Raw genomic sequence first — 72,089 nt, 5'->3', positions numbered from 1 at the left:
TGGTACATTACATTTCACAAGAATCCAATCTTTTCCTTTTTAATGACTCATTTTTTTGCCAATTGTACTTAAAGTCGAATGGTAGTTTGGGTGGAATATAACATCAATAAGAGAGTGAAAGAAAATGTGAAAAAAATACATAAAGCACTTACGTTTTTTTCTTTCATATTTTTAATTTTTTATCATTATTATTATTATCATGTTATTAATTTTGAAAACAGATGTCATCAAACTTCGTTATCTATTAGGACTAAAAGAATATTAAATCAAGCCAAAGAACGATAACGCTTACAAAATCTGTTAACTCACCTTTTTGGCAAGCCTTCCATTTCCAACTCCTCCCCCATCTTCAACCACATTTCTTCAAACTTCTTCGAACGAGTTTGCTGAGTTTGTGGCGTCACTGTCAGTATAAAAAATACAGAAATAGAGAAAATGAACAAAGGAATTACATCTAACCATGTTTTTTATTACTTTCGTACAAAATGTTAGGCATTTAAATAATAATGCATAAACTAGTCTTTATATTTTTAATAATGAAATTAACGAATCTATGCCTACTCAGTTTATAACTTGTGAAATACCCTTTACTTTGTTATGTTTCGGTCACTAATCACAACCCATTTAGGAGTTTTAAAATTGTGAAAAAAATCCTATTCTTAAACTCTTAAGCTTAACAATTAATGTACTTGTAAAAATGAAACAAGTTAAGAAAAAAATTAAGTAATTATTTTAAAAATAAGGAATATTTTTACTTACAGAAAGTCAAGGAATTTTTCTGCCATGATCAGATTTTTTGTCAATGATACTTTTTGTTTGCAAACACCCCATTTATATATACTTTCGGGTGGACGTTGTGGGTGATGATTGGGTGTTTGGAGTTTCGTAACACTAATTGATGGACTGAGTAATTACCGAGAAGTGTCCACATTGATCAGATTCATCATCTGCTCCCCTTTTAGTCACGTTTGAAAATACCGCCCGGTTGTCCAATACCTGCGCAATGGACCCGACCTGAACTATTTCCTGGTATATATAGGGCAGGGTGTATGCACTTGTGGTGTGACGCGTTCCCAATCATTAAACACCGCTTTTATACCCCTGACCCCAATAATTAACTCGGATAATGATGTCAGCCTTACTGAATAATATTACACACAAACACTAGATATATGTATTATAAATGTATTTATGAAACAAAATCAGTCATTGTATTTCTGCTGTATATTATATATTCCTTCCTACACGAATTACTAACAAGTAGTTTGTTAAGAAAATTAAATATGTAAGATGATTCAACTTGTTTTCAGTTAATGAGGCTAACAATACCATAAACCTAAAAGAAAATTTAATTACACTGCAGCTCATTTTAATACAAGATTTGAGTTGATATTTTAAAAAAAAGTTTCTTTTTTACTTATAGAACGTCAAGGAAATCATCTGCCATTGTTACTGATTTTTGGTAAATAACAATTCAGTTCGTAACTACCCTTTGATATGTACAGTATACGTATGCCATTGAACAATATATATATATATATATATATATATATATATATATATATATATATATATATATATATATATATATATATATATATACACACACTCGAAGGTTTGGGGGGGGTGCTTAGAAATAACCAAAAACAAAACAGAAAAATTTTATTGGGGATAAGATCAGACACATTTGGGTTTGAAATCTGAAACTTGATTAGGTCGCAATGGACGATGTTATAATATCGACTTGACGTATACATGGGGATTATCCTCAGCCAGCGCCAGGGAAGATAAACAATCAAAATGATATCATGAATTTTTAACATTTAGAAAATGAGACAGTATAAAGATAATTAATATAAGGTGAAAAGGTCGGTTTGCTGATGGAAACACCCGCTAAAAGAGGTCGTGGTTAAGAGTTGCAGGGAGAAAGCCAAGTGTAGACATGTTGAGAATGCGCGTGAAAAAGATACTACTTTAATGAATTTAAAACATTTAGCAGAAAAGATTGATGTGATACAAAACATGGTATGAATTAATAAAAAGTGAAAAAGTCGGGTTGCTAATGGAAACACCCACTAAAAAAGGTCACGTGCTAAGAGGTCCATGGAGAAATGTGGGTGACATGTGCATGTGGACAATGCGAGTAAAAATATGCTAGTTTTTATGGTTATTCTGAAGCTTGGACTGATCTCCGGCTTACCGTGTCAGTATTGCTGGCAGCGAGATCGACAGAGAGAACTTGCTAGTTGTGACAAGGGACCATCGACATGTGTACAGATGATGGGACTCACGTTCTCGTCCAACATTCGCAAAATCTGCGTGTATTCATGTAAAGTCCGAATTCTTGACTTAACTTAAAATAAATCATGGTGAGAAGCCGTCGAGGAATGGAATGTACATGCAAGTCATTTATTTTACTCAAGTCCGTAATCTTTGGTAAACAAATACGGGAAAGAATAATTTTTTCTTGTAAGTTTAACAACATTAAATTTAACTATCCTTTGTTATTTACACTTTCATCCTCATTAGTAATCGTTACTGTTGCTTATTAACAAGGGGGAGGGGGGGAAGAGCGATGATAATGAGATCGTTTGAAATGCGTAGAATGTGCACAACCAAATGTAAAAATATGTGTTTTGATATGGTCCCTAGCAAAATTATTTCTCGCGTGGAACATTTTACATGTAATTACTCACTCCACCTAAGTGTAAAATGAGTACATGGCTATAGACAGTGAAAAATATTGTCAGAATGTGAGTGTCTGAGCGCCTTAACGGCTGCCGCACTGAGAAGGCTCTGGAATGCTTTAAGATCTGCTGGGATAATAATTGTAAAAGCGCTTTGAGAAATGCATCAGCAATTTAAAAGCGCTATATAAAATCTTGCAATTATTAATTAATATCAAGGTCACAAACAAGGTCAAATCGTCTGGGGTCACCATCATGATAGAAAGGACAGTCTGTCACTCAAGTTCAAGGAAATGAAATTTTCTATATAAAGTGAAAAAATTGTTAGATAATCTTTAGATTTTGAGCTTATGTTAGTGGAAAAAGGTAAGTATTTTTAAGGAGTTAATTGCGTAAGATTTGTCATTCTACGGTATGTCTATATTTCTATCAGTTGGTTTAAAAAAAATAAAACTGCTAAAAGATTTATTGTATTGCCAAACTGAGAGAATTCAATATATTAAACAGGTGATTTTGTCAACCAAAGTTTTCCATAAATATAATACATACGCATTTCCAAGAGAATCACTTTATTAATTTTGCCCAACTTTGAGCTTTGTTGCTCTAAGTAATTTACCCAATACAAGTAACTAAATCCAAAATCTTCCAATAAGTCGAAGTTCATTTGCAATGAAATAGAACAACAGATTGCGTTAAAGGTCGTTTATTCAATGAACCCAATTTATATTGTTTAAATTGAAAACAATACATTAAAGAAGAAAACATAATTGAATAAATGACAAATTAATTTGCAAAGGTGGGGTTAAAAACCGCCAACTCACAGTAATTCAAATACTAAATGAAAGTTTTGATAAATGACAAATTACTTTGCAAAGGTGGGGTTAAAAACCGCCAAGTCACAATAATTCAAAACTCAATGAAAGTTAAAACATAATTTGACTATGATATAATGTGTGTGCATATGTAAAAAGGTGTAGGTGGGTGGGTAAAACAAAGTTCATGGAAAAATTTACATCCAGCAGCATAATCAGAGAAAAAAGGAATGAGAGAATTTACATGTGCCAGGTTCTGATAAGACAAAAATTTATTACAAAAGATGATTGGATGCTGGACATGTTAATTGATTTAAGATGTTTTACAATCTTGAAACCTACCCCCCAGTGACCCTGCTGTGCACAAATACAAACTACCATCATTGTCAACCTCCGCTTCGCGTCGGTTACTGCTTTTATATAGAAATGACGTGATTATAACGGCCGACCGTACGCGCATGTAACAATTCGTACTATCGGTCCGTTGCCAAGCGTGTTGCTAACGCTGAAGATAAGAGAAGGGATTGTCAACTCCGTCTAAACCAATCAGATTTCAGTATCTAACATGGAAGTATAATAATAAAACTTGTATAGTGCGAATATGGATATAGAAATATCCCAGGTATAGCGGTGGTATTTAGTTTAATTTATGTTGATTCCTTGGTAAAATTTCTAACAAATGTGGTGGTTATAATGAATGTGGATATTACAAATTTACATATATAGCAAACTATATTTTGAAACAATGTTTTATATTGAAAAATTGTTCAATCCCTGAATTCCGTGAGTTAGAAATCATTTTGTTCTCACAAGGAGTGGTATTTCTTGTCAGGAAGGTCAGTTGAAAGAAGCATATTTTTCCACGAAGTTTACAATAGGGCGGAGTTTTACAGACACATTGTATTAAACCCCACGTTTATAGGATTTTTTTCTATTACTGTAAAAAAGAATATTCGGACTTTAACGAGACTGTCTCGCTATAAGGTAATTGTTCCCAACCTGTTTAAGCCGTTAAGTACAGGAAAAAGTTGTTATCAAATCACTTATGACATTACAAGTATTGGCACTAGAACAAAAATGATACTCCATAGCCATTTACTAAGACGTTGCTTTAATGCCAATGTAAACATGTTTTTATATTACCTGAATATATTTTATATAGCAACAAGAGTAAAATGGTCCAAACAGGAAGAAAAAGAAGTCAAGGAATATTTTTCTGACTGTTACAAATCCGAAACACTTCCTGGTATGAAAAGGTGCCTACGACTTATTGAAAGCAACGAAAAGTTCGGAGAAGTATTATGGAAAAGAAAATGGGAGACCAATAAAAAAAAAATTTGGAATGACCTCAAAAGACTGAAGTAATAAAGATTTGAACTTTTGATAGAGTTTCATGTATGTCTTAATTTACATTTTGTTGATATTGTTAGTAATACACGAGTGTGCTCATAGAAAAGAACATCATGCATATGCATTGTTATAAATATATTGAAATTGTTGATCATGTTAAAATTTCAAAGGGGTTCTGTAATAAAATATAAAAATATTTACCATTTAATGCTTTGTTATTCAATATGGTTAATAAAAATATCATTAAGGTCTTCCGTTTCCAACGGAAGACCTTGTACTGATTCTGTTGGAAATTCTTCATTATTATTTTTCTTCTTCTTTTTCTTCTAGACGTTTCTTTAAACTGTAATATCTCGCTTGTTTGTCATTAGATTTTATTCAAATTTTCAGGGTTTATTGGAAATGACAATGGCTTACTATATCACAAAATATTTCGCAATCGCTACTTCCGGTTTTGAGTTATTCCCCTTTGAATATTTTTTTAGTGGGTCTCGTGTACCTGCAAAGGCTCCGAGTTGATCCGTAGCAAGTAGTTTTAATTTACAAATCTTCAAAGTAGACATCTTGAACGTTGTCCTCCTAGTTTTACATGTTTGATTAACCCACGTTTACTTCTTAAAAAATTACATCGAAATTTATGTTTCAAAAAATGTTAAATTTTGCTTATATCTTTGCTCAATAACTTTTTAGTTGTACATTTTTTCAAAACACATAAAGAACAAAAATTGTGCAGAATATTAAGAGCTTTCATTTGATACCATAAAAAAGGGGCTAGCCTCTAAAATGAGGGGTCTAGATTCCTTAAAAGTCTTTGCATCGTAACTCTAAAATGGTAAATTTTTCGATATCGGCGTCGCTGCAAAAAATGTTGTTTGTGACTTAATTGATCTGATAAAACTGTTTTTGTGTTCGGGTATTGCATAATATGAGGGTAAAAAGTAATACGTGTTGACCAGTACTCGCCGCAATTTGGCCAAGTTAACGAAACTCTCCCTCGCCCGCAGCCGAGAAAATCGGTCACCATGGTCGCGGCTGGGCTACCTAGCGGTCAGCGGTTATCTAATACACGAGAGTGCGTCTCTCATATATGAGTTTATTTAGCCGCAAACTCAAGAATTGTTTTAGTTTTGATTACACATAAAAGTTTATGGACTAAACGATTAGGTGTCAATTAAGAAATCGTTCAGTTAATTAATAAAAGCAATGTCATTCTCAATCAAAAGCAATATGTGACATATATCAATTGTGGGTTTCAAGTTTAAAATAAAGAAATTCTATTTGATGGAATATGGTCATTATACTGCAAACTTCTCAAATCTTCCGGGGTTCTGAGCTGTGCGTGTCTGTGCGTTGTACCTTTACGTAATCTATCCTTCGTCCACGGCCGAGGTGATCAGCCACGGCTGCACTAGCTAGCGATAAGCGGTTATCTAATACATAAGATTCGCACACCGCGACGCACACTTGATGAATATGAACGTGTTCAAGTTTATATAGCCGTAAATACAAGAACTGTTTTATTTATGTTATAAAAGTTTGTCCATCTTGTATTCATTTTATTAAAAATTTGAGTGTAAGTGAATATCAATGAACGATTTTATTCCAAATCGGAAACATCGTCAGACATAAATTAATGGTTGGTTTGTATATACAAAATTTTTTAACCCCCCCCCCCCCCCCCACACAAATATTAAATGATGATCATCCCTCGCACTTGGCCGAGGAGATCCAGAGCGAGTGGACAATGATCCGCGGTCGGCTCGTGTTATTCTACATGTACCTTATCACGCGTTCATGTTTCATATTTTGCACGGACAGAACTATATTTTATTATGTTTTCAACTATTATAGGTTTAAGGGGAAAAGATAAATTTATTTTACTTGTACAGTTGATTAAGCATTGATTTAATTATACGATAGCGTACAAGGTAGTTTAAAAATCAAATCAAATAAAATTATAATCCAAGTCCCATGTTACATGTTTGCGGTAGGTGCTAGCACGATAAAAGAATGTCCTGAATTGTCCTGAATTGAGGCATTTGATGATTATTTTAAAGAATATTCACATGAGTTTTAAACAAATTAAGATTAGATTCTATCGGCCACATATTAATCACTCTGTAGTTTTTTCTACATGGTTGTTCGTTTGCTGCGCCCCCCCCCTCCTCCCGCCCCGCTGACAAGTGCTCGCGCTGGATTTTTTTTAAGTTGGCAAAAAGATATCCAGATCTGTCGAAAATCATTTTTGGTGACTTCTCCTTATGTGTAACATTTTCTCCTCAACGTGTATCGTTTTCCCACTCGTTTGTTTATTCGGTCAGTCTGTGTTAATTCAATCGCCACGTTCGACCGAAAATCTTGTGTCGCTTCTCAGAACATATGTAATTGAGTAACAGTTGGAAGGGTGCTTTTATAAACAATAAGACTATTATTCGAAGTCAATCATGTTCACATTGAAGATGTGAAATCGTAACCTGAGAATGTGGCTAATAAATTAACCTGTTAAACACGCTAAACTTCTATAGTTATGAACAGAATAATTCATAATGTATTATAATTAAAAGTTTGAAGTCAAAGGAAATTTTGTTCTTGGGAAATACGACTACATTATGCAATGCAGTCGATCGCCATAGAATTCATCAAAGTACTGCAAGTGTCGACAGATTTCCTATTTCTTTGAAAGACCATGATAATTCACTTGACTTGCAGACTATAATATAGCGACATATCTGCCTCCCAAAAATATATGCGCTTCTCAAAGTTACACTTAAGTAAGGTAGATGTGCGTTATTGGGGATTTTATTTATTGCTAATTGTATGAAAATTGATAAAAAAAACTTTAAATTGAAGTTGTGTATCATGAGGTTGTAATGCAACTTAATTTACTTACAAGGTTAGCTACAGCCAGTGGAATACTAATTTTAGCTGAACAATGAATATCCGATGTACATACAATGTATGACTGCACATACGGATTACGGACCGTGGGCAGACGATACCCATGAAAGTCCTTTAATACATCAATGCGCAGTTTGTTCTAAAAACTAACCAGTTTCATAACTTTTTCGAATTTCTCTAACACGGACTGTCTAATTCCTTCCCAGAATTCCAATTTACGCAAGCGCAATTGAAGTTTCTTTTTCAATCTAATTAGTCAACCCACTGACATAAAAATAAGGATTTTTCATATGATTACATTGTCGAGAAAAGTAATATTCATTTCTGTAAATAAGGTTATTTAATTCACGTTACATAGCGGTGTCTCTTTGAAACAGCACCATCTGGTGTAAAATTTAGATGCTCGCTTTTGCATAAATTCTCCCGCTTATCTTTTTTTTTTAGCTGATTATATAATATTTTGAATGTCCAAGTCTACTCGTATCATTAAATAATATCAGACGACACACATTTCCCTGTAGAAAAGTTCAGAAAAGCCATCAATTTTGACTTAATACTAAATTTTGTCAGCACGTAATAATTCTAAACTTGCACATAGTCTTCAGAAATTTAGAAAGACTTAAATAAAGAAGTTATCCCATAGAAAAGGTGACGTGTTTTGTAGGCGGGTTCGGTTTTAAAAAAAAATACAATTCCTGACATGAATCATGAGTACATACTGTTTATAACAATGCTTGTTACCCTTTGAAAATTTAACTCGCCATTAGACATCTCATTTTTTGAAGAATTTTTTAAACGATTACACAAACTGTGTTCGACAAATAGTTTTTCTTAAACATTTTCTTCCTTTCTTTTTCAAAACACGTTTTATATAGAGGCTTTCAATCACAACACGTTTTTATAACAAAAGCAGAACTGAAAGTTTAGTCATTATAATCGTTTGACACCATATCACATATATTTTCAACCCGCAGCAACAACGGAAGACCTACTCGTGGCTTTGCCACGAGCTCTGCTCTAGTTATTTTAATAATTTTCTTTCAGATATGCATAGTAATATTCATAATAATGTACCCAAGAGGACGATGCACATTGGTTAATACCCAATACATGTAATCTGCAAAGCTTACCCAATCAATGTATTCTCGTGTGAAACGATGTCATGTACCCAATAATGATACCCAATAATGTTTTGGACACAAAGTATCCAATGTATGCCTAAATGTGTGTCCGTCTGTCTGTCTGTCCATAAACCTTTTACATTTTGAACATCTTCTCCAGAACCACTGGGCCAATTTCAACCAAATTTGGCACAAAGCATTCTTAGGCGAAGGGGATTCAAAGTTGTGAAAATTAAGGGCCACGCCATTGTTCAAGGGGAGATTATTAGAAATTATTGAAACATTTTGAGAAATGTTCAAAAATCTTCTTCTTAAGAACCATTTGGCCAGGAAAGCTGAAACTAGTGTTGAAGCTTGCTCAGGTAGTGTAAATTCAAAGTTGTGAAAATCATGATCCCCGGGGGAAGGTTGGGGCCACAATAGGGGGTCGAAATTTTACATGGGAATATATAGATTAAATCTTTAAAAATCTTCTTCTCATACACTTATCGGCCAGGAAAGCTGAAACTTCTGTGAAAGCATTCTTAGGTAATGTAGATACAAAGTTGTGAAAATAATGATCCCCAGTGGTAAGGTTGGGCCACAATAGAGGGTCAAAGTTTTACATAGGAATATGTAGAGTAAATCTTTTAAAATCTTTCTCAGAAACTAATCAGCCAAATAATTCTTTATAAGTGTTAAGACTTTGGCCCAGGACAATTCTTTGGCTTTACAAGAAGGTTCAGAGTTTGATGTAGGTTTATATCCCATATATAAACAATTGTTAAGGATCTTTTTGAGAACTGCAATACTTAACTTGTAATATGACTATAAATTCATCCTGTTAGAAAAAAAGACTAATGATTATAAACATAAGAATATTCAGGGGGAAAATGGATTTTATTTGTACAGTATCTACATGTATTAGTGTACATTGTTCAGATGATTTGTAAAATGACTCAATTAAGCTGATTTTATCATACCTATTGTTCCTCAGGCGAGCGATGTGGCCCATGGGCCTCTTGTTTATTTTCGGCTTTTTTTTTTTTTTTTAGAAAAAAAGCCTGAGAATCATAATTACCATATAATAATCATATTAAAAAGTTCTCTACTTGTTGCTTTATTTGGAATTTTATCACCAGGGGTATTTCATTGAGGCAGATTCCAAACAAATAGTGATTTTTCTTCTGGTCCTAGCTATGTAGTGGGATATATGTCTGTTGCATAGGAAATGATTTTATACGATTTTCTTTTTGACAGGCTGATGGTAGATCACTGAGGATTCTCTTCCAAGGTGCAGGGGAAACGAGAAAAAAAGCAGCAGTGACAAACAGCGACCAGAACAATTGGTGGAAAACAACAAGGAAAATCAATCGAGCTGTGGATCACAGTCAGTTCTCGTCTTGGGCAACGAACAAGAACTTCGGTCAGATTGTGAGAAGGCCAGAAATGTGAAACTTTCAAGACCCAAAATGGATGTGTGGTGTACACCCTTTGTGAAAGAAGTCCAATGCTGCCAAAAACTTAGTAACATTCAGAGGACCCAGGCGGAAACCAACCTAAAACTGAACAGAATCCTGGAACTAATTGAAACGCCACCACAGGAGATAAGCGGCCTCAGTGAATGTCTCAGGCAGCTCCAGACCTCAAGGCCAACATCAGTTCCGGCTAATGAGGTTGCTCAGGAAACACAACATAAGTGGCAGCCACTCAGTGTTATTCAGTTGTTCGAGAGAGAAAATGCCAGGGAGTTCCTACCCCTACAATTGTTCAAAGACTGTTTAAAGCAGAAAGAAGATACATGTAATTTATTTTTTTAAACTTTGAAATTTTTTTTTTTAACAATGATGAGCTAAGATTCATTGTATTACAAATGCATCACTACGTATTTTTTTAAGAAATATACTGAGTATACAATCACATGGTGATGTTAAAATTGCATATAAAAATAAATTGCATATTTTGGTATTTATGGACTTATTGTACGTTCGACCTAACTCAGACAACGCATGCACGGATCTCTATCTCGCGGGCTCCCTGGTCGAGGACGGATGTGTCCCAGTGCATAGCGAGGGCTATTGTGAACTCTTGTTCATGAACCCATGTTTTATGTGTATTTGTATGTTGTCCGCTTGGCAATAAATACTATAATATATACGAATTTAGTTACACAAAACATTTTTATTCTGATATTTTTTGATATACGACTTATGGTACAGAAATTTAAATTAATGATACCTGTATTAAAGAAAATGTCAGTTAGAGGCCTTTGTGGGAGTTCCAGCCTTTGAAATGTATAGCGAAGATTCTAAATTGTAGAAATCGTGACCCTCGGAATAAAACGAGTCCCAGGCGGGGTTTAACATAGAACTACATTAGAAAAATGTTCAAAAAAAATTTCTTAAGAATTACTGCAACAAAAATGCCAATATTTACACTAAAGGTTGTACATATAGAGAAGATTCTAAAGTGTAAATATCGTGACCCCCGGACAAAAAGTGGGGCCCCAGGAGGGGTTTAAAGTTTAACATATAAAGGAAAATGTTTTAAAATCTTCTTCCCAAGAACTATAATGCAACAGTTTGGGATATTATAATGCATACATGTACATCCTTAAATAATGTAGATTCTAATTTGTAAAAATCGTGACACTCGGACAAATACTGGGGCTGCAAGAGGGGTTCAAAATTTAAACATCTTACAACATATATGGGAATGGTTTTAAAATGTTCTTCTCAAGAACTACAATGTTATAGTTTGTGAAATTACTATGCATGCATCTCTGACTTAAGTAGATTCTTAATTGGTAAAATCGTGACCCCTTGGACTAGTACTTGGGCCCAAAGAGGGCGTCAAAGTTTATTATAGACATATAAATATTACGTGTTAAAAACTCTTCTTCTCAAGAACTAGAATGCTTCAATTTGTGAGATTACTATCATGCATACAACCTTGGATAATGTAGGTTCGATAGTTTTAAATTGTTATACTTTCATGTTAAATACTGAAATCTGATTGGTTAAGACGCAGTTAATAATATTTACTATTACCCTCAGCGTTAGCAACGCACTTGGCAACGGGTAACATTAAAAAATGTTACATGCGCGAAAATTATGCGCATACGGTTCGCTGTAGAATTCACGTTATTCCTATATAAAAGCAGTACAATTTTCTTAAAATTTTTAAAAAAAGACATTCAGTATAACAAAATAAATAGTGCCTGTTGACAATGGTTTTCTCGGGGTGTCAATTTCAACTGTTACCCCCCCCCCCCCCCCAAACAGGCACTATTTATATAATAGTGACCCCTGGACTAATACTGGGGACCCAAGATGGGTTAAACGTTAATTGTAGAAGAACTACAATGCTTCAATTTGTCAGATACAGATAACTACGTAAGCATCCTCAAATGGCGTAGATTCGAAATTATAAAAACCGTGACTGGGGCCCCAAGAGGTGTCAAAAGTTATAGAGGGAAAATGTTGAAAAAAACTTTTTCTAGAGAACTATAATGCTTCACCTTGTGAGATTACTGTGCAGGTATTCTAAAATACCCAAGAGAGGGTCAAAGTTTAACATAGAAAGATATATTGAAAATGTTTTTAAAAAGTTTATCTCGAGAACTATGATGCTACAGTTTGTGAGATTACTATGCAAGGATCCTCAAATTGTGTAACCTCTAATGTAGTGGAACAAAGAGTTATCTTTCTTGATGTTGTTGTGTACAGTCTGAGAGTTATTCCTCTGATGTGGAACTCTTCTACTTTCAGTTTTTCAGGCTGTGTACGTGCAGTCCCGCCGCAATGCTACACATTTTCATTCCTATGTTACTATTTATGTTGTTAAAGCCAACCATAAACCTCGGACCAATACTGGGGCCCCAGAGAGAGGTTCATTGTTTAAAAAAGAAAAAGCATATAGTTCAAAAAAGAATGTTTCAAGGAACTGCTGTCCAAGTGAGCGATGTGGCCCAAGGGCCTCTTGTTTATTGTACTTTTGTTGTAGTACATGTATCTTATCATTTGTTGTATCATCAGTTGTATTTTTGTTCATTCTGATTATGCATTTACGCGTATTTATACAATGCCTATAAACAATGTAGTTTTGAGCTATTAAACTATACTATCTAGAATATTACGTAGATATGATAAATAATATGTTGACCTCCCAGCCTTCTTATAAATGCATGTATGGTTATGTCAGCTTGCTTAACTGTAGACACGATTTTTGGTAAAAATCGATAAAACTCTCATACATTTGTAAATACATTAAAAATTAAGAATCGATTGAAGAATTGTGTATTTTATTGAACAAATTTGTATTTTATTGGACATGAGTTCATTGTTAGTTAGCTCTCAATTTCACAAGCAAAACAAGTCATCTTATTGATTTCTGGATTCACAGCGTCCAATCTAAATCCAGGATATGCATGCAATACAAGCGCTGTATTAAGATCATTTTGTGCATTGTTGACTGACGTAGGAAAATAGGGTAGAGGGCTTCCATCATCAGTTATCCATTCAGAGTTAACAGAACTCCTAGAACCCTGAATAGCAATATGAGAAAAACGTCCCTCAACTAAAAGAAGAAAAATATATTTAGGGCAGGAAAGCGGAAAAGAGTCCAGGCGAGTATGAGAGATCGGAGTTACCATGTCAATGTAAGTTCACGACTTTCTGAATCATTCCTCCTCAAATAAAATCAGTAGTAGTATTGTAGTAAGATATTGTCTGAAAGTATTTAATTAATCAATGTAGATCACACTGGGAGAAAATAACACAAAAATCTCTGAAACCTCTAATTACGAGGGTCAATCAAAAAATACGAAGACTTTTGTCATAGCTATATTACTTAACGTCATATCATTACTAAATTTGGTAGACATAATTCAGCAATAGTTTCAAACAATTTACAAGAAAAAAAGTTAACAAATTCCTTTATTTCTAAGAGTTATTTAGAATCTAATCCTGCAAAAATGAGGTCACGGCGCACGGTCAAAATTTGTGTTATGTCAACAATAAACCATATAATGTCGTAAGTAATATCTCTAAAAAGTCGGATTAAAACCAAATATTATTGAAACCTTAAATTAAGTTTTGTCTTGGTATTCTATGTTCCAAATAATGACGGGATATTTTGTTTTGTCGAACAGATATTAGTAACTAAAGACAGATAGTCCTTTTTAGAATTGACTAAAAACATCGACGTCGCCGGACGTCACAGCGCAACGAGAGGTACAAACAAAATGGATTTTACCCAGGAAAAAGCCGACACAAGCTGTAAAAATGCTCAGTGGTGCAAAAAATAAGTCAACAATTATTTGCTAGTTTGTGTTTAACTGTAATAAATTTTGTGGGGGTGGTTGTTATGTTGTATTTTGAATATAAAACAATCCGAAAGAGAGTAGAATATCTGTAAATATTTAGTCAAAAAATAAGTAACGTCAACCGCCGTTAATTGTAATCCTTACTGTAAACTAAGAGATACAGGGTTAGAAATTGAAAACTATGAAGAACTAACTTATGATTCTCGAACAAATGTGTGCAAATAAGATGTAAAGTGGTTAAGTGTAATTTTAAATTGTAAGGAGAAAGGTACAAGAGACTAAGCGTGATATAAAGATGGGGTTTATCTATAAACTGTGCGTCTTTAATCTTGACGTCATGTTTTGAACGTTACCATGCGCCGTGGCGACAAAACATGTTGTTTTTAAAAAGGGGTAACAAAAATACCGTTTCATCAAATGGACTAAAACTTCGCATATCAATAACATAAGTGTATGTGCATAGATTAATCTGTTAAGTTTGGCTATCATGAAAAATATATGATAAACAGCCACACTGTCTTCGTATTTTTTGATTGACCCTCGTACATATAACATGACAACATTATTACATTGCTTGGATACATAACTGTGAGATAAACATATTTGCTTCTATAGCATTTTACAAAATATCCGTCAATAATGGGTTATAGATAAAAGACCTTAAAGCTATTTGGTCCCCTAATTTGAGGGGAGAATCACTTTTTCTTGAAATCAAATGAAAGGCCATTTATATCAAAGAACATTTTGTTCAACAAGTGTTTAGAAATTCGTCACCGTTCTTGAGATATAAGGGAAAGAACGTTTAAGGGACGATCCCTTATCTCATTATAGGGGACGTTTAACGAAATTTTGAAGGTTGCATCTTGTTAAGGACATCATTTTGAACAGCTTTTCTTCTATACTACATTTCAAAATATTTTTCCTTTCTGAGATATGGTTGATAAAAATTTTGGACTTTTGGCCCCTAAAATCCGTAATAACATAACACATGATAACATAATTACATTGCTTGGATGCATAACTGTGAGATAAACATATTTGCTTCTATAACATTTCACAAAATATCCCTCAATAAAGGGTTATAGATAAAAGACTTTAGATCTTTGGTCCCCTTATTTTAGGACTGGAGTTGCTACAACCTAAATTCATTTTTGTAAATGAGGCCCCTTGAGTGGTTTTTTGACATATTTATGTCTGTTCATTTCAGAAATGAACCGAAATTGGTAAACCATTTATGAATTATCGAGTAAGTGAGGATATGTTCCATTAAGGGAGTCCCTTTAACCTCGTATAACCGTATGACCGTATTCGGACGAGTTCTTTAAGTTTTCAGCACGTGTCAATAACTGTCAAAGTCTACTTGGTGCAAATAAACAATACAAGAATATTCTGCTTTTTACGATCCATTAATTTCTGGAAGCTCGTGATTACGTTAATTAAGTAATATTTGAAAGGGATTTTGATGTTTTTCAACTATTACAATATCAACGTTATTTCTTATTTTCTATCGATACAATTGGTAAATCTGATGTCATTCACATACGTTTTCAGCTGTACTGTCTCTTTAAAAGTTGTGTTTGAATTGTATTAACAAAATAATCTTTATCAAATTTATGCCATTGCTCATGATAGTACGGATTTTTTGGAAAGGTTGACCGAAAGATAAGTTGGAAAAATTTTCAGTCTCGACGAATCTCGCTGAGATTAGGTTATGGTGTCCATGAAGCTTTCTACCAAAATTGTGAAGTTTATGGCCCCTGTGTCAGGGGTTCAGACTCTAAGGTAGGGCCAATATGGCCATATTGTAAAAATGTATTAAATCTTAGAAAATCTTCTTCTCTACTACCATATATATTTTTTAAAAACTAAATACATGATTATGATGTCCATGAAGCCCTCTACCTTAATTGTGAAATTTATGGCTCCTGGGTCAGGGGTTCTGGCTTTAGGGTGGGGCCAATATGGCCATATAGTAAAAATGTATTAAATCTTTGAACATCTCTTCTCTACTCCCATATATTAAATTTTTTATTTTAAAAAATTTGGAAAATAAAATAATGAGACTGAGAGTTAATTTCTTTAATTTTTTTTTAAATAACTGATAGAAAGAAAACACTTTCACAATTTCTTCAAATATTTCTTATACAAGAATGTGAAGTGCCTCATCCTAGAAGGACCAGAGACGAGGGCAATAACTTCAAGGTACTCCGCAACAGGAAAGACGACAAAGTTTCTTTTTTGGGGGGTCTGGTCGATCAAGATACCGAACAACACACCATAAGTACCTTTAAGGAGAACAGACTGGTGCCGGGATCCAGCTATAAACTGCTGTCCACAACACACAACCAGTATGGATACGAGCTGAAAACAGATTCAATTGTAAGTATATGTATTAGAGCATAGCTAAAATCTTATTTCTTTTAAATGTTTAACTTTAAAATACAGTGATAAATAACTTTAATTCTTTTCCAATTTCTTATTCAATATTTTGAAACAAGACTTCACATCGAAACAATATCAGCTTTACAAGAACAATAAATCTGTAAGCCAATGCTTAATAGTGATAACCCGATGTGATGTTTTAATATTTTAACAATAAAATGCTCTGTTTGTTGATTCATGCGGGATATGAAGGTAGCGGTCATTGCAGAAAAAATACATTACCATGTTAGCGATGCCACCACCTTCATATCCTGCATGAATCGCCAAAGAAACCATTTTATTGTTGATTGAAGCAATGATGCTGGTGTACACATTTGTTACGCAGCACAATCCTAAACATATAAGCAGCCATTTCAAATTTATGCTCCTGTATTCCCTGGAGAAGACAGAAAATGTCACATTTAATTGCTCATTCTGCTAAAACGGTGGAGATATCAAGGTGCAAAATTCATGAGCTTTCTCGGATATCTCAAATCTATTGATTGCTTAATTAAATGTAACTGAATATACCCTTAAAGTAATAACAAAATATATGTGAGCCAATGCTCACCAGTGATACCCCCGCTCTAATGTGAATATGCAAAATAAGCAAAGTTGTCATTTAACAGGAAGTTGACGTTCGATTGGTACAAAAATATATCCCACATATGGGCATGCCTAAACAAAAAGTGTGTTATAATTTCAAGCGTCTGCGATAAATAGTTACTGAGAAATCTTTGACGAAAATTTGTTTGAAATTTTTGGGTAAAAATAAACAGTCATCATTTAACAGGAAATTGACGTCCGATTGGTACAAACATATATACCAGGATATGGCATGCCTTGACAAACACTGTAAAAATTTCAAGCATCTGCGATAAATAATTGCTGAAAAATCTTTGGGGGAAATTTGTTTGAAACAAAGTCGTCATTTAACAGGAAGTTGACGCCCGATTGGTACAAAAATAAATTCCACAATGTGGTATGCCTTAACAAACACTGTGTAAAAATTTCAAGCATCTGCGATAAATAATTGCCGAGAAATCTTTGATGGAAATTTGTTTGAAACAAAGTCGTCATTTAACAGGAAGTTGACGCCCGATTTGTACAAAAATAAATTCCACAATGTGGTATGCCTTAACAAACACTCTGTAAAATTTTCAAGCATCTGCGATAAATAGTTGCTGAGAAATCTTTGAGGGAAATTTGTTTGAAAATTTTCGCAAAAAATAAACAGTCTTCATTTAACAGGAAGTTGACGTTCGATTGGTACAAAAATATATCCCACAATATGGGCATGCCTAAACAAAAAGTGTGTTAAAATTTCAAGCATCTGCGATAAATAGTTACTGAGAAATCTTTGACGAAAATTTGTTTGCAATTTTTGGGTAAAAATAAACAAAGTCATCATTTAACAGGAAATTGACGTCCGATTGGTACAAAAATATTTCCCAGGATATGGCATGCCTTGACAAACACTGTAAAAATTTCAAGCATCTGCGATAAATAGTTGCTGAGAAATCTTTGAGGGAAATTTGTTTGAAACAAAGCCGTCATTTAACAGGAAGTTGACGCCCGATTGGTACAAAAATAAATTCCACAATGTGGTATGCCTTAACAAACACTGTGTAAAAATTTCAAGCATCTGCGATAAATAGTTGCTGAGAAATCTTTGAGGGAAATTTGTTTGAAACAAAGTCGTCATTTAACAGGAAGTTGACGCCCGATTTGTACAAAAATATATTCCACAATGTGGTATGCCTTAACAAACACTGTGTAAAATTTTCGAGCATCTGCGATAAATAGTTGCTTGGAAATCTTTGAGGGAAATTTGTTTGAAATTTTCGCAAAAAATAAACAGTCTTCATTTAACAGGAAGTTGACGTTCGATTGGTACAAAAATATATCCCACAATATGGGCATGCCTAAGCTAAAAGTGTGTTAAAGTTGTCAGCATCTGCGATAAATAGTTGCCGAGAAGTCTTTGACGAAAATTTGTTTGAAAATTTTGGGTAAAAATAAACAAAGTCATCATTTAACAGGAAATTGACGCCCGATTGGTACAAAAATATTTCCCAGGATATGGCATGCCTTGACAAACACTGTAAAAATTTCAAGCATCTGCGATAAATAGTTGCTGAGAAATCTTTGAGGGAAATTTGTTTGAAACAAAGCCGTCATTTAACAGGAAGTTGACGCCCGATTGGTACAAAAATAAATTCCACAATGTGGTATGCCTTAACAAACACTGTGTAAAAATTTCAAGCATCTGCGATAAATAGTTGCTGAGAAATCTTTGAGGGAAATTTGTTTGAAAATTTTCGCAAAAAATAAACAGTCTTCATTTAACAGGAAGTTGACGTTCGATTGGTACAAAAATATATCCCACAATATGGGCATGCCTAAACAAAAAGTGTGTTAAAATTTCAAGCATCTGCGATAAATAGTTACTGAGAAATCTTTGACGAAAATTTGTTTGCAATTTTTGGGTAAAAATAAACAAAGTCATCATTTAACAGGAAATTGACGTCCGATTGGTACAAAAATATTTCCCAGGATATGGCATGCCTTGACAAACACTGTAAAAATTTCAAGCATCTGCGATAAATAGTTGCTGAGAAATCTTTGAGGGAAATTTGTTTGAAACAAAGCCGTCATTTAACAGGAAGTTGACGCCCGATTGGTACAAAAATAAATTCCACAATGTGGTATGCCTTAACAAACACTGTGTAAAAATTTCAAGCATCTGCGATAAATAGTTGCTGAGAAATCTTTGAGGGAAATTTGTTTGAAACAAAGTCGTCATTTAACAGGAAGTTGACGCCCGATTTGTACAAAAATATATTCCACAATGTGGTATGCCTTAACAAACACTGTGTAAAAATTTCAAGCATCTGCGATAAATAGTTGCTGAGAAATCTTTGAGGGAAATTTGTTTGAAAATTTCGCAAAAAATAAACAGTCTTCATTTAACAGGAAGTTGACGTTCGATTGGTACAAAAATATATCCCACAATATGGGCATGCCTAAGCTAAAAGTGTGTTAAAGTTGTCAGCATCTGCGATAAATAGTTGCCGAGAAGTCTTTGACGAAAATTTGTTTGAAAATTTTGGGTAAAAATAAACAAATTCATCATTTAACAGGAAGTTGACGTCCGATTGGTACAAAAATATATCCCACGATATGGCATGCCTAAACAAATAGTGTGTTAAAATTTGAGGCATTTGCGGTAAATAGTTTCTGAGATGAATGCGATAGAAATTTTAGTTATGTACGGATAGACAGACACACACAAAGGTTAAACAGAATACCACCTTCTCCTTCAGAGAAAAATTTGTTTATGCATGGCAGACGATGCACAACGATGAACAAAGACCGAATTGCAATATGTTACTATTCTAACTATAACAAAAGACAAAAAGCTCACGGATATCACTAAATATGTTAATAGATAAATTTCCTAATGGTGACATGTTTTACAGTTAATTTCATAAACTGACTGTACACAAATAATACCTTTTATCCATTATAATTTGTTATGCAGGTGATGCAGACAGGAGCCTTTTTGACAGAGAACCAAAAGCAGGTGCAAGAGGCATTCTACAGAACAACACTCCTGGACCTCAAAGAATCATCTGCCGTGGAGAATGGCAAGAGAATCTCCATAGGGCCAGTGAAGGTTACACTGAAGTATGTAACAAACATCAAAACTTTACCCACATTATCCTTGTGTTTCTTATTACAGCTTGAAAAAAAAATTTATTTCAGTAGTCAGTATTTTAATTTCAAAACAAAAACTTTATCAGAATGCTTTTTGACTTCTCCACACCAAATCACATATCAATATTGTTTCAGTTCAATGTTAATAAGTTCAAATTATAGCAAAATAATTTAATTAGTTAATGGATTTATTCAATGTGTTTTGCCTTGCACCACACCAGATAAGGTATCAGGTTACTATATTGGCTCACATATATTTGATTTCAAATACAACAGGAACCTTTTTCTTTGACGCAACTGGCATTATAAAATCTTGGTTTTTTCTACTACATTCTTTTGTAATTTCTAACCTTTCAATAAATTCCACTTCATAATTACTACTTATTCATACGGATACAAAATTGCGTCTGCAGACAGGGTGATACCAATATCACCCTTATCTTCGTTTGCAGGGGTATAATTAATTTAATTTTTACTGACACTTACCTTCGAATTATTCAGCATTCATTTTATAATCAGTAATGGCCGTCTAAATCAAGGAATAATTTCTTGAACAAATTCATCCAGGAAAATCAACATTAACATTATTCATATAAAATTGTGTAAATTTTTTTTATCTTCATTCAAAAGATAAATTATCTTCAGATTGTGCAGTCATTTTCAGACTTATTCAAAACAAGAGGCCTGATCGCCTTCATGGTCACATGAGTAGCATTACCCTAAGACTAACCATATAAAGGTTAATATGTTTGCATTTGGGGTACTCATATGTTTCAAGTAAAGATGTTCCCATGGGCTGAATCAATGTATCTAAATGTTTTTGAAATAAGAATGTCAACCAATTCTTTGATGATACACAGATATAAATCGGATTTCAAAGGACAACGTGCGGTTTTATGCATTTTTTGCCCCAAAAATTAAAGTTTTATAAAGAGCTTTAAAAATAAGGTGGAAGATAGTTAAAATCATCTTGAAAATAAGGGTGTATAAGGTTAACACCACAGTGACGTCATAATGTAGAAATGACGTCATAAAGATTGCCTTATTTTGATAAATTGATGTTTTGTAGCAAAATATGGGTGTTTTCTGATCGTTTTTCGACTGGGAAACATCGAGCGCAGGTTTGCTCAAGTACCATTTTTTAATATAATATGTATAATCATCTGAAGAAAAACATATGTTAAAATCGTACTTGAGCAGACCTGCACTCTATACTTCCGAAAATGCAAAATATAAAGCAAACATGACAATATTTTCAATTTTTTGGCAAATTTGCTGGAATTGGGTCATTTAGGTGACGTCATAGATAAACAGCGAATGAGAAATGGTGACTAAAATCAAGATTAAAGTGATAGGCGTTTACTAAACAATGATTTATGAAGATTTGTTTTTAATACGATACTATTTAAAAATTGATTAAAATTGGGGGCAGATATTTGACCAAACCGCACATAGTCCTTTGCATCAATGCTATGCTATATATGTCAACTAATCAGATATACAATAAACACAAGTATGAATATTCCATACAGTAACTTCATCTTGAAGGGCATATAAACTGTAACCAAATGTTTAATAAAAATGAAGAAAAAAAAAACAGTTGCAAAATGTCACCTCAGTGACTCAGCTAGGTCAATTTTAATAAAAATCTTCATATTAAATTTTTATATGATCTATCTATTAAATTTATTAAATATATTTTTGACATTTCTAACCTTCTTCACAACTCTTCATTCTTTTTGTAAGTTGGAGAACAATTAATTTTCAATTTCTCAAAGAGGCGTCAGTGCACCGTACAGTGTGAGGGTAGGACTGCTCTACTCACACTGTGGGGGCAAAAGTCTGAGGACGACATTATCCCAGGACTTTATGAAGTATACGCTGTACGACCAACCAACGATTTCAACGGCCAACGGTCGTACAATTCTACTCTAAGCACAGCATTCAAGGTAACAGCATGACTGATTTCATTTTGTACTTTCAATATTCACTCTTCAGTTAGTACTTCCATTTTCTAGACAAGCTGAAAAAGATGGATATGATATGAGACCTAAAGAATTTTTTTTTAAATTAATGGTTTGTTTCTGCTTTCATGCTGATTAAAAAATGTAGGGTTGCATATAATAGTATTATATAATAGTCTGTCCTCCACAATTTTACCTGTTCCTTTTGTCATTGTATATATTATATATTTATGCTTATTTACTATTTATTTACTACCTATCTATTCACTTTAAATTGAACCTCTGACTTTTGATATGTATATATACTGAATGACCTCATGTATCATTTCATGGTTTGAGTGAATAAACTGAATTGAATTGCTAGGACTTATTAGTTCCTACTCTGGTCAGGGGCAAAAATTTGGCCCTATTCCCAATGGAAATACCCTTAATAGATTGGTTCAATTTTCTTTTAATTTAGCAGTATTTTTCTCGAATGGTGAACAGTGCTTAGGCCTAAGAAAAAAAAATTGTTTCCGCTTTCCCGACCGACCCTAGCTTTTACCCCCCCCCCCCTCCCCCCGACTCAAAACTTTTTAAAAGGATTTTTGATGGAAAAACGTTTATTTATCCGATTTGGAAAAAAAATTACTCAAAATTTTGGTCACCAAAACGGTAGAAGCAGTTACTCTTCTCACAGTGTTTTCTTAAGACCAGCTTAATAGTCAGGAATGATAGAGACCGACCAACCCTACTTTTTTCAGCATGAAAGCGGAAACAAACCATTTTTTGGGGTTAGGTCTTTTTTGCTGATTTCTAATGTAAAAATACTTTGTAAAATAACCAAAGTGACCAAATTTTCTTCCATAAAAATAAAAATCTTCAATATTTCACCTTTACACTATCAATGGGAATTCTAATTATTTCATCCAAATCAAATAAAAGTTTTATCATCAAGAAAGAACTAATAATCATATTAAGATAATATCATTAATTAATTCCATACTTTACAGACTGTAGAGGAAGATTCTCCAATGCCATTTGAGGGAGAAATTACATCCGTATGCTTCGAAAGGTACATCAAACTGTTATCTTTGCCTCCGACACCAATGACAAAAGCATGATTTGCATACAACAGGGGTTTTTGTCCTATTTTATAGCTGCATGGGTCCACTGTACTGATAAATGAAAAACAAGAAAGTATTCAAAATGAGGCAAATTTTAAAAAAATCCTAGTTTTATTATTCATGCTATAAAGAAACAAAATGGGGTGTCAATGAAGACATCTAAATAAGAATTTTCCTTTTATTGAATTTAATAGTATTTCATTCACAGATCTTAAACCTTATTAAAGCCCTCCAAATATGATGGAAACAGTAACTTGGGACAGACCACGATAACAGTTTTACTTTATAAATACAAAATTACAATATATAATACTGGCATGAGACCAAGTCTCGTCGAACACCAATTCTCACCAGTGCATAACATCATTTTTTATGTATATTGCATACCCCTAACTCCTTTACTACCATAACTGTGTCACTTTCTTGAAACTTGTCGTCCTTTAAAAACAAGTGCTATTACGACGTCATTTTTAGCATCTTGGAAATCTTCAACCAAATATCAACAATTTTACAACTGATAAATTCAAAAATGGGTCAAAACATAACAATTTTACACCTTGTTCATATTATACACCATTTAACATGTTTATTACATAAAATCAGCTAGCACTAAAACATTGATATCCCTGAAATGCAGGCCCTTCAATCATTAGCAATGGTCAATCATTTTTGGAGATATCAAGGTGAACTATTTCACAAAATACATTTTTGATTTAGGATTTTAGGCCCCTAATACATTTCTTTTTTTCAGTCTGCATTAGCATTTATGCACTACACTTGATGATAACACTAAATCACTTATGCAGTAACTTTTGCCTTTTACTGGGTTTAGACATATACATTATATCATTATTTACATATGCTACATTTAAAAAATGTAATCAAAAAATAATATGTATTCATTAATGATATAAAATATTTGAAATATGTAAGGACAAAAATCAAATGGCATCCATACACTCTGTAAAAGGCACTGTGATTGTTGTTACAAGAACCCAATTTTTATTTTGGCGATCATTTCATTATGATATCAATGTAAATTGTATGCATATTATAAATTGGCCTAGATCTATCTACAAATTAAGTTTAAACTAAATTGTTAATGTGTCTTCATCACCTGACATATCAAAGAGCATGTGCAAGACACAGTTATAGGTTCCTGAGTTATTAAAACCATGTATGAAAAATGTCATATATTTGGTATGGTAAAATATCTGCCCCCAATTTTAACCAATTTATTGATAGAATCGAACTAAAATCAAATCTTCATAAATCAAAGTACAGAGGATGCATATTACTTTAACTTTGATTTTGACTTGTCATTCGCTGCCTATCTTTGAGTTCACATATTAAATAACCCAATTTCCACAATTTTGCAAACAAATGAAAATATTGTCACTTTTTCTTCATATTTTGCAATATATTATATTTCGGAAGTATAGAGCTCAGGTCTGCTCAAATATGATTAAAACATGATCTTTTTCCTCATATAATTATACACATCAAATTAGAAAATGGTACTTGAGCAAGCCTGCACAAAAAATTTCCCAGTCAAAAAACCATTGCAAAACACCCATATTTTGCTACAAAAATTCAGTTCATCAAAATAAGTATCTTCATGATGTCATTTATACATGATGGCGTCACTGTGCGGGGTGATAATCTTTACACAATATGACTACAACTAGCTTCCATCTTATGAAAGGCTTAAAGCTCTTTATGAGGGTGAAAATGCATAATATTGCACATAGTCCTTTATAATTTATAATGTTCAGGTTATATTTAGTTATTTCAAATGAAAAAAAAACCCCACAAATAACAGAAACGCAGGATATTTTCAATTCTGCTTATGGTGATTGAATTTGGGTACTCGAGAGATATAATTCTATATGTTGATAAAATGAAATAGGTTAATTCTGATTGTAACACATAATTTGATTGGTTAGACAAGTTCTTATATATTTCATATACTATAAATCAAATTCATTCCTTAAATAACATTGCACAGATGAAAAATGGTCCTTGGCTAGAATTTGTAATATGTTATGATATATTCTTACCAAAAAATGCAATATTTAAAGTTGTAACATTGCCCGGTTTCATGTTAAGCAACTTAAGCAAGTCCAATCCAGTGGTATAATTGTCCCCAATAAGTTGATCAGACATGCAAATAAAAAAAAAGACAATTGTTATAAATGTATTCACAACTTATCTAAATAATAATCCAATGGTATAAACTCCAGATTTGTGTTCATATATTGAAAGAACTAAGTGCGGTTTGTGCCATTTTATGCCCCCTCTCAGAATCCAACAATTTTTATACTGAAAGGTGGATATGGGTCAACCTTTTAATTTATGACTTAATTGTACTGTTTTGACGTCATGTTGCCTAGCAACGGTCCATGAAAACTCACCCCTTTTCAGCATATGTTTTTATCCTATTTTTTTATTAAATTTGTTTTTTTAAGTTACAAATCCAGGCAAATATTTCCAATGCAGTTTTAATAGTTATTGACATGTGTGTGTAATGAGAAAAATTAACCATAGCAACAAAACAAAAGTATCCAGGCAACCAATATTACCATAGCAACAAGTTCATAACATGTATCTTAACAAATTTATCAATCAAATTACTACAGCAAAGTATATTGTAGAATAGTTTTTTTTATATATTTGTTAATATCACCTGCATATGCATCAAAATTCTCCCTAGCAACAGCTAACTTGTTACCATGGGAACCATTACAAATTAATTACAATGCATCAAAAACAATACTTAAATAAAGCAAAGCTTCTTTTAAACATTATGTTATTACAGTGGTGTGCTTTAAAATCAAGAATTGAAAAATCAGATTTCCATTGTCCTTTTTTTTAAAAAATAAAGTAATGTAGCAATAAAAGCATATCTTTATGCCAACCAATTTCATATGATGTCTATATTAGACAAACAGTTAGTTAAAGAACAAACAACAATTGATATAAAAGAACATTATACATGTACATGTCTATGAATTAACATACCATCTACACATGCATTTAAGTATGTACTCCTATACTCCTAGGATCAATCTACAAAAAACAAGAAATACTCAACCCCCCTTACAGTTCTATAGCAACAATTCAGGACAACATTAAAACCCAAAATTACTTAATAATCCAAAATCTCCTATCAGCCAATTCATACATTTGCAACTAAATTCATATGAGTATTGAACTTTAAAAAATACTTTAATTCATCGACATTAAAGAATTGATAGAACAAAATATATAATTTATACATAAATACTTGTTCATTCATTCAAATTCTAAACACTAACACTTTAAAAGAACAGTTGGAATTCTGTTACAAGGAAATAATTCAATATATTCATTAAAATTATCATGATAGTAACAACTTATTTTTAACATTTTGTACAATCATAATGATTTCTTGAGTTAAATACATCAGATGGATACATATATATCCAACAAATGCAATTAAATTAGCATGGAAACATTTTCAAATCACTGAATAAAGATTTAAAGTAATTCTGCATATGACATCTCTTTTGCAAATATCATAAAAACTAACATCATTTCTTCAAATGAAATAAATATGAGAAAGCCATCACAGAATTAAGTCACAATATCTTACACTTACATTCAATTAAGCAGTACTACTCTTCAACTGTGTCACTGTCAGAGTCCTCCAGATGAGCTGCATTCAGAAAATGGCGTTTGGGCCCAGATCCAGATGCAAAGGGTTCATCACTCTGATGTCGTTTCCAACCAAGAAACCACAACACACTTGACACATGAGCACAGCAACCAACTATTCTTGCTCCACATTTGCAAGTACAGTACCAACCACAAATAGAATCAACACCTTCTTTTTCAGAGTCATACTTAATCCACAGAGTATGTAGAAAGTCCTTGAGTGTCGAGACTGAATTTTAACTCTTAAGAGAAAAGGAAAGTCATGACATACCATGATTTCGTAACTGCCTCCATCTTTTAAATGTTCCCTCGAGTAGTTTTCTGCAAGCTTTATTTAATAAATTCCAAGTGTGATGGTACGCATATCATCAAGGGAGAGAACAGGGAAATTATCCAGCTGGTCTGAGGAGGCTTCAATGGCTGAGTATACAGCACGACGAGTCAAAAGGTTGTTTTCTTCTACCAGAGTTTGGACTGTATTTGGCATATCTGCTTTTTCCAACATTTTAGTTGCAATTTCCGATGACTCTGGATCCATGCTCCCAAGACAGGGTCTGAATTTATTGCACAGAGCGAACACAATGCGAACAAAGTCTCCTATTTGTGGAAGAAGTTTGTTTGGAACTACTTTATCAAGGAGTCTCCACTGTTTAAGCCTACCATTGGCACTTTCCACAACCCATCTTACTTTTGTAACCATCCGAGATATGTTGGCTTCAGTTGTGGAGTGTTGTTTCTTTCCCCTTGGTAGATAAAATGGCATTTGTACCTGAAGACCATTTTCTTCCATGAATGTGACTGCATCTCGAAATCCTCTATCGACAATCACCACATCATCCTCTTTCAACCATTCTAGAAGAAAAAGAATTTCAATATCAGTACCTCATGCATCATGTGTTTTTTTTTTTTTATTTTAGGGTTAAGTAATTTTTATAGCATTTACATATACAAATGTGCATTCATGTCCTTATGATTAAGTGTCTCTGAATTTTTTTAAAATTGTGTAACTGTAATTACCTACCTTGGATGTCTACAGCATTCTGTGAGATCATATGTTTTGTTATGCTAGCATCATTGTTATGGTAATCTGACAGGTATGGTCCCAGAACACTTATGATATACCCATCAGGAGCTACAACCATCATTGGTTTCACTAAATAATGGACGGTTTTTATGGAGACTGTAGGAAAGCCGCTGAAATTCATAGTCATTGCTCTTTTGTATGTAGATGTAGGTACCATCAAGGATGAGTACAGCTTGGTCTTGGTTATCCTCACTGGTGAACAGCTTTCTGGCAATAGGAGTAATATGGTGCAAGCATAGTTCCTGGTGGCTAATGTGTTGGAAACCAAGATGTCTGGGGACAAAGTTTTTCATAAGAGCCTCTCTTACAGATGGAGTTATTCTTTGAATCTGATTAAGTGAAAGATTGAAGATGCTGGAGAGAATTGTATTTGGAAGGCCAGTCCGAAGCTTTGTGAGGAATACAGCGAGACATGTTTTTTTTGAGCGGCTGAAGTTGTTATTCAAGTTCTTTAATACATTAACCAGTTCAGAAAATTGTTCCTTCTTTAATCCAGTGAGGTTTGAATAGTCCTCTTCACTTAAAAGCGATGGTACATCAAAGTTCAGGTATGTTGAAGATTTGATAGTATCTCATAGGTCAGATAAAAGCTTGCATATATCAGATCGTGACAACTGCTCTTCATTTTTGGTTGTTGTAAGTAATGACAGAGCCGCTTTGCTGAGGTAGCCATCCTCTAGATGTGTCTTACAGCATTTGCTGTCATCGGTTTCTAAAAAAGCTTTGTAATACCTGCATTTGGAACGACTACAAGACGATTCCTTTCATTATGAGGCTTCCTACAGATAACACATTTTCTGTGACCTTTTGGTGTGGAAGCTATTGGTAGAATAATAGATTTGGACTAAGTTCTTTTGAATTGGAATCCCATCTTGCCTCAGGTGGTAAAAAGTCTGGGTCTTTGGACACCTCATTGCACAATGGAACACTTGGAACTTTGGTCTGTGATCGAGAAAAAGATCTAAAACATCTCTGACAAATAACATCTTCTTCGGAGACATCTCGTCCTGTTCGCTTCACGGTTGCACGTATCAATGCTGGGGTTTTAATAGGTCTCCTAGACTGATATCCACCACAACTTCTTGTATGACACCAACAGCAGTAGTATGCTTTAGGCATAATCAAGCAGATAGCTTCTGCAACAAATGATTTAAAAAATTTACAAATTATAAACTAGTGGCATGAATAATCATCCAACTAGATTTTAACAGTTTTCAATAATTGTCAATTAAAATAAAGTTTTCAATTGTATGATACAGGGTGGAATATTTTTTTGAGAGTAATATAGATGAACATGTACCTATTCACATATACCAGTTAAAATTTGATAATATCTAATATATTCATAAAAAATCTTTGCATGCTTTAACATCCAAAACATATTTTTTCAACAAAAGGATAAATATTTTTAACTATATTTAAGTTTGCAGCAGAGATTTTTTTCTGAATTTTAATTAAATATCTCTCTCTCTCTCTCTCTCTCTTTCTCTCTCTCTTGTTCTCTCTCTTAAACAAACACATGGGTTTGTTTCTGTAATAAAATTTATTCTATAGTATACTAATAACATGTGTTATATTATACTATGGATCAAACTTTATCACAGAAACAATTAAGTTGAGAAAGAGAGAGAGAGAGATTATGCTTAATAATATATCCAAAAAAATAAAAGTAACAGCTGTGATCTAAATGTTGCAATAACAAGCGAACAACTTTTATTTTGTTTTTGTTTTGATATATCTATATAGGAAGAGAGTTATCCCGCATGGTGCCCCAAACAATGATTATTTCCCTTTAATGTCGCTAAGATACAATAAACAATATCCAGCTGTCAAAAGTAAAGTTAATAACATAGCTAGGGTGTTATATTTGCATTATGCATTACTTATTAAATTCCTTCAAGAACACAAACGCGTTAGTTTCAGATTGTTGCAGCGGTACTGTATACATGTAGGAATAATGTATGAATCTTTCGTCAGACAGACGAGATTGTGTGTATAAGCAGACGGTCGAGATTTTTGACTAAACGCTTTAGGAATTCTATATGAATGAAATAAATCGTGTATATGCACATTGTTTCAATCTAATTCTTGAATTATAATGCTATTTTTTAAATGTATTTACAAGTGTAAAGCAAATGAACAGAGGCAGAGATAGACGTTAATCATGCACATGTGTATATGTTTATAGGTGTGTGGTTTCTTTCATTATGTTTTATTTTACTTACCTAAGTAATTCTGCCATGTTGACGATCAAATAAAGCGCAGATAACTTTAAAAGAGGCCCCTCTTTCAAGCCATCCAACCCATGATAAGTGACTGTATCTACATCGTAGAAATTGTTTACTTTCCTTTCGTTCGGTTTTTGTTAACTCAGCCAAGTTTTATTCACGCACATCAACAACAAAGTTTTGCATTATCTTTATATTTAATTATTGAAAATATGCATTCAAGATAATTTAAACATACTTCTTTTTTTTTGCCAAACAATAAAAGAAATACAAGCGCGACCGAATTTTCTCGACGTCACAATTTGGTACGGCACAACGAATCAATGCGACCGTTTTATTCGAAATTAACAGTGAGCGCAGTCTTGCTCAAGTAAGATCTTTTCACTGTTTATTTCTTTATAAATTATCTTTCTTCTATAAAAGTTTGGTACTTGAGCAAGCCTGCGCTCATATTAAATTAAGTGAAAATGTAACGCAAAAAGCCATTAAATTTGTAAATTTTCCAAAACATCGATACTTTAGGGACTCTGAATTTCAATATATAGTTGTTCAAAATGTAAAAAATCATTAGAAATATTAGGAATGTGTTCTCTTTTTTTCCTTGATATAAAAAAATAGCTTGAATCTTCCATTTTATTTTTCGCGGTAACCAGGGGGCAAAAAAAAGCCAAAACCGCACTTAGTCCTTTGCACTAAATGTGTACCCCATAGTCTCTAAATTGAGCTAATTCCAATCTTATAGTTTTTTTTTTTATTTTACAGCAACCTGGTCGAAATGCAGGACAACTTGTATTCTGTTTCCCGCCACCACCTGGAAACATTGTTTCCACGCAACCAGTTCAGGGAGGGGGTTAAAGTGATTGGAAGAAGGAGATTGTCCTTAGTGGAAGAAATGTAAGCAGCTGCTTAAGTTTATGTGTTTTTCAACATGGACTTAAAGACAATAACATCTACAGATGGTAAATACATATACTGTAATATACTACTCTGTGTAATACTGTAATATACTACTCTGTGTAATTGACATCTCAGCAGATAGCATTTTATGTGGTGAATTATTATCCATGTTATGGTCTATGAGAATTATCCAAAGCATTCGTCCTACTCTTTATCGTACACAAATGGAGTTTTATCTTATAAAATTCACAAATTTCCCCAGAAGACTTTCAAACAACTACTTCATATGCACACTCACGCATTTGCTTCATAATTCATCGGCAATGCACATGTTCAAATTTAGAATCAACACCCAAAAAAGGAGTTCATACACATATATTATTTACCTTTTAACCTAAAGTGAGGTAATTCTAATTCATTTAACCAAACATCATGCAACAAGCTAATGAATAAAACCAAACAACAACTATGCAAATGTTTTAAATTTATTATTTTTTATGATTGTACATTTTGTACAAATTAAATAATGACATTCAGGACAGGCCCTAGCCGTGGTTTTTAGTTCCTTTACTAGCACAAGAAGGGAAAAGTAAAATCACAAAAAATCATCTTCTAATAAAGTATTGATTTTCGTATAGTGCTGATTTTAGATATGTATAAAATGACTTTCACTTACCATATTAATTATATTCTCTTTCCCATGTTTTTCTTCACTAATTTGGACATCCTTATACTAGAGAAGGTTGGTATTCCCCTTCTTGCAAGACTTGTCCTTTGCCTTTTCAGAGGACACGTAATCCTCACACTCCCTACAGAAAGTATATTCTTCACTCTTCTTTATTTTGTGAGTAAAATCATACTGACATGCCCTAAATAGGCGGGCTGGAGACGGATTACTTCTCTCACATGTTCTAAGATGACGGGGAGAATATTTCCGTCATTACGATGTCCTTTGCATCATATGGACGAAACCGTAATTCCGCATACACTGGATAAGACGCCATTTTGCGGTTTCCGTGCCACCTGCTGAAGCCAGGTGTAAATAAAAAAATGACGTCCCAATGCACTTCTTGTTTACATCTTCGGTCAAAATAATGTAACAAGTGAAATAATGATTTGCCAAACTTCCTATTTCTTAATATTTAGCTATTGGTATGAATGAATGATTTTCAGCACAATTTCAATTATTATTAATTTTTGGTTCTTTGTATTAAACTTCACTATTCACTACAACAATGTTATTTTAAATTTGTAAAATATAGGAAATAAATTCGTTATCCAGGTCCAACCAACGTTGTTTGGGGATTTACCCTGGGTTGCATACACCCTTCGACCTGCGGCTTCAAATATTCTGCACGCAACGAAGATCAAGCACACCATCCAGAATACAACCCATTCCCCCGCCAATAACATACCCCATCATCATTACAAATTTCTCCAAGACTAAACTCCCGCCCTACACACACGAGCCTCATAAAACAGAAAATAATAAACTCAGTTTTGTTTCCAACGAAATCTATCAAACCGAAAAGGAAAAAAAATGGTTTTCTTCATCCCGACCCCCCCCCCCCCAGAAGCCGTAACGACCATAAGAAAAGTGATGAACAGTGTTTTTCGAGAACAGATACTAGATGATGAAGGACTCAATACACTTATGTGTGAAATAGAGGCCATTCTCAATGACAGACTAATAACCAAGAATTCCGATCATCACAACGACCTAGAGGCTTTGACACCAAGTCATCTCTTGTTAATGAGACAACAGCCAAATTTACCACCAGGTGTGTTTACGAAATCTGACAACTACTGCAGACGTCGTTGGAGGCAGGTTCCATATATGGCCAACCTCTTCTGGAACCGATGGGTGAAAGAATACCTACCATTACTGCAAGAGCGTCAAAAGTGGCACGAAGTGAAGAGGAACCTGAAAATAGGTGATGTGGTTTTAGTGGTGGATTCGAACTCTCCTCGTAATTCCTGGCCAATGGGTGTGGTTTTAGAGACTGTTCCCGATCGTTTTGGACTAGTGCGAAAAGTGAAAGTAAAGACAGCAACGAACACTTTTTTGTGTGATGTCCAATAGATAAACTGTGTCTTATTTTGGAAATGGACGAACCTTCTGTGTGATGTGTTATCAAACTTTCATTGTGCTTTTTCATATTTATTGCTTATCTAAGGCAACCTATGACATTTTATTGACACGGGTACTTTTTCAATGTATATAATTTGATTATATATCAAGTATTATGATTCGTATAATTGAGTCACATAATGTTCCACAATTAGGGGGCTGGATTGTTTTTGCCAATTTAACATTATATACATTTTTCCGGATTAAGTTTGAATTTTAGAATATTCCGGATTTCCGGATTTGGTTTTGTTATTAGGATTTTTCGCGGGGAACGAGCAGTTTAGATTTTTTCCAAGTCCCTGTGCTAAACACCAATTACATTAACCATGTTTACTATGTTTGTTTCTACGAGAGAAAACTTCTAAGTTGGTAAGTTAACATGAAATCTTCTTGTGTATTGTTTTGTGCAGAAAGTTATGTGTAAACGATAGGTATAAATGTGTAAACAAAAGCGTTCAACTGTGTAGATGTATTTTTAGTAACATGTTAGAATGTTGGCACTAGGGATATTTCTAGAATGTTATATAAATTTAAAGCTATAAGTATCATCGTAGCATGTTTCTATTGTATGATATATCGGAATTTAAGGTTTCATTGTTTGGATGCGATGTTTTGTGCACTCTACCATAGGCGTACATATATATTCATTTTGAATTGTGTAATTTGCTAGTAGTACGAGTTTCGTTATATTTGCTAATTTACTAGAGCATATATATATATAAGTGAAAGTATTGTTCACAAGAACAGGGGCATATATATTTACGAGAGTGATATTTGTCATATGCTGAGTGTGTTTTGTTTGTTTATTCATAGCATCAAAACTTATGTATGTTTTCTTTGTTTTTCCAGTTAATCACATCTAGTCACATCACGTGTCATAACATCAAGTCACGTCATCATGTCGTAAATCATCATTCTAGTTATACAATGACTAAATAAAGATGTGCATTAGCAACAAGTTGACTCTTTATTGATGGTAGTCAGTACACTGTGGGATATATAATTTTTATATAATTAATATATTGCTTATTTTTTAATGAATTAAAAGTCAATTTGCTTGTAGAAATATGTTATATTCCTTTAAAAAATATTACACATTTTTTGTTTTACTTGTAAATGTATAGTAGGTCATAGACTGTCGTGTTGGGTGCGTTTTTATCGAGACTATAATATATTTCATTCATTTCAAAACAATAATATGAAAGACCTGAAAATTTTAGCTGACCTAAAATACTTTTTAGAACCTCGTGCAATTAATTAAGCATGATTATCTTCATAAACTGAAGTGTAGATAAGATTTATAATTACATTTAGGGGAAAATTTATCCAGCTTAATTTTTACCCTTAAAATTGTGCAGTTTCTACCGGATGAGCATATGATATTAAACGTACCTTTAAAATAATCCATATTAATTTTATTATGAAATCATATAAACTATAGTTTTAATAAAGTTTTAATTCAATACAATGCAACCAAAAATAGAAATGGTTTGAAATACTGACATAACCTCCAAGAGAATAATGATAAGTTGAACTTTGTATTAGAATACATACAAATCAATGTGTTTTCCTATACTTCATACTATGGCATTGGTCATATAGTAACCGTTTAAAATGTTAACGAACTCGATTCTTAAGAATAATAGTAAAATGTTAAACTTCAAAACGTATTGCTGAAAATATATTAAAATTTACCATAAAAATGAGTAAACCAACTCGTTATTTTCTTTTCTTTGGTGTGTTTTATGTAAACAATCAATGATGATTCATACAATAATTATTTTTTGCGGCCGATTTGACGCTTGCGTCAATATATGCTTTCTTGTTGTTGTTGATAAAGATTCATTTGAAAATTCGTATGTATTTAAACAAGAGGCCCATGAGCCTTATCGGTCACTTGAGTAACTACAGTGTGGCTTTTGCAATCAAATTCATGTGCATTTTAATGACAAGGCTAATGAAATCATTTTAGTTGTTTTAGGGTGCAGTGGATTTATCTCTCCGTTTTTTGTTTTTTGTTTTCTTTTGTTTCATCACTTTCAGCATTTTTAGAAATTCAAAGGATTGATATATCTTCGTGTTCAAGACAACGTTGGTGCTAGCTTACATATTTATCATTGACAGATTATAACAAAAAACTTCTTTAAATATTTGATATCGACTTGATATCAATTTTCTAATTATTTCCTTTCTGTTAAGATATTAAAGATAAAGTTTTGATAATATTTGCTTTTTAGAGTTTTTAGGCAATATCAAATTTATTTTATTTTGTTTACAGCTACACCAAACTACAATATATAGTTTATATGTTCTACTATGTTGATAGCATCCTACTACAGTTTTACACTATATGGATTACGAGGTCGTACGTTTTTAAATGATTGGCTTAGCCTTGTAAAGCGACAATACTAGTATGACCTGACCGAATAATTTTATGAAAATAAGCAAATCTACAGAAAATGTCAGGAAATAAGGTTATTAAGTCAAAAACTGGCGTAATGCTAAGTGCGCCATTAATTGCAAGGCATAAGTGTTATTTTTTTTTAGCTTTAATTGGACCAGATTGTTTCTTATTTCTTTGATGTAACTTTAATCGTTCTAAATTTGCGTTGATTGACATTACAGTAATGAAAGTTCAGTAATTGAAATATTATAATTATCGAAAAGTATTGTTATCGGAACCATTTCGAGATTTTCAATCGAACATTTCAATTTCTTGTCAAAACTATCCATTATCAATTGTCAGTAAAAATTTTCTATTTTGAGTGTTTATGCATAATAGAAATGTGAGACGTTTACTATGTTCCAAAAGTAACGTATCTTATTTGTATTCATTCCTTCCTAGCTTTATTCAGTATATCACGAACAACTGTAAGCTTTTGGGAAAAAAAAGTAAAAGAAAAACCCCCTTAAACAAAACTGCCCCCTAATGTTACAATACAAGTGACTCTGTATTCCTTACTGCTATCAAATCAGATATGAGAAGACGCATCGTATTTTAACTTGATAAGGTTGGATTGAGATATTTGTCGGAAATTGATTAGTTTGCTTAACTACCGAACTGGTAAAAAAAATTATAGGTTTTTAATCTTTATTCTAATTTAAAACGAAACATCGATAAAGCACATTTAATTTTTAATATTTCGTGGAAATTTACGATAAGATAAATTGATCACGATAATTTTGACTAAAGTCGTTGTGAAGCAACGAGTATGTTTTCAGCTGCAGAGGAGATCGAAAAAACAAGTTGTAATGAATAATTAACATATGTGTTTTGTACTTGTACAATAAATAAACCAAGCTTATATTAAATAGCAATATGCCTTACGTCAACTACAACAGCGCACGATATTAAATTGACCTTTAATCTCTAACAATTGCAGAAGATGTAAATAAAATGGGGACATAATTATCTAAATAATTTCTAAAAAGATAATAAAAGGTAAATATAATGGTTAATGGGTTGCACACCAGTCCTCCTTAATTTGTCGTTTTGATAGCTTATAAAAAGGCTTTGTACGATCTGTCTATGCTTTGCTTCCAAGTGCACTGTTACGATACGTTTATACAATACAAAACCATAAATAACTGAGGACCTCAAAGAGTATTTGTTTAAAAATTTCAACTACTTTTTCGCATTCACATGTAATGCTTTCATGAAATTCAAATATCAGGTTTACTCAACTTTGACGAGGTCAAGTGTGATACATGTACGTAATGAAATATATATATTTTTTTCCCTAGTGTCCAGTTTCGTTAGCTGTGATATAGCAAGTGCCGCACACAAGTCACTAGAAATCAGGGAGCTGATGTTTAATACCTTAACATGTAGCTTACTTGTTGAACTTCTAATAACAAATATGATGTTGCATCACTAAGTTCTACATATAATGAAGTTATTTTCATTATATAGAGACACAAATAAATATGTAATGAGAAAATAACTTCAGAGTATTCGATTATAGGTTATTAATTGTCCTTCAAGAGGCTTTCTTTTACACAAGCAAATGTGTATTGATTAAAATTATTGAAAATGTATCTCTCCTATTTATTTGATAACATTATTTACTTATCAAATATTCGTTTTAATAATCCAATGGATATTAATTACGCATTAGGAAATAAATTCAAAATGTGAATTACAAGATCCAGTAAAAAAGACAAGCAAATACGGTTCACATTATTATTTTTGAGTGCACAATTCAAGTTGCTCAAGGAAAAAGAAAAAGGTTTTCGTGATTTTTTTTTCTATAGAACAATATAATGCCTGTAAATAAATATTAAAATATTTAAAAAATAATAAAAATACGATTTATGTAATATTCAAGGTTTAAAATATTTGACTTATATAACAATATTCTAGCTTTCGGTCTTTACATTTAAAGAAACACCAGGTACACATGCTTGACTGATAGAAAGCTAAATTGCACAAAAAACAAATACATTTTTTAAAAAAAATTACTTTCAAATAAAGAAAATATATTGTAACTCGATTTCACAATGTATTTTTGCCTGAAGTAAATGAAGGGCATGTTATATACTTTTGATTAAAGAAACTACTGAAAATACCATAACACAGAATTATGCCGATATTTCGTGTATTTAAAGAAAAATAAAAATAAATACTTTACAAAGTATTTCGTACCTTATAATAAATCACACCGTTACAATGAGAGAGAGAGAGAGAGAGAGAGAGAGAGAGAGAAAGAGAGAATAAAATGTCACATGAACTGCAGAATATTATATAAGGGAATTAATATTTTTTCAAGATTTAATGTTTAACCTTAGCAAAGGTAAATCGATTAAAATTGATGAACGCGACAAAATTGCTTCTTTTCTAAAATTCTCGATTACCGATGAATTATTCATTTTAACATTTAAGTGCTTATTGATTGCAGATTATTCAATAGATCAAAACTTTAAAATACAAACTCAATATAAAATACAAACTCAAACGGTATTAGAATGTTTTACTCTGAACTGCGCATTCGCACTGTTCAGTGTACAAATAAACCGTAGATTTCTACAGTACAATGTTGCTATTCCAAATCATCTCATGTCCATGGTTTTTGATAAGTTTCCTCGTGCCGTGTTATGGCAGCCTGCAACTGGGCTTTTCTAAACTTCAGCGAGGACACAGACTGGACAGGAAACTGATCCAATCCTTCCCAGAACTCAGTTTCTTGGACTGTGTGATAGAATGTCTAGTAACACCACGATGTAAATCTGTCAACTATTTCAAAGGGGCTAATTTCTGTGAAATCAATTACGAAAATAAGACGACAGCAGAGACTAGGTACATGGAGAGTGCTGGATGGGTGTACAGTGAAAAGGAGCATTGGCCTAAGGTAAATGTGTTAGAATCTATATTAACTAACATCTATACTCTATCCCAAGACAAAATATACATACAGCACAATTTGAAATGGCTATTTACTATTTATATTGTCTGCGACAATACTATGGAATCATTTTTATGTAATTTGAATTTTAAGACAATTATTCTGATATGTACTTTTTCTTGATAAAATAAATATAGTGAACATAGTGATTTAATTTAAAAATTAGGAATGTACTTTTAATTTTTAAATAGGCTGGGTCTGATCGGTACTGCAGGTTAACGTTCAGTTAGAATTTTTAATTGACGAGTTACCTTTTTCATGACTACAAAATGGAGGATAACTGTTTATATATCTGTTTTATCAAATGGAATAGAAGTGAAAAATGCGGCGAGTGTTCGGCTAGTTCCCGAGTTCTCGCCGATTAAAATAAGTGCCCAATTCGGCGCAAACCCGGTGATTTTATCGTATTGGGGTTCGACTGCTCTGTTTTAGCAATAAAGTGTCTTAAATAACCCATTTTCTAAACCACTGATTTAATTAGAATATATTTAAATTTTGCTGTGTTGCGCGTAATAATAGCAGCATGCGTTATTAAAACAAACGCGTCGCTCTATGACGTCAACGTACTAACTAATATACCAAGTCAAACTATCAGTACATGTGAACATTATTATACACGTTCAGTTAGTCCATCCATAACTATCATATTTCATATTTAATAAATTGCACGTTTGATCATTAAAATTTTACTGTGATTTTAAGGAGTTTATTTAATAATAAAGATTCACCTTTAACATTTAGGAGCTGGCTGGAGCTTGTTCGAACTCAACCTGTGGAATCAACCAGACATGTAAACACAAGAGATACTCCGAGGATAAATTCTTTGAATGTGTTTTGTCAGGTAAAATCATCCGGTACTTTGCTTTAATGCAAATAGATACCATTAATAATATACATGTGTTACATGTAGATAATTGGTTTTCCTTATGCATATTGGACAAAAACTCAAGTATCAAACAGAGCTCCTTTTTTTTTTAAATAAAAATAACTCATCTAAACAAAACTTTTAAAAACCCGTTTGTCGACGAGTATTATGTTTAAATTTAACACATTATACTATAATACTTTCAGGAATTAAAATTGTTAGATTTAAATAATTATTAATCTAACTGTCAGTTGAAGAAATTATCATAATAGACTAGAGAAATTGAAAACATTGTCATACCTTTTTGTAAAGGTAAAATTTAGCCTCTTATCCTAGGTATTAATTTTAGTGGATGTGCCTTTATTTATAAGATTGTGGAATACCCGATCAAAAGGAAATAGATCTGAATACAACACGACGTGAAGACGCAATTGGTATACACAGGAGGATACACGCCTCATGTTTTGACGGATACTCCCAGTCTGGTTCAGGATGGCTGATTTGTCAGTCAGACGGGGAGTGGAAATACGACATTGTCTGTACAGGTGAATATGGGCGCGCTTGATTAAGATTCACGTGGTGTACACCGATATACACCGGTGTAAAAATTGTGTATTGTATATCAAGTCCACTGCAATGATGTAGTGTACATGGTGTAGGGAAGTTAAGAATGAAAATGACGGAAAAGGTTGCAGTTTTAACAAAGAATCTGCTGTTGTGTAACAATTAATAGTTTTTTAAATGCAATAAAAAAAATACACATTTCAAATTTAATGGCTTTCATACAAACGACAACTTTTATGCGACGTCTAATCCATTACATTACTTAAAATCATTTTCCAAGTTTCCATCATAACATTCGTCTGCCATATTGGTTTCAGTGCTACACCCAACAACACATGCCCCTGACTCGGTGTAGAAAAGTGTATACCCGGTGTACACCTAAACGCTACACCTTTGCACTTGATTTACAAAAGTGTACACGGTGTACACCTTTTAGTAAAATCAAGCGCGCCCATATATGCTAATATGATATGTGAGCAGGTAAATTATTCATGCAAATATGCTAATATGATATGTGAGCAGGTAAATTATTCATGCTTTAGTTTTGAAAAACAGATGGTGTATTAAATGCATGTAAAATGAAACCAAGACTTCCAATAATGCAGCAAGTAAAATGAAACAGGTTTATTAATATTTTTCGATATCACGAGTACTGAGCCACATTCAGTGCACCAGCAATGCCAACAGTTAAGAATAACGCAGTGAAAGTGTTATTAAACACAATGTTTGTAAATAGTTATATTTAGCAAATAAAATGATTGACAATTGAAATGTTCCAATGAACATGAAATAAAACACGTACAACTGTGCAAACAACATAACCCACTAAAGCGTGTGTAGCATTTTTAAAGGGCTATTTTTTTGTTAATAATGATAGACGTAAACCATTGAAAAAATCAATATCTTCATATTAATCATATATTTCAACATTTTTATTTTCTGTACTTTTTTACAATTTCTTTTCTTTGTTTTCCCAAGATGTTTAGTTCTGCATTAAAATCATTATCAAACCTTCTCCGGTCTGCATTTAACTTGAAAACTTTATGAACAAAGAAAAAATCACCAAGCACACAGTAGTTCATTTTAACATTGAGTCTCCCATTGTCGTCGTTTTTTCTTAAATTCAAATAATCGAAAGTACCTAATATTTTCTATTAAAAACGGAAGATGATTAGCCTCTGTCTGAACTTTGCTTATGCGTCATTTAAAATACAAATGTCTTCTGTAAATGATTGATAATTATTTTATTTTTTTCCATAACAAAAAATTATGAAATCTGTACATTTTACTATGTTTTGATTAAGAAAAGAAAAAAAAACGCAGATTATTTTTTACTCAATTTTAAACTGTAAATAAATTATGACCGAATATAAAAATGTCGATAATATACGAAAAGGGTCTTTTCTGTAAAAAAAAAAAAAAGAAATAGAAAAAAAGGGAGGGCTGTTAATGTGGTAGTAATATTCAATATTTTTTTTTTCTGCAAAGTTATTTACTGATAAAGTTTTTACTACAAAAATGTTAACATGCACTCGTAGACTTTCATACGTAGACAAATCATTATGAATTTTGCAAGCAAAAGAATGTTCCTTAACTAAGCTAATCGATTTTTTTTGGAATATTTTTCAACCTCGTATTTTTTTTCTTCATAAATATCTTGACAATGCAAGCATAACTCTAAACAAAATGTGATATTAGAGTTTCTCGATATACATATGTTATGATTTAATATATATGTACCCTCTTGTTTCTTTGAATGGTTATTGTTGTGTTTTCGCCTGTAGATCTATCAAGGATATCAGTCTTACTACTTTTATATATATCGTATTAGTAAATTGGGTTCATGAGTAATACTGTTACTGTATACCGGGAATTTTCGCCCAGTGTTATTTCCACCCCTTTTACTTGCAAACGGTTCGCCATGTTTTGAAATCGCCCAGACACAGTTGATTAAAGCGAAATAATTTGAATACGACGTATAAACCATCAAAAAAGCTTTTGCTTTATTTTTATACTGAAATATTTATTGTTCAACATGATTATCAAATGACGGATGGACCGGGATAGTTTGTGATGAAGGTAAAGAACTAGGAAATATGTTACGCCCTGCATTTTTAATGAGGAAAACATGTTTTTAAATGTCGGAATCTTCAACACAATTTGGTACATTAGTTTGTTCTTTCTTTGTTAAGAAGACGCTCGAGTAAATCGGGAAAATTGAAACCAATTGTCTCGTGAAATTTCTCGCTGTAAAAAGGGATGCATGTGCATGTATATCTACGCTTGTTATTAGGGCCCCGCAAGGATTTGCGGGTGCCCTATAGTAATCACTCTGTCCGTCCGTCCTTCTGTCCGTCCGTCTGTCACTCTTCCGTCCACAAATTTCCTGTTTTTTTTCTAATAACTTTTTTTATGGTTGCCTAATCAAGTTCAAATTTGGTATGGTAGTTCAGTAGGCAGAAATACATATTTTGATGCTAAGTTTGGTTCTCTATGTCTTCTGGTTTGGAGCTGGGGTGGTGGGGTAGATTCCTAACTATGCATAAGAAGAATGGGCAAAGAGAGATAACTGCTGAGAATGAATGGGCAAAGAGAGATAACTGCTGAGAATGTTACCATTGTATACATGGAAGGCTGTGCAATATGTGTCCTTTGGGATTAATTAACCCTTCCACAGGAAGAAAATCCTAAGCTTTATCTCTATCTGTCACATTGAGATTAATTACTGCACTGCCTGTGTCTGCAAATGAACTTTGTTTTGAAGTTAAGGTCAATTTTGAATGATGTGTAGTATTGTGTACATTCTTTGAAATATGGATTTAAAATATAATATTCATATTTTATTTTGGTTAAAATACCGTACACAATGATTTATAATAATTTATTGAATAGAGGCAAAGCCTACGTATCATTGCATTGGTATCAATTCTTTGTTTTTTCAACAAATTTTATTTCATCCCATGTTAACCCACTTTATCCCGTGGATATAACTCAATGGATATTTTTTTGATATCCCACAGTTGTGACTTTACAATGGGATTTGCCTAGGCATAATGAAGTAAAATAATGTAGAGTTTTATAAACAGTATAAACGTTGATTGCGGTGTATAAAACATGGGATGAATAGAATCTCATATGATTTGTAGTATAATATGATTTTTATCCAACTTGTGTGTTTTATTCCCTCACTAAGGCTCAAGAAAAAAACACTTTAATTGTTGGATGAAAATCATATCCAACTACAAATCACGAGATCCTATATATTCCAGTTCTTTACATCTTCTGCCGGGCATTTATTTTTCATCATTGTTAATATAAAGAGGATGGAATTCAAAGTTTTTTTCACTTCTCTATATTAATTGTCATAGCGGGGCCCTTCCTGACTGGTCAGTTTTCTAGTTTATATTTATTTTGTTGTAAAGGGGACTTTTTGCCAAAATTGTTAAGCTAAAGATATTCTATTTCAAAATTACGTATATAGGGAGAAATAACGAATAATGCAAAGAGGCACTCTGTAATGAAGGTAAACTCTCTCTCTCTCTCTCTCTCTCTCTCTCTCTCTCAGAGAAATAATTATAGTTGTTAAATTGATATGCATTATGAAGGCCCCTAATGTAAAGTACATGAAAATCAAGAGCAAAATACAAATCTTACGGCTATTACTGTTGTGTTGATTTTACACAATGAAATTGCAAGTTACAAACGGGGGTAAATGAACACGTAAAGTAGGTGGGTGGGACATAGTAGACTATAAAACATTAAATTTCTGACATGTGATGTTGCAACATGCACTCGGTATAGAAGGTAACCCTTGGCAGGGATTCACATAAAAAGCTGAAAGATCAAGAAATATGGCGAATATGAAAATTTAGAGAAACCACTATGGTGAAAAATGTGCTTATTGTGACTAGTGATTTCCACAGAAAATAGTGATTGGCCTAAATTACAAGGAGTGAAATAAAGGTGTCTGTGTTTGATGGGAATTTTGAAAACACATCCCCTGACTACAGTGAATTGTATAATAAAAACTGCCCCCTGTCATCTTTACTTTGTTGCAAAATTCTACATAGATGTTAAATGCATACAAGTAATAGCTTTCCAAAAAGCTTGCCTGACTAAACAAAAATTATTCAATGGAAGCATGCATGTATCAATAATGCTATCTTATCAAAAACGAATTTAAATTTTCGCTGCTGATCATAAATTTTTAAACAAAACGTGCAAATTTAAGACGAAATGTCAGTCTTTTCGATCTAGAACATGTACACACATATCACTTGAAATTCATTAATTTTATTAATTCAATTTTTTAGGAATGTACACATCATATAAGTGCATGTAAGCTTGAAAGCTTGAGAGTAAATAGTCGTTTTTTAAAAATGTATTTGTTATATTAAGATGCAAAATCAACTGAAATGCATTTTTAAAAATTTCCAACCATATGAAATATGAAAGAGTATACAAACACGTTTTGTTTTTGAATGTGTGTGGGCAGCTTCATCACAATCATCTTGACAAGCAATTAAAAAAAAGGGAATTCTATAATTCATGAACAAAAAAACTAACTGTAACTTCAATTCAATTAGAATTCCTTATTTGCACTTTCATTTATTGCATGCCTCTACAAAGGTGGAAGGGGGGGGGGGGGGGGCGGGAGGGCAAATCCATTATATTTCCATTTATTCTATAAAGTTAAGAAAAGTGCCAGCTGCCAAAAAAGTGGGGAGGGGGAAGCAGCCTCCCTACTCCCAACCCCCGATGCTACGTGCCTGTGATGTAAACAAGGTGTGCTCTGGGATATTCGCATGATCCCAACGGACTCGTCACCTAATCAGAGCGCAAAACTATGAATGAGACATTTTGGCGCGAAATCCTGCTATTACCTTTCACGCAACGAATGAACTCATCCATTGGCAGAGATCCATGGGGAGGGGTCAAATGAATTTTTTGTCATTTGTTTTGTAACAACTACATACATGTATATTATACTTTGGATCGGATGTTTTGGAAGAAATCTATCGAATTAAGAAACAAACTTGATTAGTTATTGTTAAATTTAGTAATGTACATTTAGTAAGACACGCGAGTTATGATCCCTTTTCAAGATGATTGAAATCGCCAAACTGAACGAAAATCGGGTCACACCCCGATATGGCGGTTAAGCTCCTCCAGTAAACATTATACACTGTAGCTGTATAAATATATATGTGTTTTATTCCAAACTAATGACTCGATATCTTGTAATAATGATAATCCAACACCAATTATTACTAACATTGTACCGTAATAGACAATATGTTACAACTTGCTGCGATGACCCCCTCCCCCTTTTCCACCGTTCAAATATGGTGGAATGCTGATCTATTTTTAAAGCAGGATTACACACGTGCACTGCATGGTGAACATTCATTTTACTTGAAAACTCTGTTGTTATTACATGTCATATAACATTTTCATCAATTGTGAATGTAAATGCTGATATCTGAAACATGCATCGGTTAATCTTTTTTTGTGAAATATCATGATATCGCTTGTCCAATTGTCTGCACTGTTTCGGAGATTGCAACTTTTAAACCGTAGATATACCTGACGTCATGACGTCAGGCAATAATAAACAGTGCAAAAAATGTAGTCGGGGCCTTTAGGCTATACAACGTTTGAAGATACACTAGCTTAGTTTAAAGGAGATTTGATTCCTACCCTGAAAATTTATAAAGTGTATTATCAGGTATGCATATTTTCATCAAATTTTGGTGTTTTCATTGCAAACCTTACTCTTGTTCATATTGAACCAGTTTACAATGTTCAACATGTAACATATCGATGCTAAAAAGTGTTGAATACAAGTCATTTAGCTATCCTCAGAAATTGAACATTTTTAATTACGGCTCTATTTATCAAAGTCAAATTAGCATTCAATGTAGTAAATAGTATGGTCTTATCATTATCATGAAAATCTTATTTTTGGATTATCGTTGACAGTTCCTCCGAACATTGCATTAGGTAAACCTGCCGCACAGTCATCAACATTACTTCACTATCACGCCACGTATGCAGTGGATGGCAACAGAGGAACAGATGTTGGTGTAGACAAGTGTACACACACAGGTGATGGCGACACAAATCCTTGGTGGAGGGTGGATCTGCAGGCTGTGTACTCCATCACATCTGTCAGAATACTCAACAGAGGAAAAGATCAATACGGAGGTAAGTGTAAAAAGTAAGAACATTGCAAGTCTTGGTTTTGCTTTTTATGTTCATACCTTATATGTATAACATCACAACTGTCAGAATACTTAACAAAGGAATAGACAGTTAAACACAGGTAAACGTATCTAAAACAACATTACAAAATCGAAGTATAGCAAATGTAGAGGAAAATGTTGTTTAAATTCTAATTAATTGGTTCATAGCTTCGATCGAATAGAGTCCCACAAAATATTTTGTTTTATCGGAAACTTTTATTTCCTCTTTCATTCTACACAGTACCTAATCATCTTTTGGAATATGATACGGATGTAACTTTTATAAATGTATGTGCAATAAGGTTTCAGAAATTTAATTTTCATCCAAGGGGTCAATTAGATGCTGGAAAATTATGTTTATTTTGTTTTACAAAAAAAACCCAGTTCCAATAAATTAACTAGTTTACATGTATGCATAAGCCAAATCAACTCCTGGCATATAATTGGAGGCGACTTGTTGATGTGAAAGGTCTTGGATATTTTATTTTAACCATAAGGGTAAAAAATGAGCCAAAAATTACGTTGTTTTTTTTTTTTTACAAAATATTCCTAGAACAATTTTCACAATAGCTGATTTTTGCCTTAAATATGAAATAGGATATCGTTCAGACGCACAAAAACCTTTGAAAAAATAATTTTCATATGTTTGGTAAATAGTAGCTAAAATGACATTAGTTACCACAACTAAAAATTTCTGGAGTTTAATTAGATGGGAAATAAAGTGTTAAATTATTTGATTACTAAAGTGGATTTAACCTTAACCCCCCCCCCCCCCCAACACACACACACACACAAACCGAAAAAAAACCACAAAAAGGAATCCTAACATTCATAATTAATATAATTGTAAAAAACCTTTTGAAACATTATTTGTGGTCTTAAAATACTATTAACTGGTTAAAAATTGCACTTTTTCTTTAAACAAATAAATAAGAATATAAACAATATGATTGTTTTACTCTAAAAAATTATAAACTATAATCGCTGGTGGTAACATATACTCAATATATTTATTGACAAAAAACAGTTAGAATGATTCCCATCCTACAGTATCGACCAGACCCAAACTAACAGAAAGTAAACCCCAACTAAACGCTGGGTTTACTTTCTGGGATTACTCCGGGATTACTAGAGTGGATGCAAAGTAAATCCATAGAGGACACAGAGAGTAAACCACGATCAGAAGTATACCCCGGAAAACAGACAGTACATGTGTATTCAACATATACATGAACAAAGAGCAGGAATTACAGGCAGTTGGATAGTAAGATAAAAGACAGGTCTGCTTCACAATTAAATGCGTACAGTTGACCCAAATAGCAAGTCCCGAGGAAATAAAAAGCAAACCCGAGTGGACACAAATTTTAAAAAAGCAAACCCAAAGTAAACCTCAAATGTAAACCCGGGGTTCAGATGGGGTTTACTCTGGTGTTAGGTTGGGTCTGATCAATACTGTAGGTTTTTTCTCTTTTCAAAAAATTATTTAAGTTGCGAAACAATCTCTTGAAATATATATATATATATATATATATATATATATATATATATATATATATATATATATATATATATATATATATAAAGCACAGAAAAATGTGTTCATACATGCAAAATACACATAGCATGAAGAGAAAACGAAATGTCTGACTGTACACAAGATGTCGTTTCAATAAAATATCCGATGGCGTGTTCGGTTAGACTTGCATATAGAAACATGTGCATGAGCACATATAATTAATACCTGAATAGAAAAAAATGAGTTGAATAACTTTAAAACAGTTGATAACTGTCTAGACTTTGGGAGTGAAAAGTCTTTTTTTTCACAGAGATTATTATATTCCCCTGTAATGATGTACATGTATGTTACTTTTAAAATCATTATCGCAAAAAGTAAAAGGCTTCAGGCCACGACCACATCATTGTAAAAGCAAGCACACCATTCACAAAGCTTGCAGCTGTATTTTTAAACAGAACCGTGGAAAAAATAAAGCGTTCTGTTTAAAAAGCAAACTGAACCGATCCGTGCAACTAGTGTACATGTAGTAGCATGTTGTTGTGTTCTGTACATATCTTAAATGACCATACACTGACTAATTTTAGATGTGGCATACAAGCTGCAGGATGTTACCGTCACTGTAGGGCTGACAAAATCTGATGTCTACACTCCCTGTGGTTTCTTTGCTGGTCCCGGTACCGCGTCACAGCTAGTCGTCATCAACTGCCCGACGTCACCACAAGGAAGATTCGTTCAGATCTCCAAGACAACAGAGACCCTCACTCTTTGTGAAGTTGACGTGTTTGGCGTCCCCGTCTAATCATCAAATGTTTTGGTGTCATAGATGAAAAGTTACCGGATAAAATTTCATGCATTTGTTTGTTTATCCCGGTTAATTTATTGTGTATCGTCTTTTTTTTTTCAATTCACCTGGACAAGTCTTACTTATGCCTTCAGTCAGTTCAAGCATACATGTATCTTTTACAACATATACCACAACATACAATGTGACATAGCACTGAATTCTTATACCATTGCTTTCGAATCCGATACCGTAACATATAATCTCATGATTGCCATTTATCATATCATATCATAGCAGACAGCATGATTTAACTATTTTTTATATGATTTGATTTAAAAAAAAATAATATTAGCTAGCGAAACTTTATTTTACTTCGATTTTACAATTGCATCGGGGACAAATTGCCAGGTCTACACGTGGGTGTTTAGAAATCTGTACTCCAAGTGTTGCTACTGTTGCAAAGCCATTCCGTAATTAATAAAGAAAACAAAAAAAAAAACAAATCATTTTATGTTAGTTTTGTTTTCTTCTACGCAATATATATACATCGATATTCTAAACATATGTTGTAATGTTGTATTTGTGATCATGAATATACTTTACTCTTTAATCAATTGTCTGAAGAATACCTGACTATAGCAAATCTTAAATAGATAATAAACATTGATCAAATATAATAGAAAGAGATTATTTCTAAAAGAGTTGAAAGGGAGTTCAGGCTAATTGAAGGGGTTTATATCCCACTTGATTTTGATAACACGAACTTTGAAACACACGCTTTAAGTAGAATTTTTTTATACATTTATAACAAACGTATGAGGTCTTCTATCATGTATATGTCCATTTGCTCACTGTAATTTGTCTTTTTTTTTCTTTTCACAACGACATTGTGGTGAATGGTGGGCCGCTATCTCTTCTAATTTTAAAATGTACATCAAACGAATTACAGGGCATTGCAGGAGACCAATGGGGCTATTTTTTCCAGTTCTCACATTTGAGCTGTACAGGTACCACCAGGTGGTCTCAAATGGTTTATTTATTTTGATCAGAGGACGCATTTATATTTCTTATCCAGGCGGTGTTTGCTGCCTCCAAAGTTATCAATGCTCCTAAAAATTACTGATGCATTAATCATCTTGATATTAATTAAAGTATGCCGATTATCTATACTACTATATTCAAATAATAGACTCGTAAATTTGGGCTTTAATACCGAGAAATCAGAGGAGTACTGTCTTTTTTTATATATATATATATTTTAAACATCACTGGTACTTGAGGATTACCAATTTGTTTTCATATTCTCTCAATCAAGCTTCGCTAATTAATAATCAACGAAAATTCCTTTTAAAAATCCTTAAATCATCTGAATTCTTTATATTTTACAAACTTGCGCATGCGCATTACATTCACGCTAAATCACGGGAGGCTCTTTAGTTTATGTTTCTACAATATCACATGTGCATGGATAAACTCAGAAACCATAATACAAATACGTGTATATTTTCATTGAAAATTTGTCATATATTCTGTTCATCAAAGGAGATACGGGAGAAAACTCTAACTCAGTGCATTTAATACGAAAAATCCCGAGAGTTCCATACGTCAACATGGTTTGTAAATTCGAAGCAAGTAAACTTTGGTGTTTAATTCTTTGTTAATATGAATTAAAGTTTTAGCTGAAAGGCATTTACAGCCTAAAAATGGTTTGTTATGAAAAATTTAACTACTCTTTTAAATGTACCTTCATTAATTTTCTCCAAAATCGTTTCGGACCGATTCTGCAAATTTTTGCTACATAACCGGTATATCGGAGGCATTTTAACTGTTGTGGAGGCCTGTCCCGAGACAGTTAGATATTTCGAACTAAGCAGAGTTTAGTGAAATAAATAGCATTATTGTTGGCTGAAAGCTCGATGTATCGATTTCGTAAATGTCCGGTATCATAAGCAATGTCAACCCGTGCACGCACGGGTCAATGTCCAGTAGAGTAAAATATATTATCTGTTTGAGTACTTTCAGTATTTTGATGAATTTCCTTATTGGCCGTTAGCATCTACTGGTTTAATGGCTGCTAATTTCAACATGGTTATCAGCCTAAATGGAGTGAACTTTTCATAATTTTAGTTTCATCATTAATTCTGGGTGATGCACTTGTTTACCCAGTAGTTTGTAGTAGAGGAAAACCGTCAATGTAAGTATAATTCGTGAACAATATCGAGTCTACACTTTCATCGCCAATAAACAGAGTTTCTATTATAGTGCCTTGTACCTCGAAATAATTCTATTGTGTTGTCGTTCGTAATAATGAGATACATAAGATCTGACAATGCTGGATGTTATCACAATGGATTTCTCTGGGAATCAATTCCTAGCATATCTGAGAAAACAGGTGAATGGGAAATTTTGTTAATGTGTTACATATTATGAGAATCATAGCATTTACATTCGCGGGTATGATAAGGCAACTCACAGCGATCAAATTCCTCTGATCGATATGACGTCACAATAAGCAGCATGATGTCATATTTTACTCAGAAACATGTCAATTTTAACTTTATCTCTAGTTTAAATTATAAAAACTACAGACATAAAATATCACTAGAATTTCTTCTAACTGAATATATCTTCGATTTCTCTCTATTACGTATAATTATCATTGATGACGTCACAAGCATGTTTAACCCTCTGGCTGCGGGAGGGACATATATGTCCTTTTACCGCTGGCTGCGGCAGGGACATATATGTCCTTTTTAACGTCAATTTGTTTATGGTGTTATATGGGCGTTATATGGCGTACTTTTGTGCAATTTTCAAATAATAGCAATGTCTGGCTCTGAAATATTTTTTTAAAAAATGTTCTCAATATATTTTATATGTAAAAGTGTTTAGTTTTTAAGGTACATATGTGTTTATTCGTAATATAAAATAAATCCAAAAATAAAAAATAAATTCATCGCCGCTGGACTTCAATAACGAAAAACGAAGTTGTTCTTTTTGTGATATATTTGTATATATTTACATTCCACGTATATTTTGCATGTAAAGCTACTGCAGATATAGCACCATAACACAGACATGGTACTAAAAGGTTAAATGACGAGTTTTAATTGTTACGTCACAAACGTTGAACGCTGATAAATACAACGTCACAAGCGAAAATCAAAGTTCACGCTTATGGCTGTTACAGTGGCTCTTCCATTTATTTGAACTTACCATAGGATAGTACAGTAATTTTGAGGTATAATTCGCATTTGCGTACAAGGCAAGAAGATAAAAAAAAATGTAAATATAAGCATTAAATCCTTATTTTTCGAAAGATATAGTCTCATAACTGCAACGGTGTGTGCAAACAAATTTTCATAACGCGCTAACGCACGTTATTCAATTTGTATGCACACACCGTTGCAGTTATGAGACTATATCTTTCAAAAAATAAGGATTCAATACTTAAATTAAAAGGAAAACAAAGCCGACATATCAATTATTTAATCGAATTATATAGCAAACACATTTAAAACAATTTAATATGACGAATAAAATGATTTTTAAATTAAATGAAAACATCAAAACTTCAATGCATGCATTAATTTAACGTAATAAAAACATTTCTTTTGAATGTTATTAAATTGATTTTAACGAACAAAAGAGGCATTAAGATTTACTCAGAATTTCCCGTAAAATTGCAATTTTTACGTCATTTCAATAAATTACGTCATTTCAACGGCGTTTTTTGAGAAACATGGATTCCGCTTCGGAAAACGAATCCGATTTTGAAGTAGTTTTTGACGAATCTGAAACAGATGATGATGATGATGATGATGACGTTCTAGTTGTTGACCGATTATGGACAAATGTACGGTATGTTGAAAACTTTGAATACCCACATGAAATTAATCCATTCTCTCGCCATATGGGTCCTGTGAACCCACCAGTGAATGATGCTCCCCCTGTGGATTATTTCCACAAACTTACAGTTCCAGACGAAGGCAGGAATCTTATTGAAATTCTTGTTGAGGAAAGAAATAGATATGCAAATCAGTTTTTGTCAAATCCGCAGTACAACCCTAAGCCATTTTCAAGAACTCTAAAATGGCACGACACAAATGTTGAAGAGATGTCCGCCTACCTAGGCTTGTATCTATCAATGGGAATTGTACGAAAACCTAGCATTGAGGCTTATTGGCAGGGATCTAAGCAATCATATCTTTTTCGCACTCCTGGATTTGCAGAAGTCATGACGCGGGACAGATTTCAAATTCTATCCAAATTTCTTCACTGCAATAATAATTTAACACAAATGCCACGTGGAGATGAGAATTACGATCCATCACACAAATTTCGACCAATTCTTGATCTTTTAAATGAAACCTTTCCAAAGGCCTATGACTTTACTGTTGTAAAACTGTGTGACAATACTGTCTGATATTTAAAATGAAGTACCGGTAGTAATGGGAATCCGTGAGATTTTCATAATCGATAATCGGTTCCCTGCAACTTCCGGAAGCTAATTATCGATTGTAAGCAATTTTTTTTCTATTTCATAGCTAAATAAATGTAACTTAACAAAATACAATTAACTGACTTGTTACTAGGCCTTTTGTATTTTAGTTTACTGAATATTTCTTGCTATAAAATGTTGTATTCCAAATATTTTCTTTAGTAGATGGTTCAACATAAACTTTCTTGAAACTAAAATATGTCCAAACACGAGAATGTGCTTTATTTTTTTAGGGTAGGGATCTAGCTCATCTGACATGTCAGCCATTTTTAGACCGCGCACCTTTTTTGGGGTTTTGATGGTCTGCCTCGAGAATATTCTGCTTAATATGATATGCACTTGTTGAAAGTAAAAAAACTCAACTGATTAATTGTAATGAAACATTTTATAATCGAGCGCTTAGAATGCAGTAACAATCAATTAATTTTCTATTATAATCGATGATTGGAACATCACTTTTATGAAGATCTTTTATTTTAATCAGATTGACTTGAATGAATCCGGTTATATTTTATAAATAGTGTTGTACAACTATTGCACAATCACATGTTGGAATTGAAAAAAAATGTTCCTCTAAAACGAGTTTGGATTATTAGCCTCAAAAAAGTAACTTGGCTCACTTGAGATTAAATGCTAAATTAAAATTACTTTCGATGACACCAAAAACATTTTAGTCATTTTTTGCAGAGGCAATTATTTGTACATGTAAATTCACAATAGTTACATATTAATGAAGTATAGCTACATTAATATGAATACCTTGCCTAAAATTAAATTTGTGGTGGTCAGACCGGTTTGAATGCCAGTGGCCAAATAAATCAGTTGGTAGAGCACCTGTCTAGGGGTATCAGGTTCGAATCTTTTGAATCAATGATTGGTGCATAATTTTTTTATCAGCTATTGAGAAATTTCTAAGTAAGTTACGTTGCATTAGGTAAAATCTAGCAATTAAGAAAGGGCTTGATTGCTTTGCTCCCTATGCCCCTTCTGAATCACTAGAATTTACTTAATATGATCTTTTACATAGACTTTAAAGATCAAGACAAGATTTTAATGATGCATTGAGTGACATCTGTAAACTGATTAGTTGTAGAATTTAAAATATACAACTGTGCAAAACAAAAATCTATTCCTGGTAATTTTAGAAAGGTCTCTGAAATTCCTGTTATGTAGTAGACATGTAGACAATTATATATGTTCTTTTTTATATATACAAGAATTTTTTTTTAACTTACAAATCAGCAAAGAAATTTTTATAATTTACACTTTACAGTAATACAAAATAATTTAATGATTATTAAGGGAAATAATTGCCTTGTCATATTGAAGAAAAATACCACCTTTGCATATTCACGGCAAACATTGATTAAAAGTGATAGATATTCCAATGAACTAAGAGTTTTTCTGCAATTTTAATGAACGGATGTGATTTCTCATCCTTCTTTTCCATTAGCTCTCTGTGCCTTCTGATGATGGCTGTTTGGAGTTTAGCTAAAGCTGCGTCGTAGAAGTTTCTAAGAAGTTTATCATTCGTGCTTTTGAGGATTCTCCTATACTTTAGAAACTCCTTGACAGTTGGGTCATCACTTGGCAGAAGTGCTGCAACCATGGAGACAGTTGATTCTGAATCTAATGAGGTAAAAAATAAATCAATTTAAATGTAATTATGTGACATATTTTCTTTTCATTTAATTTATCATATTTTCAAAAGTGCATATACCTTTTACATCTGTAAAGAGCTTCCTCTTGCATGACTTCTTTTGAACAGAGTAAACTGTAATAAGATTGAAAAACTTGACATATATGTTTATACAGACTTGCATGTTTTATAAGATATATCATGCATTTTTGATTTTTTTTTTACCATTAATAGGGTTCTCTTTTGCTCTTTTCAGGCCACGTCTGTTTTCTGCAGCTTTGATCCCATCATGCTAAGAATGTCCTAGAATGTCGATTTAAATCACGCATTCAAAACTTGGTTGGTTTACTTTATATGAATGGCGTGTGTATCAGTACATACCTGTAAAATCATCACCTGTTTTTCGTCAATGTCAAATATTTACAACCGAACAGCAATGGTAATAACAATTGTTCACATTTTATAGGAGATTAAAAGTTTATAACACATTAAATCGGTCCTATAATATTTTGAATCATCGTGCAAAAGATTTAAAAAAATGACATGGCCGATAGCGGAGACACATGCGACCACGCTGAACGTTCAGATATTAATTGTTTTCGTTGATAACTTATTAGCTCAACAATAAAAACAGAAAACAAAGTTAAACTCTTTGTAAACATACCGTAAGATCAGTCTGTTGCACGATTTCTTCTTTAAGATATGCATTTTCTCCGTATACATCCTACTTTCCCCTCGCACCTGCAGGCCAAACTATCAACACGTGTCAAGAGCTCTTAAGACATCGATCGACGTCTGCGCATGCGCATAATAAAGCAGCAAATCACGAAAGTAAAAGAAATATACATTTACAAGTGAATTTATTTAGTGCAATAGTTTATTATGCATTAAATGTTAAAATACGTGAGTTAAATATTCACCATCTTATAATTTAACTCTTTTTCGATGCAAAGTGTTGAAGCAGAAGAATGCTATTATGACGTCACAAATTACATCACTTTTTTCGCGGAAATTTGAAGGCTCTGAAGTCCATGGGAAGCTATAACATAGCTGCGTAGTATTTAAACTAATCCTTTTTTATTTTATCATGGGGTCCCTTGAAATCATATAAACTAATGCATTAAGTTTTAATTCAATACAATGCAACAACAAAAAACCAAAATGGTTTGAAATACATAATCTCCAAGAGAAAAATGATAGTTGAACTTTGTATTAGAGTAATGTACAAATCAATGCGTTCTCCTTTACTTCAATATTATGGCAATGATCATACAATTATAGTTAGAAATGCTTACAGTAACAAATTCGTTTCTTTATGATAATAGTAAAATGTTAAACAAGTTGCTGAAAGTATATTAAGATTTACCATAAAAATTAGTACAACCAACTTTTATTTTCTTCTTTGTAGTGTGTTTTATGTAAACGACCAATGAATCATACAACAATTATATTTTTTTGCGGCCCATTTGACGCTTGCGTCAATATGATTTCTTGTCTCATTTGAAAAGAAAGACACGTTCATATATGCAAAAATTACTAAAATTTAATCGATACACTACTTTAAAACTACACTAGTTTTAATGCATTGTTTACATCGGTGGGTCAGTGTGACGTCATAAATCCACAAAATCAAGAACGATAAGCGGGGAGAATTTTTTCAGTGCTCAGTTTTCACGGTTATTTCTCAGTAATTCAAAGGCAAAAAAATCTTACATCACGTATTTTAACATTTGTTTATACCAAGCTTTATATTTATGAAAGAAAATCATAGTGTTAAAAATCGTTTCATATGACCTTTAATGTATCGCTATCACGCATTTATTTTATGGCAAATATATTCCTTAAAATTCCGTTAACGCATTAGAATGGCAACTGATTAATCCTCGGCGACTATTCTGAAGATAACCGATGTCTTTACGAATGCTTCTAATGCTAATTGGGGTGTATCCGGGTCACTAAAGATTGGCGGCGAGGTGAGACAAAATTCTAGTTACTAATTATTTTGGCATTTTTTTACGATGTTATATGTATTTTTACGTTATTAACGTTTAGGGATCGCTCGAAACACTTATCAGGACTGCTTGCATACTTCTATTGCTATGAAACATTATAGAAAATTGCGGGATTTCAGTGTGGGGCTTCAATAGGGAAAAAGAATTTAAACCCGAATTGTCATTTGTCAAAAACCAATACGTGAAATAGTATATCAGATAATATATTTACAAATTATACCTAATACTTTTATATGCAATAGAAATTAAAATTTGCAATTGAGATAAAATGTAAAATAACGTTGTAGACAAAAGAGTAACGTTACGTTTTTACGTGTTGAAAATAACGCTAGGGTTCTGAGCGATCAAACTTTTTTTTTAAGTACACATAAAGCATTTGCAGAAAAGAAAAATCTGACATTTTTGGCATTCTATTTTTTTTTAAATTAGGCCTATGTGTACTTGAACTACGAAAATTTTTAAAAATTGAATCAACATTTTTGTTGGTTGGAGTTTAGATACACGTAATCTAAAGTGCCTTTTATTGACTGTACATTGTAACAATATTATTGAAAAAAAAATAGAGTACAGACCCGTTAGATTTGTTAGATTTCAGATAGTAGCAGAGCATTACACCAGATGAAGAGAGACCGATTTGCGCTAGGGTTAACAACAAAAGACGGGAGAGGGGAAGGGCCAGAGGAAGCTCAGGAAGTGGTAGAAGCAGAGGTCGTGAATATTCAATTTTTAAAATAAACACATTTAAAACCGATAAAAATCATGTTGTATGATATGCTTGAAGTCATGTTAGAAGAGATCTAGGAGTCATGATGAAAATGAGAGAAATCAGCAGTTGCATGTTCTTTTGTTTCATGTCCATTGCAGAAGAAGAGGTTTCTTTTGAAGACATGTATGAAAGAAATCATCTGTCAACTATAAAGAAAACTTTCTCACCTTTATGCACAGCAAAAAAGGAAGAGTTCTGGTCTGAGAATTATCTTAAGCAGCATTTTCTAAAAAAGCATAAAAATTAATGTGGGAAATTATTTAGAAACAAAGTTTGATCCCAAAATTTAAGGAATTGGAGAGGTTCAGAAAAGCATACAATTTCAATCTTCTTGATATTGTTGGTAAAGCCATACATCACACAGAGAAGAACTCCTTAACGCTGCTTGTGTACGATTTTAAAGGACGGTTATGGTTGTTATGCGAACATGTTAAATAACAGACACTGTAGTAGTTTATCCAGTCAATAAAGCCAAATCTCAATGAGAAAAATAGATACAATTTTTTTAAAACAAAACAAATGACATAAAAAGGCTATCGCGTTATTTTGCCTCATATTATAATTCGCTTCTGACGTGGAGGCGGAGATGATTGCATTACGTCTTTGACATCGCTTTAAATAAAGTCTAAAAATGTGTAGTCTTCTCTTTGACTGTTTTCACAATTGTAATATTTGTAATGCGCCTGATCAAATGCCTAATGATCTTCTCCTTTCTAGTTTACAGCAACCAAACAAGCTCTGAAAGCCAAACAAAAAGATCTTAAACCAAAAAGGAAGAGCAATAGGTCACAAAAAGCAGATCCGTTATCTGACGATGATGTCAATATTCTATATGACTCTGGAGTTCTGGGGGTTACCCCCCCCCCCCCCCCCCCCAGTCGCTGTTGAACATAGTATGGTTTAACGATGCCACCTTTTGTGGCTCTGTTGAGGTGATAATTCATTACATGAACAAACCATGATGGCACAGAATATTTACAGCATTATGAGAGACAAAACGCGTACTGGTGCTAATACGCATGACACAAGAAAAGTGCTTGACAAAATATTTTCAATCCCAATTTGAATGAAAACAACTCAATTTAAGTTTATAGGAATATGCAAGTTTAAGACCACAGGGGTTTTGTGAACCAAATGATCCTTTTTATATTGCAACTCGCACTATGCCATTGTTGGACAAAAAAACAATAAATAGTTCATGAATCAAAAGTTTGGAGTGAACAAAATCAGGAAAATTATGAGGAAAATAAGTGAAAAATGTCAAAATTGCAGAATCTGGAAAGCGCCTCACAAACACAAGCACGAGAAAATACTCTGTCCAGAAACTCAAGGAAAACAATATACGTATGTAGCACCTACAGATATAATGCAAGTTATCGGCCACAAAAATGTTGATTCCATCAATAATTACTCCAAAATCACAGTTACAAAACACAAAGAAATGTGCCAATATTGTCTACAACGAAAAATAAAGAATATAGCACAAGTCCACATGGACAAGCATCAGCCGCAGGAAGCATCCAACAGGCCCAGTCGCTGTGTGCAGGGACAATCTTGCACATAAACAATATGAATTTTTTACACTTACCAAAGTGCCTGCCAGAACTTCCAGCCACCACCAGCCAAGAAATCAAAATGAACGTAAATTCTAACTATGTAATGAACTTTCAATTGTTTGAATTGTTTTGAATTTGGTTCTTGTTTCACACAAGTAAACAACATCTCGTAACGTTTAGTTTCTAGTAATTGAGTCTTTCAAATTCAAGGACTTTCGTAACTTTTTAAACTAATGATGTCACGCGATCTAATTTTTAAAATCTAATCTGCACCATTTCTTATGTAATTTTAAGGCTAAAAACAAAATAAGAGAAAAACAAAAACTTAGAACTAAGTCCATTTCAGTGATAATTCATTTTCAAATGCGAAAAACTTTCTAATTCAAATACGCACTACATTGTATTTTGAATAGCGAAAGGTTACATCAGCTGCTTACGCCGCATTGCACCATCGATAAAAAAATCAATCGTCGCTTTTAGAGAACATTTCTTAAACTTCAAAAAATACTGTCCAAATAAGATAAATAGAACATCTATAATTGTGTGACCTTATACATATATTATACCACATTGTCCAGATACACTGTAGTTTGTATTATGACTATGTTAAGCTGATTTTATCATATGTTGCTCTGGTGAGCGATGTGGTCCTTGGGCCTCTTGTTTTTGTTTTTTAGATAGTCATCTGTTTTTTTCACTGTGAGATTCGTTGCCCTAGATATAATCTTTTCATCACGTCAGCTAGTCAACCAGAATCTCAATGTCATTTTATTGTTTTATGGTGGTTGATACATCCAAGTTCACCACCATCTGATATCGCCCGTGTAAAAAAAAATATCTCAATTTCATTCAATCTACTGAGCAACAGCTGTTTGATATTAAATATTGAGAATATTAAAAACAGTTTCTCAAAACAAAAAAAAGTCATTTCTTATATTACCATTCTTTACATGTCAATTTAACTGTGACCACAAAGTAGGCAAAGTCATGAAGGCTTCTTCCCTATTTAATCTTAATTAAGTGTCGATAAATCCGAGTTTTAAGTACGACTGCTTTACATGATTCATGTTTTTATACAAAGATTACATTCTGAGATAATACGTCTAAAATAAGTTGAAATGTCAGATTCTCAACATTACTTCATTCGGTAAGTAAATATAATTTAATATAATTTAAAAAAGGGTGTTTTTGTGGTTTAATAGTTGCTACCAGGTCAATGCTGAAGATAAAATCTTAAAAAGTTCTACATTTAAAATAGTCCCAATTATCGGATACTGCAAACAAAATTTAAAAATAAAATGTGTATCATCTATTTTCAATATTGATTACATCATTCGTTACATATTCTATTGAAGGAGATACTTAAGATTTAAAAGAGGTCAGTAACTAGAAGGCAGGGACACGTACTTACGCTCAATGACTCAAACTTGTTTGGTTTTTCTAGTTTCAGTTTTCAAAAGATTTAATCTAGCTAGTTTATGAAGTTGCGCTGACTTCCTTGTCACATAAATTGACGACTACTTGTAAACCAAAATTTTGAATAATACTACCAGTGACAAGATATTAAAATTTCTGCATTTAAGCATTTGATATAAGTGATATATTTTGAAGCAGAATGACTTGTATCCTATTTTCTGGTAACTTCGTTTGCTACGTTGGAGTCCTAACTGTTGGTCTTGGTTTGAGGGTTGTATCTAGTGATTATGGTGAGTACATGTAAGATATTAACGTGTTTGCAATATTACACTGATATTTAAACTTACCAAATAAAGATGTCTTATCCATTTTACAATTGGTCTATCAAGTGAACAAATTAATTTTATATGAAAATATTTTTATCATTATTCTTTTTATAATATTTAAAATAACTGAATGAAGAGGTTTCAATAAAAAAAATGTCTATTGTAATATTATAAGAGTACTATGGGTATAATTTAAAGCTAAAATGCGACAATTTTTAAGAGTGTACTGTTCCGATCACCTTTTTTGTTATTTCCGTAAAAATGTACTTTTTTGATTTGTTTCTCTACTTGATCAGTCATGTGAAGCAAATTCAAGCTTTAAAAAGATATCAAAACTGACATAAAAACTTTTTAACGTTTATGTTATACTAATATGTATATAAAAGAATAAGTAAGTCTGTGTTTAGGCCACGTAAAATTAATATTTAGATTATCATCCTGATTTGCAAAAGATACAAAGCCTGCGGTTGGAGTTGTTTTGTTTTCTTAAAAATTTCTATTTTACCGTTCATGTTCTAAAAAACTGCACTATTTGTTAATTATAAAAGTGATATGAGTACTAAAATCAATTTGTAATCTTTAATTCTATTTTATTTCAACCAACCTTTTAATGCCTGTTGACATTCGTCTCCTTATGATAACAAACATAATCAAACAGAAATCAACATGTTAAGCAGCCCTGTTACAAGTACAATGACTTATTTATATACTAAGCCCCATTTTATTTTCAAGAAAATAATTTTTCACACGATTTGTTTTTCAAAAAAAAAAATAAATAGATTAAAGCGAACCCCTTTTAGATTTTAGGCCGGGGATAACAGTTTTTAAAAATCAATTTAATGTGGAATTATGTTAAGATTTTTAAATGACTCTAAGTGTTTAAAGAATTAAAGCCAGACATTTTGAATATTTCAAAAAAAATGTTACAATATGAAGCGGCGTGAAATGATAATGTTTAAGTTAAATGGTAGGTAATTTTAAGTGAAATAATGATTGACAATTGAGAGCTAATGCTAAGTTTTCAATCTTCTCGATTTTATAATGAAAAGTATTACATATGTATCTTTGTTAGGTTAACAATGACACAAAATGGAAGGTTAACAAAGATATTGGAATGATAATTATAACAGTCAAGAACATGTTGGTATTAACTATGACGCACAGTTTCAATCGAGAGTTTATAGAACACAAAACTTGAATGTATACTATGTTTAAATAAGTTATATATGTATATACAGTACTGTATATATATATATATATATATATATATATATATATATATATATATATATATATATATAAAGTTAACGTCGCCCTCAACAAGCAAACCCATCAGGAGAATCCAGCAGTAGTGTGGGACGCCAGGTTTGAATCTAGTAACGCTGTAGATGGACTCAAATCAAACCATTCATGGGACGAGGGGCAGTGTGTTGTATCAGCGTACGGCAAACAGACCGCCACCTGGTGGGTGAACCGGTCCAGCATCCACAGTATTCATCATATTACCATCTATTTTCGGACAGGCAATGAAAAACTGGGTATCCAAAATCGTATTCAAATGCATGCATACTTCGTTCATATAACTTACGGTTTGTTAATTATTATTTTTTTTATCATGATGTCATATGCGCTTCTGCTGTTAGTATGTAAAAATAGTATTATATTGCTTAGAATGTATTTACGTTTTATACTGACAGTTAAAATTGCAAATGCTGCATATGATTATGTCCTTTGCTTTCCAATTTAACACTTGTTTCTCCCAATCTAGGTTTTGCAAAGCCTCTCACCATCACAGTGTCGCCTAAAAATTTAAGGCTGAAGGAAGGTGAGCCAGCAGTGTTCAGATGTACGTCCAGTGTACCCGTGCCACTGCGATGGAGTACAAGCAGCAATAAAGTAAACAACTCAACTGTTTTACATGTATAACGCGCAACCATTCGAGAGTCTAACATAAAATCACTAATAATAATGGTAATGAAAATTTTTTATCACTTCTATAGTAGGTGCTTTCATAGCCTGCATTTTTTTGGTTAACTATGAGAGATTAAAAAAACATACATTTTGTCATTAAATACCCGTTATAAGTCGGGAAAATATTACGTTTACTCGCGTCATGGGTTAAATATTTTTTGACAAAACAGGTGTCAGTATTGATACATAGAATGCGAAACATGTGCAGGAGAAGATACATAGGCGATAAAGTACATGTAGTTCTAATATACACGTTAATCGTATTGGGTACAACACTGGTTACTGGAGGAAAGGAAATTTTTTATTCTGCCAAAAACCTATACGATACTTTTGAAGGACATCAATGTAAACAAAATTATAGCACATCTTAAAAATGTTTTTATTGTAATTTATATCTCTTCAATGTAAGCTCTAGATCATTCTAAATATTTAACTAGTCTCTACCTGTGCAAGCCTCTGTTGGGGACAACTATCTTGCAATTCCAGAAACGCGGGTTTCGGACTCAGGATCTTACAAATGTTTTGTTGTTGGTGAAGAATCAAGGTTTTTTACGGTTGCCAGGTTAGATATTTGGTCAGGTACGTGTCTTAGTAAATATCAATTGGTTTGTTTTACAAAATACATAAATATGTGTTGTGGTTGTTCTCTAGTAATTTTGCATCCCCTCTTAATACTTAATGCTATACTTTGATACACAGCTATATTAATATTAAAAGTGTCATTTCCTAGTCTAGCCACTTGCAAAAACTCCTAACATTTTACAGAATAGATCTTTTCTCTTTTTTTTCAAGTTTTAAATACTGAAAGCTATTCTCATATTAGTGTAGATTATATTCATGTGTCGGGGTCATAATGTGCAATATGCTTAAGCGTTTAAAAAGTGGGGGGAAAATGATTGTCAATACATGCATTGAAGGTGAATTTTTTAAAATTGTTTATCATCCAAAGATCTAAGAATCGTTTTAAAGTACTACACATAACACTCACTTTATCATCAGAAAAATAAAAGCACATTAATGCACTTCATCTCTAGTGAGCCTATTTATAAAACAATACACGTGTTCTTATATGGAGGGCATTGTCTAATATTATTTTAGAATGTGAAGCAGACCAAATGACATGTTCCAATGGAAAGTGTGTACCAATCAGCTACATCTGTGACGGAGATAACGACTGTAGGGACATGTCCGACGAACAAAATTGTCGTAAGTTTTGGAGAAAAATAAGATATGTGTCTCAACGTTTGATCGGAACGTCGTTCTTTTGCAATTCACTATTCACCATTTATTTTACAGTACCCACTTTTGCCTTTAACTTTATTTAAACGTAAAAACATGAAACATGTATTTAATGTGAATGTTATATGCTATTTAACGCTTTGATAACGCCATTTCCTGTTTGGAGTTATCGGGGACTTTATTAAATCTTTCTCAGACACTATTCATGATATAGATGTGAAATTATTTTGAATACATTAGCTATAGATTGAAGTGTAATCAATTTTTTCTAAAGAAAGTTCGGGTATATTGTTGTTACTCGTTTCGTCCGTCCGGCTGTCACTTTTTACTTTCTCAAACAGCATCTTATAAACCATCAAACTGAACTCTTGGGGTTTGATTTGGGGTGTCATGTTGTTTTGTATAAATGTTTCAAAAATTATCTGGTAGTCCTGGGGGTAAAATAATTAGAAAAAAATGACGTGATTTCACAAAAGACCTTCCTCGAACTCCTCCTATATTTTCAACAATAGAGAAGTCATCTCTTGGAATATGTTTTGGGGTGTCCTATAGATGCGCAATAAGGTTTCAAAATTTCAATTTTCTCCTAAGGGTCATTTGGTGGACGAAAAATGACGGGTTTTTCTTACATAGAATCTGGTTTCAAAAACGTCTTTTTTTTTGCAGTAGCCAAATGATCTTTTAGAATATGATTGGGGTATCTTTGTGAAGTGTGATCAGGTCTCAGAATTTTTTTTACCACGGGGATCGATGGGCAACAAAAAATGACGTTTTTTTTCCCAAAAAAGTATGATTCCCAGAACTCCTCTTACAACTTTTGGAGTAGCTACGTCATCTCTTAAAATATGGTTTTGGCTTTCCTATAGATGTCCTATAGATGTGCAATAAGGAATAAAAATTTGAATTCCATCCATGGAGTCAAATAGTAGCAGAAAATTGACGTTTATCACTTTAAAAAAAACCTAGGTTCCAGAACTCCTCTTATGATTTAATGAATAGACACATCATATCTTGGGATATGATAGGGGTTGTCGTATAGATGTGCAATAAGGTTTTGAAAAATAAATATCATCAAGGGAGTCAAATAGTACCAAAAAATTGGCGTTTATCACTCAAAAAAACCTACATCCCAGAACTCCTCTTAGATTTAATGAATAGACACATCATATCTTGGGATATGATAGGGGTTGTCCTATAGATGTGCAATGTGTGGATCTAGCGATGGGGTCGGGGGTCCAGATCCCCCTATAAAAATCGAACGTTCTTTAAATTACATTATAAAATTGCCACATATGCCCCCCTTCCCCAGGCAAACGCGAATAATTGCCCCCCCCCCCCCCCCCCCCCGGGAAAAAAAACTTCTTGATCCGCGCATAAATCCCTCCTTACACTGCCATTTATTTATGCTTAGAATAAAAATAACCTTACATTTACACTTTTCTAATTGTCGAATGATCTATTTTATTATAAATTGGGGTTTTAAAAAGTTTTATAAGTCGGTAAAAAATGTTTTTGTGGGGTTTTTTTTTTTTTTTTTTTTAAACACATTACGTCTTGCATGATTGAGAAGTGATCTATTGAGATATGATCAGAGGTCTTATTTTTGTACCTGAGGATCAATAACTAATATTCAAGTTAAAATTAATAACAACAAGAAATCATATTGACGCAAGCGTCAAATGGGCCGCAAAAAATATAATTGTTGTATGAATCATCATTGGTTGTTTACATCAAAAACAAACCACAAAGAAGAAAATAATGAGTTGGTTGTACTAATTTTTATGATAAATTTTAATATATTCTCAGCAACACATTTTGAACATCAAATAACGGACCGCTGGACTTCTGGCGGCCTGTAATAAATGATTAAAATTAAATGTTTATCCTCCACATCCACTCCCCACCCACCCTCGCCCTGGTTCTAAAGAGTCTTTTTACATATGTGTACGGTAGCAAACTATAAATCATTTCTTGATTGGTATATTTCTCTAGATGCACATTAAGATTTTAGAAATTGCTTTTTAATTAATTTTTGAGATAAACAAAATATTGTATGTATTCGGGACAATGGTAAAGTCCCCTAAACAAAGCAAGTTCATCATTAAACTAGGAATTACCCACATGGGTCAAACGTTACATAAGACTAAGGTCAAATACTTTATTATTTCTAGTTCTAGAGGGTCAGGGTGTCTCCAAGGGGGAAAACCTATACACCATTTGATGCGCAAAGACACAAACAGCATGCAAGAATAAATATGATTAAGGGATGGGGATCTCAAAAGTTATCAAATATATCATCATTTCCTATTTAACTTAACTGTACTTAACACCATTTGATGCATCATAATGACATTAGAAACAAGACTTATGCTATAAGGTTAAGTGGTGGGGATCTCAACAGTTTTCAAGATATTTGGTATTTTCCTGTTTCTTGGTGTCAGATCAATCCTATAGGGTCATGGCCTTCATTATATTTGATTCATCATCATAAGACCCCTTCCTTCCTATTATAACTCATATAAACATGATAAGTCTCTACACTGACTTACATGTAATACACAAATTTAATACAAAATATCATAGGGTCAATATGGGGTCAACTCAGTAGTGTAAGTCTGACAAATGAAAAATTAACCTTTGCAATTAAAATGACAGAAACTGTACAAATGCGATAGAATAGGTAACAATGATAAGCTTATTAAAATATCAAAAGATGATGATAAAGTATAATGGCAAAGGGAGATCACTTGTGTTCAAAGTGAAAGTAATACATGTAGTATGCTTACCTATATTGGTCAACATCATAATGATAATCCAATTAGAGCACAAAATGAATCCCTTTAGCTTACACTTTTATCTACATAAATATTGACATGTGTCTTATATCACCTTAAATCAGTAATTATATCTTCTGTCCTGGCAGTTCTGCATTGAAACCCATTGCGCAATATAATTACATGCATGTCATTTATTTCGCACTGTTTACAATCTTCTTTTTTGCAACTACATGTACAGGCTGTCGTTGTTTTCAAAATATTCTGATTTAAGAGGGGAGAGTCTGGACCCCTCACTCCCACCCCTTCTTTTAATCCATGCACACAATTATGTTGGCACACAGAAGCAAATCTAAAGCCGGCATCTGCCGGGGGGGGGGGGGGGCATAATTTTATTTTGTTTGTAATAATTATATAAACCATACTTTCAATGACATGAAATGTTTAGATTATTGATTAACTTAATTTAAAATCTAATTCACATGCAAACAGTTCAACCCAAAACCGTACATAAAAGGCGTCTCATGTGTATTATGGGATGGGATCTCAATCTCTATGAAAATTATAGTTTTTAAAAATTACTTGAAATTACAAGTAGCCTTCGTTTTACTATAACTGGTACTAAAAAAACAGTGTTATTAAGGGGTTTACACTTGGTGCGTCCAAATTATTTTTTATCAAAAGTCAAGACTCTCGGATCTTGCTTGCACCTGAATATTGACCCGAAAACATTGAATATTTTTCACGAGTTTGAAAATCACAAGATTTTCTTCCATTGAAATATTTAATAGAACATATAGAATAAAATTAAAATCAACTATTTCTTTTAAAGAATATTATTATAATGATGCTGGCTGTCAAATTAGTGACCCAGAGGAATCCAAATTCGTTGTCCATAGCTATTTATTGGGGTATATTGTGTGCAAGATCTAGTTATAAATTACAATATTAACCAAGTTACAATACAAATTCTAGTTATTCTTGGGTAACATGATAGTAATTTTATTGTGTGTTGTTTTATAGACAGTCAGTTCAGACAGCCAGACAGTTCAGTTGTCCAATTTCTTATCTAAAATGAAAACATATTTTTAATAGGAACTTTTATCTAAAGTGCTATTATGTTGTCATTAAATTACTTGCAGCAAGCCGCACATGTGCAGGAGATGAAATGACATGTTCCAATAGAAAGTGTGTACCAATCAGATACATATGTGACGGAGATAATGATTGTGGGGACATGTCCGATGAACAAAATTGTCGTACGTTTTGGAGATAGACAACGTTTGAAAATAATAATATTAAGGTGGAATAACACACCCGGAAAAAGTAACTCAAATTAACTTTAAAATATTTAATTATGAAAGATATATTGATAAATAAACTTTACATATGTCAAATAAGCGAAACATTTGCAAATTGGGGATAAAAAATGAATATCTAAAAAAATCAATTCAGTAAGAAACAACAAAAGCCCCTTCGGGATTCGAACTTGGTATGTACAGATCACAAGCCCAACACTTTATCCACTAGGCTATGAAGTAAGTTATATGTTGCCATCAATAAAATCCTTTCAATAAAACAAAATGGCGTTTCGATCAGAGGTCAGCCATTTTATGATGATGTGTTATTTCACCTTAAAGCTAATACGTAGAGAATTATACATACCTTTTTTTCATATCACAGCTGGTATCAGCTCGACACTCCAATATAAGCCCGAGGACCGAAGGCCCGTGGGATGATATTGGTCGAGGGCTTATACAGGCTGTGATATGGAAAAGGGTATCTATTATTATATTTATTGCATACTTAGTACATCTTTTAAAATATATATAAAAAAAGTCAATTTGAACAAAATTGAATTTTAATATAATTTGGGAGTAGTATGTACAGGTATTAAAAAAATATCGTTTAACCAAACATGAAGCCACAAAACCGGAATTTTCTCAGCTTTGAAATTAACTGCTTCAAAACATTTACTACCATTTGAAGTTTTCAACTGCACTTTGAAATGTCAACTGTAACAAATGTTTTATTTTTTCGTCTGTAAACACGCACAATTACCGAAAAGAAAAAAATGCAGAGGAGTTCCGCAAGTGGTGTGATACCGATCCGTATCAGCCCTGAAGCTGATAAGCTGTATCAGCTCGTAAGGCCGATACGAGTTTTGTGAAGTCATCTGTATCACATATGCAAAAAACCTCTATTTATTACTAAGTATGTACATGTCATAAAACTATATAAAATTTCGGAAGGATGATACCCAACGTTTTTATGGTTAAAAAAAAATACCACAAAAGTTGTACATGCCGTAGACTATAGTCAGGTTAGTCGTTGTTTGTTTTTAAAACTTTAAGGAGGTAAAAAATAACAAAATTAATTACGTTACACTTTTAAATGATCTACTATATAAAGGAGATTATAACGATGCTATTGTATAATGGACATTAAGTTATATTTTCTGAAATAAACTTAAAAAACAAAAACAGAATCTAGGCAGAGTATGATGCAATAATATGTGTACTGATTTTAAAAAGTTGCCTTTTTTCAAAATGAACTGTGTATTATGTATAAAGGTGTTTGAATGATTGTATAGTTTCTTTTGGTGTGCGTTGAACTACGTCCGTTCTATTGATTGGTCGAGAGGTCTATTCCTAAGCCATCGTTTCAAAGCGTCATTAACTATTTTATATAATCGAAAACCATATATTGTAGCAGGCAACACGTGTGGACCAGACCAAATGACCTGTTCCAATGGAAAGTGTGTACCAATCAGCTACATCTGTGACGGAGATAACGACTGTGGCGACTTCTCCGACGAGAGAAACTGTGGTAAGTGTGATTGATGATGTTTACAACGTCACTTATTTGAATAACGATTTTTCAATACATGAAATAAAAAGGATAGTGAATAATTGTTACAATATGGTTTTACCTAGAAGTTATACATTTCAAACTATGCACTTTAATAAGACATGCATGTATTGCCGTCTGTTTTTGTACTTCGGAGTTCGTCGTCCATTAATATCTTTATATTTTCAGCTACTTCTCTATAAAAATTATTTCTCTATAAACAATTTATCTAGTCTAAATTGAATGGGTAACATATACGAGATAAAGAATTATAAATCTTAATAACTTATTTCAACTGTTCTGAAACTGGCTCCAGATATGTAATGCAAGATGTATTTTTGTTCTAAACTGTTTCGATAATGCATACAATTGTTACAAATATTCTATACAGCTTAATAAGCACACTGTATAATAAAGAAGAAAACAACAGAAAAATACATACATGTTCTTTTAAATTTTTTTTTAGAAATCATACAGTTTATCTTATCGTTGGATAATATAATATACATTGATAAGAAATTTGAGGCTTAAAGATGTCTTTTTGCACAATCTTGCGAGTTTCTCACATTTGATAATGAGCATTTCGAATTCCACTTTATTTTGTAAAACTTTTTTGCTCCACGCATGTTTATTCGTATAACTCTTGTAAAACCTTCAAATTTATGTAGTACCTTCAATAAATAAAGGTAATGTCAGTCTTCCCTAATAAAACAATGTATATCTGTTTCTGATTCATTCTTTTGTAATGATTTCGAAATTTGGTTTTGTATAAGAAATAAGCATTGCTTAGAAAATTTATGAAAACGCAAAAGAGGGAAAGAAGGCAACAAAAAATGAGCTTAGATTAAACATAATATGCAATTTATATAGCGAGCATTTGTATTGCGGGTTAAAAATCTTTCTTTTAAGCTTTGTTAAGTAATGAAATTAGTTTTACTTTAAAAAATTGTTTCAATGTGCGTCTATGTGGAACTGATGTTATCACATGTAAAACACATCAATGCTGTTAACTCAAATGACTCAATTTTCATTACTTGCTCATTCTTTTTGTAATAACATTTCAAAACCATGTTCATAATCTTAACACGAATTAGTTGAAGTTAGTGTTGTGTTTTACAGTTATTTTTGCAAGCACGCTAGTTTGCAACTTTTTCGACAGAATACCCTTGCTTACCTTAAAACACATATTCAACAAAGAACTATATATGATATGAGATAAATTTGGCCTCCATAATTCGTCATTTTTCAAAGTGTTTCGGGTAAAATGATATGTCATGTTTTTTTAAAGAAGAGTTTATATAAAATATATGTTTCACCTATTTATTGTCAATCACTGGGAGTATATAACGACAGAAGTGGCGTTATTTTTCAAATTGAATCAAAATAAGTCAAAAATGGAAATATTTCTTATCTTTTGACGAATGGGAAATATAAAGTGCATGCTTGAACAAGAAAAAAAAATTATTCACTTAATAGTCTGGGGTGGATACGACTCTGATTAAAATAGTTTGTTTGTTCAAGCATGCGCTCTTTGTTTTCTGAACGAAAAACTGCTTTAAAACAGGCCATTTTATGCTAAAAATGCAAAAAGGGCAGGAAAAGGTTGTCTTTATGGTGTCATATTTCTAAATTGTGGGCACTTGAATCAAAATGAACATTATGTAAAAACATCACACATATAACTATACAAAGAAATCAAAGAATTATAGTAAAATGATGATGTTCATTTTTGAGGGCCATTTCTGGCCCATATCATATATAGTCCTTAGCGATTTAAGTTTTTTTCATACTCATATCGTAAGGGATTCCTGCTTCTGCTTCCCTTTTGTTTCTTGATCTTCAAATAAATTAGACAGGATATATTTTTGTATTTATTCTTTTTGACAGAAACCATATCGTACATGCCATCCAACTTTCTTGGTTTTTCGGTGTATGTCTCAAACACAACAGATAGGTCACAGGGAACCTTGTGTTTCAAGGACAACAATTTTACCACAAGTAGCCTGCCTGCAGTGTTCACTATCAACTGTTCCGTCCACGGACAGTACGTCATCTACTACAACGAGAGACTCCCTGGGACTGCATACCCTGACGACTATTCTATGTACGCCTTTAATGACGTATGTGAAGTGGAGGTATACGGTACGTGGAATTTGTAGAACAATATTTTAAAAAAACGTCTGGATAAAATACCAATTGACAACTAAAAAATGGCACATTATTAATTATAAATAATCAAATAA

At 32.8% G+C, this 72,089-nt stretch overlaps 2 protein-coding genes and 2 pseudogenes across 4 annotated transcripts in view; 2 read left to right on the top strand and 2 right to left on the bottom strand.

Annotated features, from left to right (window-relative positions):
* LOC128173706 (uncharacterized) overlaps nt 1-359 on the bottom strand; it is a 1,243-nt pseudogene extending 884 nt beyond the window's left edge.
* Nucleotides 360-25,866: 25,507 nt separating this feature from the next.
* Nucleotides 25,867-28,035, bottom strand: LOC128173695 (uncharacterized; annotated as a pseudogene).
* A 10,322-nt stretch (nt 28,036-38,357) lies between these two features.
* LOC128173690 (uncharacterized) lies at nt 38,358-48,811 on the top strand. Its single transcript, XM_052839364.1, has 6 exons — nt 38,358-38,768; nt 39,564-39,663; nt 40,059-40,232; nt 44,053-44,055; nt 46,234-46,458; nt 48,597-48,811. The coding sequence occupies exons 1-6, from the start codon at nt 38,454-38,456 to the stop codon at nt 48,809-48,811; spliced, it is 1,032 nt and encodes a 343-aa protein (XP_052695324.1). The 5' UTR covers nt 38,358-38,453.
* An 11,948-nt stretch (nt 48,812-60,759) lies between these two features.
* The window catches only part of LOC128173683 (low-density lipoprotein receptor-like), a 14,248-nt gene continuing 2,918 nt past the window's right edge, over nt 60,760-72,089 (top strand). The window contains exons 1-8 of one of the 3 annotated variants that reach the window (XM_052839358.1): nt 60,760-60,976; nt 62,317-62,550; nt 62,781-62,908; nt 63,421-63,562; nt 64,082-64,189; nt 68,139-68,255; nt 69,712-69,825; nt 71,734-71,988. In XM_052839358.1, the coding sequence (XP_052695318.1) occupies nt 60,886-60,976; nt 62,317-62,550; nt 62,781-62,908; nt 63,421-63,562; nt 64,082-64,189; nt 68,139-68,255; nt 69,712-69,825; nt 71,734-71,988 (1,189 nt within the window). In that variant the 5' untranslated portion in view covers nt 60,760-60,885. Of the gene's footprint in view, nt 60,977-62,316; nt 62,551-62,780; nt 62,909-63,420; nt 63,563-64,081; nt 64,190-68,138; nt 68,256-69,708; nt 69,826-71,733; nt 71,989-72,089 lie in introns of all 3 variants that reach the window. The other 2 variants (XM_052839357.1, XM_052839359.1) reach the window with 2 other exon arrangements.

This window comes from Crassostrea angulata, chromosome 2 (assembly GCF_025612915.1).
Source record: "Crassostrea angulata isolate pt1a10 chromosome 2, ASM2561291v2, whole genome shotgun sequence".
In the NCBI taxonomy this organism is placed as follows: Eukaryota; Metazoa; Mollusca; class Bivalvia; order Ostreida; family Ostreidae; genus Magallana; species Magallana angulata.
This window is presented reverse-complemented; position numbering and strand designations above follow the sequence as displayed.

Excerpts from the sequence above, each read along its gene's own strand:
- LOC128173690 (XM_052839364.1), top strand. The coding sequence starts at position 38,454 with ATGTTGCTATTCCAAATCATCTCATGTCCATGGTTTTTGATAAGTTTC. Across the intron at positions 39,664-40,058 it reads CTTTGAATGTGTTTTGTCAG|ATTGTGGAATACCCGATCAA; the intron begins GTAAAATCATCC and ends TTTATTTATAAG. Across the intron at positions 46,459-48,596 it reads AGGAAAAGATCAATACGGAG|ATGTGGCATACAAGCTGCAG; the intron begins GTAAGTGTAAAA and ends GACTAATTTTAG.